A 72,089-nucleotide genomic window follows, 5' to 3' on the forward strand; every position below is an offset into this window, starting at 1 on the left:
TGACCATAGTGGCAACAGGTGTTCTGATGGGGGAGGTGCCAAGTGGAGTAGAAGGTTTCAACCATGTCTGCTCATTGCAATAATCCAGGGGCCTTTAGAACTCCTGATATTCATTCAGCACCACAAAACAATTATTGCTGGAGCTGGGGAAGTGAGGTCCTGGTGGCAGTAACTTTGGGAGCAATCCCAGGTGGGCCTCATGTGCAGACAGGATGACAACCATGTGGTTACAGCAGGATTCTAACCTTAAATTCCAGTACAGAGACCCGAGGAAGTGAGCTTCTCATCAGTACTGCCAGTCAGCATGGGAGGGACTTTTCTGTGGGGTCCCCACCCTGGAGCCTTGTGAGAATCTCTAGGGGTTGTGATTTCAGAGGCCCTGCTTGTTAGCAGAACACCCAGCACCTGTCCCTCCTGGCACATTAATGACCATGGGCAGTGTGTCAGACAGAGCCCCATGGAGCTTTCAGAAAGGAGGGTGGGGCTTCCCTGGTGGCGCAGTGGTTGAGAATCCGCCTGCCAATGCAGGGGACATGGGTTCGGGCCCTGGTCTGGGAAGATCCCACATGCCGCGGAGCGACTGGGCCCGTGAGCCACAATTACTGAGCCTGTGCGTCTGGAGCCCGTGCTCTGCAACAAGAGAGGCCGCGATAGTGAGAGGCCCGCGCACAGTGATGAAGAGCGGCCCCCGCTTGCCACAACTGGAGAAAGCCCTCGCACAGAAATGAAGACCCAACACAGCCATAAATAAATAAATAAATAAAATAAAATTTAAAAAAAAAAAAAAAGAAAGGAAGGTGGTGGGGGTCTATGGCTCCACTTCAGTGTGCAGACACTGTAGGTTCTCAGGGGTCCCTAGGGACACGAACACGCAGCGGTATCAGCTGTGTCTTGTGTGTGTATGTGTGTGTACCTCCAGAGACACATGGGCATGAATACATCGTGCTCTCTCCCTGTGTGCACAGAGGTGCAGAGCCCTGCCCACCCCAGACAGCAGGGCCAGGTCTCTCGGTTCAGAATATGGGGTCTTGGCCCTGAACGGAGGTGGGAGTTCTCCACTCTACTGGGTGTCACAGACCCACAGTAAAGAGAGACTTCCCTCTACACAGCAATACCCCCCAGGCACAGGGACCACTCTGGAGAGACTGCCGAGCAGATGGCCTTCAGACTTCACCTACATCATTGGTCCTCCTTGGTCTCCAGCCTGCCCAAGTTTGAACTGGAACTGACACAAAAGCTTTCCTGAGTCTGCCTGCTGGACTTCAGACTGGAAATACACCATCAACTCTTGGCCTTCAAACTGAACTGGAAGATTGGCTCTCCTGGTCTTAAGTCTGCTGGTCTAGACTGCAGATTTTGGACTCACCATCCTCCTAATCATGTGATCCAACTCCTTATAATAAATCTCTCTCTCTTGCTGACATATATATATATATATAGTATTCTGTTTCTCTGGTGAATCCTGATTAATATAACTCTCCAAATTGGTCTACAGGTTCAACACAATACCTATCAAAATTCCAGCTGGATTCTTCAGAGAAGTTGACAAGCTGATCCTAAAATTCATGTGAAAATTCAAGGGATTCAGAATAGCTAAACCAACCTTGGGAAAGAAAAAGGAAGTTGGAAGACTCATACTTCCTGCTTTCAAAACTTATTGTAAAGCTACAGTAATCAAAACAGTGTGGTACTAGCATTTAGACATACCTTTATATTTATGGTGAATTTGTTTTTGAGAAAGATGCCAAAACAATTCAATAAGGAACAGATAGTGTTACTGAGCCCAAACTTGTTCTGTTCACCACAGGACAGGCCAATAAATCAGGAGATGAGCTGTTGGAACAGGAATAATGCTTTTAATCAGGAAGCTTAGCAGACCAAGAAGATGGCCAACTAGCCTCTCAAAGAACCATCTTACCTCAGTCTGAATTTGAGCTCCTTTTATATACAAGAGGGGGAGGGGCCACTGTGGCACCGGCCAATGGCTGAGCAAGGCTGCTATAGCTCACGCCTGTCTCGCTGCTATTACACCCTGAGTAGAAAGGTGCGACACCAGAAAGCAGCCAGGTCTGAAGAAGTACCAGGCTGCCAGCAACATAGTCCTCCAGCTTGCAGTGGAGCAAGGCCTGCAAGGGGCGGAAACCCTGGTGGCCACATGGAGGCAGTTGATGTGTGCGTTACTGGCATCACCATCTGAGGCAGGGGCTCCCTGGGATCAGCCTGCCCCTGGCTTCACTGGTCAGTTCGTGACCCATGAGGTGGCCTGGGAGCTGGTGTCCCAGAGCAGAGCTTCAGTGAGTGGGCGGCAGGCGCCGGGCCAGTCTGGTGGGCTAGGTGCGGCCAAGCAGGGAGAGGAGAGGTGAGCGGCCCCTGCCTTTACCGTGCGTGGGCCGGCACCATGGAGGGAGAGAAGGGCCCATCATGCTTCAGGTTCAGGCTGCGGAGGCTGCTATTACAATAGTCTTTTCAACAAATGGTGCTGGGACCACTGGATAGCCACCAGCAAAATATAAATTTGTACCCCTATTTCATACCATATATAAGAATTAATTCAAAATGAATCAAAGACTTAACTATAAAACTTTTATAAGAAGAAATAGGAATAAAATTTTGTGACCTTGGATCAGGCTATGATTTCTTAGCTATGATGCTAAAAGCACAAGTGACTAAAGAAAAAAATAATGGACTTCATCAAAATTAAAAATTTTGTGCTTCAAAGGACACCACCAAGAAACTGAAAAGACAGCTCACAAAATAGGAGTAAATATTTGCAAATTATATATCTGATGAGAGAATTTATCGAGAATACATAAATGACTCTTACAACTCGACTTAAAAACCCCAAACCCCAACTAAAATATGAGTAAAAAATTTGGATAGACATTTCTCCAGTAGCCAATAAGCACATGAAAAGATGCTCAACACCATTAGTCACTAGGGAAATGCAAATTGAGAGCACAATAAGATTCCACTCCACTAAGATGAATGATATTGCTACAATAGGATGGCTGTAGCTAAAAAGACAGAAAGTGTCAGGATAGGGGGAAAAGGAATGCTTGTAGATTGCTGGTGATAATCTAAAATGGTGCAGGCACTTTATAGAACTGTTGAGTGTTTCCTCAAAATGTTGAACATAGAGTTACACTTTGACCGAGAAATTTCACTTCTAAGTGTATACTCAAATGAAAACCTACATCCAGGCATAAACTTTACCTGAATGCTCATAGCAGCTTTGTTCATAATAGACAAAGGGTGGAAACAGTCCAAATGCCCATCCATTTATTTATGGATAGATAAAATGTGGCTTATACATAAGATGGACTATTTTTCAGCAATAAAGGAATGAAGTTCTGATACATGATTCAGTAAGAACAAACTTTGAAAACATACTAAATGAAAGAAAATAATCTAGAAGAGAAGATAGTATAGAAGAGACCACATGTATGATTCCATTTATAAGAAATCTTCAAGTTGGCAAATCTATAGAGACAGTAGATTACCTAGACAGTAGTTGTTTAGGACTGGGGGCATCTTGGTGAATAGAAATGACTGCTAAGGGGTACAGTTTTTCTTTGGGGGTGGTAAAGAAGTTTGAAAATTAGATTGTGATGGATGCACAACTATGTGAATATACTAAAAATCAGTGTACATTTTAAATGGATGATTATATGGTATGTAAATTATATCTCAATAAATCTGTAAAAATACAAAAAAGAGAAGAAGAAAGAAAAGTGACCAAAGAAGCTATGGATGACCCCTAGGCATTCCCCATCCAGGCTCCCTCTCTTGCCTGATGTCCGTCTGTCTGTCAGCCCCTTCAGTATCCCAGGGTCCATCCATCTGACAGGCAGCTGGTAACACTGGCAGGCAGCAGTTGGCCATTCAGTTGGTCAGGTGGGCCGCACGGCTCAGCCAATCAGGATCATCCAATCCAGCATTTGGTTCCGTGGAGACAGAATCAGTTAAAGTGACAAAGTCTCCATCAGACTCCTCAGTGAGTCAGGACTATTTGTTGGTCTAGGCTCAGTCAGAAGTGTAGTTGAGGAATGTCTGTGGCCAGAGAGGCAGTGGAAGGTGAAGCAGTGCAGGGACAGAGTGAGAGCATGCCCTGGGCCCAGAGAAAGGCAGACACCCAGCTGCGTGTGGGCAGGCAGAGGAGCTTCCAGGAAGGAGAGTCCCCATCTGCCTGGTAAGAGGTGACAGCACACAGCAGGGATGGGGCAGGATGAGTGCCCCTCCCAGAGCAGGCTGTCTCCCAGGGCTGGACTCCCTCCTGTAACCTGAAGGAGGACAGGCCTCCTTTGGAGAAGGCTGGGGACAGGCTGGGACCTGGGAAGAAGTGGGAGGAGGAGTTCTGGGCATGGGGGTTAGGACAGGATCCTGGGATCTGAGCTGCTGGGGTCGAGAGGGGGCTGCCTGGTCCCTGGGGAATGAGAAGATCACCCACCGTGGTTGCTGTTGGGGATCATGGTCTGAACCTTGATTTTGGTTTTACCAGATTATTCCTGGTGGGCACAGGTAAAGTTGCCACAGAAACTGTGGCCTGAATGAGGCAGGACCCCTGGTGCTGAGTGCAAATTCAGCCTTAAGTGCTCATCCTGTTGTCCTCCTTGGAGAGTTGGCTGCAGGGACCTGAGTATACCTGGACTGCATCCGAGTTCTGTCATGACCACAAGGCCAACCTGTGCAAGTGATGTCACCTCTTTGTGCTTCTGTTTCCTCATATTTAAATGTCAAGAACAGCCCCTCCCTCAGGGGATCACATGCATTCAAGACAGTCCCGTTCTGAGCAGCCAAGCCTCATCCTCCTGTAGGGGCTACCCCAGGGCAGGGACACCCTCAGGGCCCCAGGGCTGGTGTGTGGTGCCCAGGAGGACACCGCTTTTTCCCTGAGAGCCCGAGACACCGCCTCACTGCAGCCCCCGGGAGTCTGGTAAGACGATGGGTGGACCCTCAGGCAGGTCAGCCAGGGCTGCTTCCTGCTCCTCTCCTGGCTGTCAGCCAGACACCGGGTTCCGGTTTGTTTTTGCCAGAGAAAGACACATAATATAGAAAACACTGTCACTTTGGTCGTTTCTTTCAACTGAAAGAAAAACAGACCCAGTTGGTTTTTCCAACTCCAGGAATTCCAGTGACCAGAGAGGCCAGGTTGCAGAATCTCTAGGTTAAGAATTAGGTCTGAAAATGTGGGAAGTAGATGAAGGTGACATTGGGGCCAAGATCTGCATCCTAGATGCCTTTGTCCCCTCATCCCAGCCACCCAACTGATCTGAGGTAAAGACGGCACAAATGAGCTGGCCTGGTTCTTGGAGTGGCTTCCATGGTCCACACAGAGGGAAAGGGAACCAGCTCTTGGTTAGACTACTGGTTTCCAACACCACCTCCCCCATTAGAGACCCCTGGGCCTGGGGCATTCATAACACTTCTCTGTGCTTCCATTTCCTCATCTTTAAAGTGGGAGTGATGACAGTGTTTCTGCATGGGAGTGAGTCGAGGATCTGGAGTTAGTCAATGGAATGGGCTTAGAGCACTACCGGGCCCTGGGAAGCACCCCACACATGTCAGCAGATGATGTAAAGGAAGGAAGCAGGCACAGAGCATCTTGTGAGCAGGGCAGGCGCATGTCGCTCAGCGGAGATGTGGTAGCCATCCCTGGACATGGAGCTACTGGCCTCTGGCCTCTGTGCGGAAAGATGCTGTGGGGAATGTATTAGGGCAGAGGGTGAGTGGAGAGAGCAGAGCCACAGGCAGGCCGGCGGCCCCCTTCAACAGTGGGCACGGTAGGCACAGTCCAGGGCCACAGAACTCAAAGGGCCCACAAGGATGGTTTCCTGAGCTGATGAGAAGAATCAGCTGGGCACTCAGCTAAGAGGTGGTTCGCTGAGCCTGTGCCCACAAACCACAGAAACGTGCACACGTGCACGCCGATAGCAGACACACAGAGACATGGCCACAATCAGGCACACCCCTGCTCTCCTCCCTGCAGCCCAAGAGCAGGAGGCCACTGGAGTGGCTGACGTGTTCCCCTGGGATGAGGACAGGGGACCAGTGCCCTCCCCCAGCACCTCTCAGATCTGCATAGACTGGGACAGAGGTGCAATTCCACATCTGCTGAAAGGCCACTCCTGCCATCTAGGGGCCAATTTTCCCACATGAAATACCTGATTTCTGCCATCCCAAGTGGCCATAGGATGCAAGCCTCCCCACCACCCACCTGGGTCTGGGCCCTGCAGCTTAGAAAACGGGAATATGGTCACTGCTTTCCTGACCCTTAGGGGACCAGAGTCATGGAAACAAAATGAAACTTTTATTCACTTGCTGGTTATGATATTATTTTTTAGAAGCCTCATGTCTGAAAAATCTAATGCTCAGAAAACAGGGAAGGGTTTGCAAATGTAACAGTCAGCAGGCAGGCCTCAGACTGACCTTGTTCTTGCTGATTCTGCTCCGGCGGGTGCTCGATGGTGTTGCATGCATCAAGTGGTCAGGCTCCAAGAGGGGCCGTCAGAGAGGGGTGTCCCAGTTGCTGGACCCAGGTGACTCCTGCCTGAGCAAGTGACTCTGGCCACTCTGCCTGGGAGAGGAGGGAACACAGGGCTGGTCCTGAGATCTGCTCTCTCCACTACCTGCCCTGTCCATCTTAGCCTCTCATTTTGACAGAAAATGAGGAAGGCAGGGAAAAACCCATGGATGGAACCAGCAGAGACTCAGTAGGGATCACAGAAGCCCTCAGGCTTTTCACACTCTCCTTCTGCCAATTCACAGGTGTTGAACCAGTTTGGATGCTGAGGCAGCTGAAGGTGGCTGCATGGCTGGCTCCCTCCTCCAAGAAGGGGGATCCATGCCCCTCCTGGGGCCTCAGGTTCAGGCTCCCATGCTGAGGGAGGCCGTGGTTCCCCAGACACTGCCTCCCACCTGGGTTTGGCTGATGCCGGGGAGATTCTGCACCTTCTGGCTTCCCCTGGAAACTTCTGCCCAGCAGGACTCCCCTTTGCTGCCACCCTGGCCTTAACCCTCATGTCCACCAGGAAAGGACTTGGACTCAGAGAGAAACCTGGATTTTGGATGCAGCCCCTGCTGGGCCTGCTGGGTCCATTTCTGAGCTCTCAGACCTCAGCCTTCTCCTCCTCCTCCTCCTCCTCCTTCTCTGAGCCGTGAGCCCAGGGACAGTCTGAGAGTCGGGTAGAGAGCTGGCAGGGCAAGGAGTCTGAAGAACCAGCATTTTCCAGACGCTGCTCATCAGATGCTGACTTCAAAGACTGGCTGGGCCACCCGCTGGCTGTGTGCCTTTGGACAAGTTTAACTAACCTCGTTGTGCCTTTATTCTGCTCCCCTGAAGGGTGATAATAAGAGAACTGACTCCACTGATGTGCTGGGGGTCTCTATTGATCTCCATGCAAAGACCCTGGGCAGCACTGGGGTCTCTGGGTGAGCTTTACTCCACATTGCACCTTGCTGCCAGGATGGACTTGGGGCAGGATGACTTATCAGAGCTTGGCCACAGTTGTACAGCTTGTGAGGTCAAACGAGGTAAAGGTCAAGTACCTTCAACAGCCACCTAACCAGGCAAGTGTCATTTCTCCAGACTCTCCAAGTCAGAGTAGTTTTGATGTAACCAGTGGGTCCATTTCCCAAGTGGGAATCACCAGGCGAGGTTATCGGTGTGCTTGTTCAGGTTCTTTTTCTTTTTTTTTTTAAACATCTTTATGGGGGTATAATTGCTTTACAATGGTGTGTTAGTTTCTGCTTTATAACAAAGTGGATCAGTTATACATATACACATGTTCCTATATCTCTCCCCTCTTGCGTCTTCCTCCCTTCCGCCCTCCCTATCCCACCCCTCTAGGTAGTCACAAAGCACCGAGCTGATCTCCCTGTGCTATGCGGCTGCTTCCCACTAGCTATCTATTCTACGTTTGGTAGTGTATACATGTCCATACCACTCTCTCACTTCGTCACAGCCTACCCTTCCCCCTCCCCACATCCTCAAGTCCATTCTCAGCGTCTCCATTCCCGTCTTACCTCTAGGTTCTTCATGACCTTTCTTTTTTTCGTAGATTCCATATATATGTGTTAGCATACGGTATTTGTTTTTCTCCTTCTGACTTACTTCACTCTGTATGACAGACTCCAGGTCCATCCACCTCATTATAAATAACTCAGTTTCGTTTCTTTTTATGGCTGAGTAATATTCCATTGTATATATGTGCCACATCTTCCTTATCCATTCATCTGTTGATGGACACTTAGGTTGCTTCCATGTCCTGGCTATCGTAAATAGAGCTGCAATAAACATTTTGGTACATGACTCTTTTTGAATTATGGTTTTCTCAGGGTATATGCCCAGTAGTGGGATTGCTGGGTCGTATGGTAGTTCTATTTGTAGTTTTTTAAGGAACCTCCATACTGTTCTCCATAGTGGCTGTATCAATTTATATTCCCACCAGCAGTGCAAGAGTGTTCCCTTTTCTCCACAGCCTCTCCAGCATTTATTGTTTCTAGAGTTTTTGATGATGGCCAATCTGACCGGTGTGAGATGATATCTCACTGTAGTTTTGATTTGCATTTCTCTAATGATTAATGATGTTGAGCATTCTTTCATGTGTTTGTTGGCAATCTGTATATCTTCTTTGGAGAAATGTCTATTTAGATCTTCTGCCCATTTTTGGATTGGGTTGTTTGTTTTTTTGATTGAGCTGCATGAACTACTTGCAGATTTTGGAGATTAATCCCTTGTCAGTTTCTTCATTTGCAAATATTTTCTCTAATTCTGAGGGTTGTCTTTTCATGTTGTTTATAGTTTCCTTTGCTGTGCAAAAGCTTTGAAGTTTCATTAGGTCCCATTTGTTTATTTTTGTTTTTATTTCCATTTCTCTAGGAGGTGGGTCAAAAACGATCTTGCTGTGATGTATGATGTACGTATGATAATACAGTGTTCTGGCTATGTTTTCCTCTAAGAGTTTGATAGTTTCTGGCCTTACATTTAGGTCTTTAACCATTTTGAGTTTATTTTTGTGTGTGGTGTTAAGGATTGTTCTAATTTCATACTTTTACATGTAGCTGTCCAGTTTTCCCAGCACCACTTATTGAAGAGGCTGTCTTTTCTCCACTGTGTATTCTTCCCTCCTTTATCAAAGATAAGGTGACCACATGTGTGTGGGTTTATCTCTGGGCTTTCTATCCTGTTCCATTGATCTATATGTCTGTTTTTGTGCCAGTACCATACTGTCTTGATTACTGTAGCCTTGTAGTAGAGTCTGAAGTCAGGGAGCCTGATTCCTCCAGCTCCATTTTTCGTTCTCAAGATTGCTTTGGCTATTCAGGGTCTTTTGTGTTTCCATACAAATTGTGAAATTTTTTGTTCTAGTTCTGTAAAAAATGCTAGTGGTAGTTTGATAGGGATGCATTGAATCTGTAGATTGCTTCGGGTAGTATAGTCATTTTCACAATATTTATTCTTCTAATCCAAGAACATGGTATATCTCTCCATCTGTTTGTATCATCTTTAATTTCTTTCATCAGTGTCTTACAGTTTTCTGCTTACAAGTCTTTTGTCTCCTTAGGTAGGTTTATTCCTAGATATTTTATTCTTTTTGTTGCAATGGTAAATGGGAGTGTTTTCTTAATTTCACTCTCAGATTTTTCATCATTAGTGTATAGGAATGCCAGAGATTACTGTGCATTAATTTTGTATCCTGCAACTTTACCAAATTCATTGATTAGCTCTAGTAGTTGTCTGGTAGCATCCTTAGGATTCTCTATGTATAGTACCATGTCATCTGCAAACAGTGACAGCTTTACTTCTTCTTTTCTGATTTGTATTCCTTTTATTTCTTTTTTTCTCTGATTGCTGTGGCTAGAACTTCCAAAACTATGTTGAATAAGAGTGGTGAGAGTGAGCAACCTTGTCTTGTTCCTGATCTTAGTGGAAATGGTTTCAGTTTTTTACCATTGAGAACGATGCTAGCTGTGGGTTTGCCATATATGGCCTTTATTATGTTAGGAAATTTCCCTCTATGCCTACTTTCTGCAGGGTTTTTATCATAAATCGGTGTTGAATTTTGTCAAAAGCTTTCTCTGCATCTATTGAGATGATCATATGGTTTTTCTCTTTGTTTGTTGATATGGTGTATCACGTTGATTGATTTGCATATATTGAAGAATCCTTGCATTCCTGGAATAAACCTCACTTGATCATGGTGTATGATCCGTTCAATGTGCTGTTGGATTCTGTTTGCTAGTATTTTTTTGAGGATTTTTGCATCTATGTTCATCAGTGATATTGGCCCTTAGTTTTCTTTCTTTGTGACATCTTTGTCTGGTTTTGGTATCAGGGTGATGGTAGCCTCGTAGTATGAGTTTGGGAGTGTTCCTCCTTCTGCTATATTTAGGAAGAGTTTGAGAAGGATAGGTGTTAGCTCTTCTCTAAATGTTTGATAGAATTCGGCTGTGAAGCCATCTGGTCCTGGGCTTTTGTTTGTTGGAAGATTTTTAATCACAGTTTCAATTTCAGTGCTTGTGATTGGTCTGTTCATATTTTCTATTTCTTCCTGGTTCAGTCTTGGCACGTTGTGCATTTCTAAGAATTTGTCCATTTCTTCCAGGTTTGCCATTTTATTGGCATAGAGTTGCTTGTAGTAATCTCTCATGATCTTTTGTATTTCTTCAGTGTCAGTTGTTACTTCTCCTTTTTCCCTTCCAATTCTACTGATTTGAGTCTTCTCCCTTTTTTTCTTGATGAGTCTGGCTAATGGCTTTTTAATTTTGTTTATCTTCTTAAAGAACCAGCTTTTAGTTTTATTGATCTTTGCTATAGTTTCCTTCATTTCTTTTTCATTTATTTCTGATCTGATCTTTATGATTTATTTCCTTCTGCTAACTTGGGGTTTTTTTGTTCTTCTTTCTCTAATTACTTTAGGTGCCAGGTTAAGTTGTTTATTTGAGATGTTTCCTGTTTCTTAAGGTAGGATTGTATTGCTATTAAATTCCCTCTTATAACAGCTTTTGCTGCATGCCATAGGTTTTGGGTCGTCATGTCTCCATTGTCATTTATTTCTAGGTATTTTTTTATTTCCTCTTTGATTTCTTCAGTGATCACTTCGTTATGAAGTAGTGTATTGTTTAGCATCCATGTGTTTGTAGTTTTTACAGATCTTTTCCTGTAATTGATATCTAGTCTCATAGCATTGTGGTCAGAAAAGATACTTGATACAATTTCAATTTTCTTACATTTACCAAGGCTTGATTTGTGATCCAAGTTATGTTCTATCCTGGAGAATGTTCCATGAGCACTTGAAAAAATTGTGTATTTTGTTGTTTTTGGATGGAATGTCCTATAAATATCAATTAAGTCCATTTTGTTTAAAGTATCATTTAAAGCTTGTGTTTCCTTATTTATTTTCATTTTGGATGATCTGTCCATTGGTGAAAGTGGTGTGTTAAAGTCCCCTACTATGAATGTGTTACTGTCGATTTCCCCTTTTATGACTGTTAATATTTGCCGTATGTATTGAGGTGCTCCTCTGTTGGGTGCATAAATATTTACAATTGTTATATCTTCTTCTCAGATTGACCCCTTGATCATTATGTGGTGTCCTTCTTTTTCTCTTGTAATAGTCATTGTTTTAAAGTCTACTTTGTCTGATATGAGAATTGCTAATCCAGCTTTCTTTTGATTTCCATTTGCATGGAATATCTTTTTCCATCCCCTCACTTTCAGTCTGTATGTGTCTCTAGGTCTGAAGTGGGTCTCTTGTAGACAGCATATATATGGGTCTTGTTTTTGTATCCATTCATTCAGTCAGTTTCTTTTGGTGGGGGCATTTAATCTATTTACATTTAAGGTAATTATTGATATGTATGTTCCTATTCGCATTTTCTTAATTGTTTTGAGTTTGTTATTTTAGGTCTTTTCCTTCCCTTGTGTTCCTTGCCTAGAGAAGTTCCTTTAGCATTTGTTGTAAAGCTGGTTTGGTGGTGCTGAACTCTCTCAGCTTTTGCTTGTCTGTTAAGGTTTTAATTTCTCCATGAAATCTGAACGAGATCCTTGCTGGGTAGAGTAATCTTGGTTGTAGGGTTTTCTCCTTCATCACTTTAAATATGTCCTGCCACTCCCTTCTGGGTTGCAGAGTTTCTGCTGAAAGATAAGCTATTAACCTTATGGGGATTCATTTGTGTGTTATTTGTTGTTTTTCCCTTGGTGCTTTTAATATGTTGTCTTTGTATTTAATTTTTTTTAAATTTATTTATTTTTTTATTTTGCAGTATGTGGGCCTCTCACTGTTGTGGCCTCTCCCTGACGTGCAGGCTCAGCGGCCATGGCTCATGGGTCCAGCCGCTCCGTGGCATGTGGGATTCTCCTGGACTGGGGCACGAATCTGTGTCCCCTGCATTGGCAGGCAGACTCTCAACCACTGTGCCACCAGGGAAGCCCTGTATTTAATTTTTGACAGTTTGATTAATATGTGTCTTGGCATATTTCTCCTTGGATTTATCCTGTATGAGACTCTCTGTGCTTCCTGGACTGGATTAACTATTTCCTTTCCCATATTAGGGAAGTTTTCAGCTATAATCTCTTCAAATATTTTCTCAGTCCCTTTCTTTTTCTCTTCTTCTTCTGGGACCCTTATATTTCGAATGTTGGTGAGTTTAATGTTGTCCCAGAGGTCTCTGAGACTGTCCTCAGTTCTCTTCATTCTTTTTTCTTTATTCTGCTCTACAGTAGTTATTTCCACTATTTTATCTTCCAGGTCACTTATCTGTTCTTCTGCCTCAGTTATTCTGCTATTGATCCCTCCTAGAGAATTTTAAATTTCATTTATTGTGTTGTTCATCGTTTCTTGCTTCCTCTTTAGTTCTTCTAGGTCCTTGTTAAATGTTTCTTGCATTTTGTCTATTCTATTTCCAAGATTTTGGATCACCTTTACTATCATTATTCTGAATTCTTTTTCAGGTATACTTCCTATTTCCTCTTCATTTGTTTGGTCAGGTGGGTTTTTATCTTGTTCCTTCATCTGCTGTGGGTTTTTCTGTCTTCTCACTTTGCTTATCTTACTGTGTTTGTGGTCTCCGTTTTGCAGGCTGCAGGTTCGTAGTTCCCGTTGTTTTTGGTGTCTGTCCCCAGTGGCTAAAGTTGGTTCAGTGGGTTGTGTAGGCTTTCTGGTGGAGGGGACTAGTGTCTCTGTTCTGGTGGATGAGGCTGGATCTTGTCTTTCTGGTGGGCAGGTCCACGTCTTGTAGTGTATTTTGGGGTGTCTGTTGCCTTATTATGATTTTAGGCAGCCTCTCTGCTAATGGGTGGGGTTGTGTTCCTGTCTTGCTAGTTGTTTGGCATATGGTGTCCAGCACTGTAGCTTGCTGGTCCTTGAGTGAAGCTGGGTGTTGGTGTTGAGATGGAGATCTCTGGGAGACTATCGCCATTTGATATTACTTGGAGCTGGGATGTCTCTTGTGGACCAGTGTCCTGAAGTTGGCTCTCCCACCTCAGAGGCAGAGCACTGTCTCCTGGCTCCAGCACCAAGAGCCTTTCATCCACACAGCTCAGAATAAAAGGGAGAAAAAGTAGAAATAAAGAAAGAGGATAAAATAAAATAAAATAAAATAAGATAAACTAAAGTTATTAAAATAAAAAATAATTATTAAAAAAAGAAAATTTTTAAGTAAAAAAAAAACCAGACAGACAGAACCCTAGGACAAATGGTGAAAGCAAAGCTATACAGACGAAATCTCACACAGAAGTATACACATACACACTCACAAAAAGAGGAAAAGGGGAAAAAATTATATATCTTGCTCTCAAAGTCCACCTCCTTTATTTGGGATGATTCGTTGTCTGTTCAGGTTTTCCACCAATGCAGGGTACATCAGGTTGATTGTGGAGATTTAATCTACTGCTCCTGAGGCTGCTAGGAGTTTCCCTTTCTCTTCTTTGTTCGCAGAGCTTCCGGGGTTCAGCTTTGGATTTGGCCCTACTTCTGTGTATAGGTCGCCGGAGGGCGTCTGTTCTTCTCTCAGACAGGACGGGGTTAAAGGAGCAGCTGATTCGGTGGCTCTGGCTCACTCAGGCCGGGGGGAGGGAGGGGTACGGATACGGGGGCAAGCCTGCGGCGGCAGAGGTCGGCATGACGTTGCACCAGCCTGAGGCACACCGTGCGATCTCCCGGGGAAGTTGTCCGTGGATCACGGGACCCTGACAGTGGCGGGCTGCACAGTCTCCCTGGAGGGGAGGTGTGGAGAGTGACCTGTGCTCACCACACACAGGCTTCTTGGTGGCGGCAGCAGCGGCCTTAGCGTCCCATGCCCATCTCTGGAGTCTGTGCTGATAGCTGCGGCTCCTGCCCATCTCTGGAGCTCCTTTAAGCAGTGCTCTTAATCCCCTCTCCTCGCGCACCAGGAAACAGAGGGAAGAAAAGGTCTCTTGCCTCTTCAGCAGCTCCAGATTTTTCCCGGACTCCCTCCCGGCTAGCTGTGGTGCACTAACCCCTTCAGGCTGTGTTCACACAGCCAACCCCAGTCCTCTCCCTGTGATCCGACCGAAGCCCGAGCCTCAGATCTCAGCCCCCGCCGTACCCAGGGCTGAGCAGACAAGCCTCTCGGGCTGGTGAGTGCCGGTCGGCACCAATCCTCCGTGCGGGAATCTCTCCGCTTTGCCCTCCGCATCCCTGTTGCTGCGCTCTCCTCCATGGCTCTGAAGCTTCCCCCTCTGCCACCTGCAGTCTCCACCCGTGAAGGGGCCTCTAGTGTGTGGGAGTCTTTCCTCCTTCACGGCTCCCTCCCACTGGTGCAGGTCCCGTCCCTATTCTTTTGTCTCTGTTTATTCTTTTTTCTTTTGCCCTACCCAGGTACCTGGACAGTTTCTTGCCTTTGTGGAGGTCTGAGGTCTTCTGCCAGCGTTCAGTGGGTGTTCTATAGGAGCAGTTCCACGTGTAGATATATTTCTGATGTATCTGTGAGGAGAAAGGTGATCTCCGCGTCTTACTCTTCCACCATCTTCCCAGCTCTCTATCTTGTGGATTTCTTGAACCGGCCCGCGGTTCCCAGGACTTTAGTGGCTTTGGCCCCTGGGACCCCTCCAGAGCCGGCAGCCTCAGTGAGGCCGCCCTCTCCTCGGCTCTGGGGTAGTTCCGTGACGACAGAGGGAAGAGACCCCAAGCTGGGAGTTCCAGCTCTATGGACCAGGTTTGTTTTAATTACATGAAACAAAACATGTGAATGTATTTCATGTATGCTTAAGTTGTAATCGAGTTATAATCACTTGGACATGAAGTGACGCCCACCTTCAAACCCAAGGTATATTCTAAGCCCATCTCTCTCATTAAAAGGGGAGAAGGTCATTGCAGGTGGCACAGGATGGGGCGGGGGACCTTGCCAGTGTCTGTCTTTGGCCCAAATGGTGAGTTTGGGTTTGAGGACCTCTCTGGAAGGGTTTCATGACCAGATCGTCCTGGAGATGTTATCACAGGTTTTGGTCTTTGAAATATTTCTCTTGTTGGACCATGACTTTCATTCCCATTGTCTTTGGGACTCATTTGCAGGTTGTTCACAGGGTCTTACAGAGTAATTATTTTCCAGTGGCTCACCTCCCTAGAGAGCTTATGCTCACCTCCTACCATTCTTTTCTGGAATCTGCTTTTTTGCATGAGCAATAGTGATATTTTCAAAAGGTTCCTTATTGGTTTGTATTTTTTTCATAATGTGATAAGATTTTAATCCCTTTTTGTATTTTTGTGGTGACGTTTTTGAGCTTCTACTAAATCCATTGTTGATCCCCTGCTATTATTGTCCATTTATGGAATTTGCCAAAAAAAAAAAAGGTCATTGTAGGCTCTCCTGAGACTTCAAACAAAGTTGGCTCAGGTCTGTGAGCCAACAGACACCGAATCTTATCCTATCCATCTGCAGCTTTCCAATGAGAGGTCTTCCAGGTTTAAGGTGAAGCTTTGTTGTTTTTGGCTCTAATGTGATCAAATATGTCTGAGCTCTAGGCACTTCCCCCTGAAGACTCATTTTCTCGTGTCCTCTCATATTTGTCCATGAGTGAGAGACCTCATTTAGTTCACTTACTGATGTTTCCATCCTTTCTTCTCCACATCTTTTTGATTAGGGAGTGTCACTAAGTAGTTGTCATCCAAGGTCCAAGGTGTGGCCAGGGGAACAAGGCACACTGAAGAGGGCATGGACCTGCTGTGTTGAGCTTCACATTGAGGCGCCGCCTGCTGCCCTACTTGTCCCCATGGCTTCTCATCTTCTTGAAGCAGCCGTTCTCACCCTGGCTACCCAGGCCTCCCGGCACCCTGGTCACCCCAGGTGGACTCAACAGCAGATTCACATTTGTAGGGTGTTGGGAAGAAATATGTCAGAAGAAGTGTAAAGGCTAGAGACAGTCTCTGTGCCCAGACTTCTCTCTGCCTTGTTCCTGGGTCTGGCATGAGCCTTTTATCTCCTCTTAATGACTGCCTGGCCACAGCCAGCTCCTGCTCTGATTGGGTGTCACTGAGACCTTTGCACCCATTCCTCCCTCTGTGACTCATCCACAGACATCTCCCTGGATCTGCTTGCTCTCTAAGTCCGTGCCGCCGAGTGAAACATCCAGACAATGTTCCTTGTTTCTTCCACCTGGGCCTGTCTCTCACTCCATCCCACCTGCCCACTGTTTCCTATAGAGTCAGGAAATGTCCCATGCTTTAGAAGTAAAAAAAAAATTGGGCTCAGAGAGGATGGCCTTCTCAAGATCACTTGGAGTTAGTGCGGTAAGCCCTTGAAACCAGGGCTTAATAACACAGGGGGCTTTCTCCCAGGGATTCCTAATGTCCAAGAGTACTCCCAGTGAGCTGGGATGAGCAGGGGGCTTGAGGGGGGCTGTCTAACCCTGCTGCCTCTTCCATTACTGCCATGTCCCCTCTCATCCTGGTCCATGCTGAATGTCCAGATATGAGCAACAGAATCAAGGGAGAATGGAGACTTGAGGTTACAGGGAAGACCCGGGGTGGTGGCACTGGAGTCAGAACAGGGGCTGCGGGCTCTGAGTTCTGGGGCTTCAAACCTTGGGAACAGAGCAGCAGTGCCCAGGAGAACCAAGTTTATACCGGGAAAGAAGAATATAGGCATGGTTTGGAGAATCCCGATGTTCTTGTGGCCTGGGCATGCAGAGCTAGGACTGGCTGAAGGAAAGACAGGGAGCTAGAAGGTTGTCTGAGAGCAAGGCAGACACCTGGATCAGTGTGGGGTCTCCCAGGCATGATGGCCCAAACACTGCTGCAGGGATAATGCCAAGGGGACTCACACATGGGGTGGGGGTAGGAAAGGTGCATTTTATCATTTTCCAAAACCCAGTGACAAATTCCCATGCTTTTAAGATGCAAATAGCTCTACATGGCACACAAAGAACTTCCTCTTTTCCCCCAACTGTCTGCTCTTAGACTAAAGTATTGTTAGTAATTTGATCTTTTCCTATTTTTAAAAAATCTCCTTCGGCTCTCTTTTCATCTCATCCTTTACTCCTAATATTTCTTCCCTAGTCTCAAGTATCTCTACATTTGCATCTTTTAGTATTAATTGCTTTATAAACTCTGTAATTTGAAAGTAGTTGGTTATGTTTTCTTGCCTTGTGGCAACATTTTTTTAAAAAATGATTTTCCTGTCCTTCTTTTTCAGGTCTCATTAAATTTTGTGCTCAACCTTTCGTGATAACTTGTATTTGAATGAGTTGAGTTTACCTGTACTAAATTTTTTAAAAATTTAATGTGGGCTGTGTCTCAGTTTCTAATATACTTCATTGTAATTCAAGGTTTTGTGTGTGGTTTCCATGTGAAGGAAAATGAAATATATAGTATATATAAGAGGTCTTATAATATATATAGTAAGCTACAGTGACTAATAAGTCAAACTGTGTGCCCACCTCTCAGATTAAGAAAGAAACCACCATTATCCTTGAGATCCTCTGTGCCCGCACACATCATAACTCCCTCCCATGTAGGGTAACCACTATCTAGAATTTTATGTTTATTAATTATTTGCTTTGCTTTGTAGCTTTGCTATTTTGGTATATATATATATTTTTGGTATATTCACAGAATTCATTAACTTTGTTTGCATGTCCTAGAACATTACATATCAATGATTTTAGTCTATATGTCTGTCTTAGGTAGTTATTGTTCAATAATGCTGCATAACAAATCATCCCAAGTCCCAGTGGGATGCCACAATGAACAAAGTAAATTTATTTCATGGCTGTGTAACTGAGAGGTCAGGGGTCTCAGCTGGGCTGGGGTTCAGGATCCAGGCTGTGTCCAAAGCTGGTCCACATGTCTCTGATCTATTTGAATCTATGGCTCCTCAAGGCAAGCTCTTTGGGTGACACAATAGAACAAGACCAAACATGCAAGGTCATTTTAACTTGTGTATGTGTCCTGTCCACTAATCACATTGACCAAAGCAAGACATATTGCATAATAAAAAGTCAAATAATGTCAAAATTACATTGAGGAATTATGCCATATTAGAATATGTAGATGTATTTGTTCCTTTTCATTAATGTATTGCTGTCTTAACATTTCAGTAGTTTCTAGATTTTGCTAATGAAGATAATGCTGTTTTGAACAATCTTGCAAATGTATCCAAATGTGTCCGAATAAGACAGGTGTGCATGAATTGCTATGGATTATGTGACTTTTTAGCAAAACTATCTAAAAATTTGAAGTAAAATAAGAAGATGATTGTGTGACATTTAATTAAGCCTCTTCATAGGTCATCTGACTCTCATGGAATGAAACTTTGTTGACTTACTTTTGCAGTTGATTAGGGCTCTAATGTTAAAGGTGAACTTTGTAGAAAATTGGTTAGGAGTATTGATTTTTAAAATATTTAATAAAGGAGATAATAACACAAAGCATTAAAATATTATTGCCTTGTAGGCCAGTAATCAATTTGGTATAGAAGTTAGCAATTTTATTTCAGCAGTTCTTTTCCAATAGATTATATAAATAATAGTTCTCTTGTCCTTGTTGAATTAATTTTGCATTACGCTGCTTCCTTCATTAATGGGTTAAATAACATTATGACATATACTTTCCATTTTTTTTATATGAGAATTGTTTTTAGCAATTTGAGAATGACGCTTTATATATCTAGGAACAGAATTGCTGGTTCACAAGAAAGATCCACATTTAACTTTACACCCCCAACCCCAGAGTAACAGACCTTGCTAATAGTGACAGACAGCTGTAGGCCTGTTCACAAGAATAAGCTGACTCCCTTTTCTCCATCAAACAAACTACTTCCCACAAATATCACTTGTCTCTGGAGCCACATGGGGCTCTCTCTCCTCTGCTGCTGGGTGTCAAGTAGAGGGAAGTACCTACAGGACCTGTGTACCCCATGCCCCATCTTACAAGGAAGCGGTTTGGTTTAACAGCATGGGATGCCTCCCTTGTCTTGGAGGGATACACCTTGCAAGCTCCTGCATCCTTGAGCATCTTCAGTGCTCAGTTCTACAGTTTTGGCTCCTCTTCCACTTATTCTGTGGTTCAGAATTTCCGTTTGAAAATGGACAAGTAGGTGGATCAGAGCCCTTGGCTGGTATCTTCAGTGACAAGGCACAGAGTCACACCTGTGGGCTGGCTGTTTTTTGGGGTGGGGTGGGGCGAATGGAAGAGGTTTCTGATTCACTTGTGTGCTTTCTAACATTCCCCAGACCATTTGCTATAGGCTGCTGCATTCCTCTCCACTCCCGTGCCCGAAGACCTGCCCTGTGTTCTTCCTTAGATTTTTAGTTCACTTCTATTCCATCTTGTCTTATCCTGTTCTTTTCCCATTCTCTTCTATCCAAGACACATCAGCAAATATTTAGAGGCCATTATCCAAACTCCAGATGTGAGTGAGCTCTGAGTCCTGCCCTCAGCAACCTCCCACTCCCTGGAGGTGATGTGGCCTTCCCTTCCTACTCCATGCCTCCAACCCAACCCATATCCAGCCTTCCCGCAGTCTCAGCTCCACTGGGCCCTCACCAGCTCAAACACCATCCATGGCTTCCTTGCCTTTAGTCAGAGTATAAGCCAGCTCTAAACTTCTTGCTGCTGGCAAAGGACGCTTGAAGCCAGAAGTTTGATCAATAAGATCATGATTCCTAATCTCCATCTGGTCACTAATCCTTCTGCCCTTAGTCCCCTCCCACCTACATGGCCGTACTGACTCTCTAAGCACTGAATATTATGCCAACTTGTATCCAAGGATCTGTGCAGAAAATGGAACTAGAGATGTGATAGTAGGAAAGAGGATTCTTTAGTAGTTCTCATTCTTTTCTTGGTTGAAAATGTAGGACATTCCAGCTTGGATTTTGATCACTTAGCAAACATCCAGGTACCATTCCTCTTATAGCTGGTATGGTGTTCAAGTTGGCATAATAATATCAAGTTCACTAAAATATTAAGAAGATATATATTTTTAAAAACATTAAAAATATAAAGTGGAGTCTTCCTCTATCTTGGCTGCTCAATGGTGGCATAAAAGAGACTTTGGATTAATGTATAGATTTAGAATCGTAGACTAGGATCCTTACCTACACACTAATGGCTCCCAGATTTCTAGTTCCACCCCTGACTACTCTCCTGATCCTACTTGAGCCAACTGCCTACTTGAGGTCTCCACTTGGTTGTCAAATATGCATCTCACATTTTTCAGTCTATCCTTCATCAAGTTACTAGATGTCAATGGACATCAGTTTTCTCATTCAAAAATGAGACCCACAGAACCACCTACATCATAGGGTTACAGGGACAAATAAGGAAATGCCTGTAACATACTTACAAAGGGGCTAAGCACATAATAAATGTTTATGACAGTCTGGGTCCAATCAGACAGAAACCACAGAGTGATTTAAATAAGGGAAGTTTAATATAGGAACTTCCTTTATTTAATAAGGGAAGAGAGAATAATTAAGCTATGATAAACGATAAGATGAAAGAAAACTCTATAGGGTAGAGTTGAGGGACTGTACCCAAGGAAGGACACACCCACACCAGTGACCAGTTACTGTCAGAACCAGCATGAGAAGTCCCTTCCTCCTGTAATGCTCATCCAGCACCCTCTATTAATACACCTAACATTGTGCTTCCTGTATGATAATTGCTTAAAGGAATCCCAACCACTATCACACAGCAGGTATGGAAGTGTGAATTAGGAACTGAGAGGCAATATATTGAAAACTGGCCAAAGGCTCAATAAATATTCACTTTCTGATGTGGGATTTTAATTTTAAGGGGAAGGACAATATCTTATTCTCTATCTCTGCCAATGAATTATAGCTGCCTTCATATTGCCACTCCTGGCCCACAACTGAGTACTGGCTCAAAGCTTCCAGGTACTTAGGAGTCTGCCAGTTGAGCATCAACAAGGATAGAGCTCAAATCCATCACAGCTGATGGCAACAATGCAAAGTGAGAGTCAGAAGCCCCCTCAGACACAACTGAGTAGAAAAAGACATGGAACTTTAAGGTCACAAGGCAAGAAGAGGTCCACAACACCAGAGCTTCCAGAATGTTCTAGTTGTGGTCAACAAGCCACCTCCTACTTCTACTCCTATGTGGCCTTAGGTGGATGGACAGGCCTTTGACCTGGCCCAGAGCAACCTCATTATTTTGTAGAGCAAATGACATTCAAAATATTTTATTAACTCTGATGACAGTCCATTTAGGACTTATTTATGCAATTATCAATTTTATTTACTGGGGTTTATTTGAAATATCAACTTTTATTCATTTATGATTTATTTAGAAAATATTTTATTACCTCCCACCCTTAAGATACCATCTCTGGAGTTATGGGTATAACAATAAAAATAGACAACAGACTTGCCCAGTAAGCAACAGAGATTTTCCCTTCTTAAAAAGAATTGGCTGGGCTTCCCTGGTGGCGCAGTGGTTGAGAGTCCGCCTGCTGATGCAGGAGACACGGGTTCGTGCCCCGGTCCGGGAGGATCCCACATGCCGTGGAGCGGCTGGGCCCGTGAGCCATGGCCACTGGGCCTGCGCGTCCGGAGCCTGTGCTCTGCAACGGGAGAGGCCACGACAGTGAGAGGCCCATGTACCACAAAAATTAAAAAAAAAAAAAAAGAATTGGCTATTTTCACCTTAATACATGCACAATATAAAGAATAAATCATCATTGACCCATCAGCAAATACTCAGGGTGTAACACTCCATGCTGCTGGAAGTGACATAGAGATAATGTTTTGTTCTTGTCCTTAAGGATTCACAACCATCCTGAGAAGGTAAGAAGAGAGACATAATGCATGGGCAGAAAAAACGATATGTTCTCAGTAGTGACATAATATTTTTAATCTGAGACTAGAAAAGATGAGGTCACAAAAGAATGAAATGTAAGTTTTTCCAAAACATAACTACAACCCTAATTTACATCTGAAATAATTCCACAATTTTATGCTGGGTGTCTGGGTTGTGCTCTACACCATACTGAGAAGCTGATCTGAGCCAGGCCCTGTAGAGAGGGAAACCAGAGAGAAAGACTCTCACCATGCCTTTTAGCACTTCTTTACCTCTTGTCCTTAAAATTAAAGTTCCCGAATTACTCACAAGTGAGAGGACCTTATAACAAGCTTCTTTCATGTCTTCAGCTGAAATATAGTGGCTTCAGTATAAAACCATCACTTCTATTAAATTTCATAGTGTTGAAAAGTATAGTTAGAGCAAACCCCACTTATGTGTGCTTCTACTAAATTGGATTTTTTGGGTATCAGAAGTCTATTTTCTCAATTTGAAACAAATGAGGTACCATGAAATAAAACTTATTGAGAAATAATATGGGTCTTTCCCATACTGGAGAGTGAGAAAAACTGTTCCAAGTCTTCTAGTATGAGCCTAAACAGACAGCGGCTTAGAATAGTGATGTGGCTACAGGGCAAAACTCAAAGAGAGTGAAAGAATGTAAATTACAGTCAGACAGTGCAGAGAGTGGAAAAATGAGAGCCACAATCTGATCCCCCTCCTTTTTTTCTCCTTATTCTAAAGGAAGAAGAATTTCATACTTTTCAAGAAAATAAAGCAAGTCAACAATTCCAACTTTCCAAGATTGAGATGTATCTTATCAGTGTTTTACCATAAGGAATGTCAGTTCTTAAGAAAATCAGCAGGACTTTCTGGTGACTCAGTGGTTAAGAATCTGCCTGCCAATGCAGGGGACATGGGTTTGAGCCCTGGTCCAGGAAGATCCCACATGCCACGAGCAACTAAGCCCACAACTCAGTAGCTGTGCGCCACAAGTGCTGAGCCTGTGCTCTAGAGCCTGCAAGTCACAAACCCATGCCTAGAGCCTGTGCTACGCAACAAGAGAAGCCACAGCAATGAGAAGCCTGTGCACCACAATGAAGAGTAGACCCCGTTCACTGCAACTAGAGAAAGCCCACTCGCAGCAATGAAGATCCAACGCAGCCATAAATTAATTAATTAATTAAAAAAAAGAAAATCAGCAATATAAGTGAAAATTAGTCTCACTTAATCCTCTATGAAAAGGTATACACACAGAAAACTGGGTTAAGTGTCAAGACTGTGGTCAATAAATTGTTGCAACAAATGACCAATGCAGCAATCATTCATGGGCCTAAGGGTTCACAGAATAAGGGGTAGCCAGCGCTTTCCCCCCACCCTCCAGATAGACAGTGTAGGAGAAGACTTCTGTAGAAGTCTTCTGTGGAAAGCTCACAGTGGAGAAAATGCCTTCTGAGCGGGCTGGAAAAGAGGAAAGAGGTACAGAGTTGCTATTTTCTGAAACAAAGCCCCTTAGATATTTGACACACCATTCGTTGGTTCCAAGTGAATGTAAAACTGATTTTTAAAAAATTAAATATAAAAGAACCTCTTTCTTGACTATCACTCAGCTCAGGCCCCACCTTCCTGCTCCCTTTTAAGACTATCCCACCAGCAAGGACTTCTAGTTCTTCCTAGAACTGGAGCTTCCCAGAACTGCAGTGGGTGTTCTCTTGGCTTGTCTTAGCTTTGGACTCTGGACGCCTAGGAACCTCTGGGCTCTCTCAACCTCACTTTCTTCTGCAGTTTCCAGTTTCCATACCTGAGACCCTGTGGCGCACCTCCCACTGCTGGAATAAAATTGACTGCGCTCTGAATCCACCCGGGGATTTGCACCAAGCCACGGCACCAGGCCAGCTCTCTTCCAGAGTGTGGGAGGATCCCAAACCCAACTCCCCGCCAGGAGAATTCTTTGTTGACTGGCTTTGTTTTGAAGACTCCCAAAAGCTCTGCCGAGCTTTCCTTTGACTGACCTGGGGACTGGGGCACTCCCGCTGTCTTCCCTTCTGTGCCTGTTGGGGATGGGACTCTCATCGTGCTTTGACAGCTCTCCTAGCCTTTTGCAGCTCCCATATCATTTTCTTTTCATACAGTTGTGTCCTCTAATCAAAATCCTTGCAAGTTTAGTCTGTTCTTGGCATCTGCTTCTCACAGGAGCTGGAGAACAGAGACCCCCCCAACCCCCCAACCCCTTGTTCTCTCACCAGTGCTGCCCAGTGTCTTGGTTGAGAGTCACCAACCACAGAGCCACATCTCTCCCCTTTCCAAGACCAGGCCCCCACATTAGGGCTGTACTTCTCCACCTTCCTGCACATAACAGCTACATGTCTGGACTATCACTCTTGAGGACAAAATAAGATTTGGGGTGACCAGCGTCTTGGCAGTGGTGGACCAGGCAATGGAGGCTTGTTTTCCATCACTATGGAAACCACAGGCATTCAGCTTTTGGAAGGCGTTTTAAAATGGCAGGAAAATACCACCAAAAGCAATCTACAGATTCAATGAAATTTCCTATCAAAATACTGATAGCATTTTTCACAGAACTAGAACAAATAATTTTAAAATTTGTATGGAAACACAAAAGACCTTGAATTGCCAAAACAATCTTAAGAAGAACAGAGCTGGAGGTATCACACTCCCTGACTTCAGACTCTACTACAAAGCTACAGTAATCAAAATAGTAAAATATGGGCACAAAAACAGACACATAGATCAATGGAACAGAATAGAGAGCTCTGATAAGCCCAATTTATTGTCAATTAATCTATGACAAAGGAGGCAAGAATATATAATGGAGAAAAGATAGTTTCTTCAAGTGGCACTGGAAAAACTGGACAGTTAAATGTAAAAGAATGAAATTAGAACATTCTCTAACACCATATACAAATATAAACTCAAAATGGATTAAAGATCTAACTGTAAGATGGGACAATAAAACCCCTAGAGGAAAACATAGGCAGAACACTGTTTGCAATAAATCGTAGCAATATTTTTTTGGATCTGCCTCCTAAGGCAAGGGAAACAAAAGCAAAAATAAACAAATGGGACATAATTAAACAAAATATTTTACACAGCAAAGGAAACCATCAACAAAACAAAAAGACAACCTACTGAATGGGAAAAAATATTTGAAAATGATATGACTGTTAAGGGGTTAATATCCAAAATATATAAACAGTTCATACAACTCAACATCAAAAAAGCAAACACCCAATTAAAAATGGTCAGAAGACGTGAATAGACATTTTTCCAAAGAAGACATACATATGGCCAACAGTCACATGAAAAGATGTTCAACATTACTAATCATCAGAGAAATGCAAATTAAAACCACAGTGAGATATCACCTCACACATGTCAGAAGGGCTATGATCAAAAAGAACACAAATAACAAAAGTTGGGAAGGATGTGGAGAAAAAGGAACCCTTGTACACTTTTGGTGGGAATGTAAATTGGTGCAGCCACTATGGAAAACAGTATGGAGGTTTCTCAAAAAACTAAAAGAAGAACTACCACAGATCTGGCAATTGCACTCCTGGGTATATATATCCTTAAAAAACTGAAAACACTAATTTGAAAAGATACATGCACCCCAATGTTCATAACAGCAGTATTTACAATTGCCAAGATATAAAAGCAACCTAAGTACCATCAACAGATGAATGGATAAAGAAGATGGGAGATATATATATATATCAAAGTCAGACAGAGAAAGACAAATATTGTATGATATCATTTATATGTGGAATCTAAAAAATAAAACAAACTAGTGAATATAACAAAAAAGAAACAGACTCAGAGATACAGAGAACAAACTAGTGGTTACCAGTGGGGAGAAGAAAGGGAGGAGGGGCAACATAGGAGTAGAGGATTAAGAGTTATAAACTATTATGTATAAAATAAGCTACAAGGATATATTGTACAACACAGGGAATATAACCAATATTTTACAATAACTATAAATGGAGTATAATCTTTAAAAATTGTAAGTCACTACATTGTACACCTGAGACTTCTATAACATTGTGAAATAAATATACTTCAACAAATAAGAAAGAGAGGAGGAGAGAAGAGAAGGAGAGAAAGAGAAAGAAAGAAAGAAAAAGAAAGAAAAAGAAAGAAAGAAAGAAAGAAAGAAAGAAAGAAAGAAAGAAAGAAAGAAAGAAAGAAAGAAAGAAAGAAAGAAAGAAAGAAAGAAAGAAAGAAAGAAAAAGAAAAGAAAGGAAAACTGCCAGCCAGACACTCAAGGGGTAGAATCAGAAGAGAGGGGGCAGGGTAAATTTTCCACCCCACCCCCAGTGTTGCTGGGCAGCCCTAGTGCTGGGTTCTTCAGCTGTCCATCATCCTGGAGGCAGCTGGTCCAAGTGGTGTCCTGACTCTCTGAGAGCTCTGGGTTCAAGGGCTTGTGGGCTTCAACATGATGGTGTGAAGTGAGAATGTCATGATTTTTGAGCCCCAATCATTTTTCTTCGGCTCACTTGACATATCCAGACACTGGACAGATGGAGGTGGGATGGGGTGAGAGCAAGGCAAGAGCTAGAAGAAAGGATTGTGACTGGTTGGGTCCCTCTGGGGCAGTGACTAGAAGCATTTCACAGTTAGGAATGGGGGGCTGGGCTGTAGGGATGTCATGAGGGTCCCATTGTGACACACTCCTTGCCCAGTGGAGTGGGGATTGGCTAAGAAAATGGAGGGGAGGAGGATAAATCAGAGGTTGGTTGCTAGGACCTGAGCCCAACAGGGAGACGGGCTCAGAGAGATGGAGCTTCTGACCTCTTTGACCCCTTCACACCTCCTCTAACGAGAGCTCAGACTTCCTCCACTCTCTCTCTCCTCAGTAGGGCTCAGGACAGGAGCCTGCTGACACTTCTGAGCCCAGCAGAAGCAGATCACTGTCTTCTCTCACTGCAGGTTGGTGGCAGGGTGGGGCTGGCTGTACCATGTTAATGAGACCTGCCGAGAGGAGCCCAATGCAGGAGCTGCATTGAGGATGCCCCAGCCATCTCACGTCCTCTCCCTGTTTCCACTTGTAGCCCACCCACCTCCAGCTTCTCTCCTTGTTTAGGTCCTGCTCTTAGATTTCCTTAAAACACCCCCTGCCTCCAGGCTCCCCTTTGACTTTCCTGGTGATCTGTCCCTGCATGTCCGTGCCTGCCTGGGGTCATCAGGCCTGCTTCAAAATGAGAGAAACCTGGTGGAGATGGTTCCTTGAATGTCCTGGACCACAGTGCCGGTGAGAAATGCACCCTATCAGAGCAAAAATGAATAGTCTTATAATAGAGTCATTTTGAAGATGGGGCTCAGAGTACACATGTTCCTTAAATTCAGTCTATGAGAACCCCACAAAAATCATACTCTTTGCAAATTCTAGCAGACAGTTTGCTGCAGTTTGAGAGAGAGGCCTCAAAATCATGACCACATCTCCTGGCCCCCAAAACAGCTTCCAAGATTGCACCACAGCTCTTCAGTTGGCAGGATGGCAGGTTTATGGGCTTCTTCTACCTGGAGAGCTTCACTTTCATCACTGGGGCCCACCTGGGGAATCCCCAAGAACTGCTGTGCAAAGGTACAGTCAAATGCCCACTCTGCACCTCTGAAATCATTCATGAACAAAACATGTATAAATTGACCTGTCTTCTGTGTGTGGCTTCTTATGTGGCAGATATTGAAGATAAAAGGCAAAAGTAACACTCTGTTCCTTTCCTTTAGGAGCTCGCTGTTCATTGGATGAGCCAGAGAAGGAAACAATAATTGACTCTAATCAGAGACAGAGTGTGGCCACAGTGGGGGAGAGGAGTGAGCACACAGGTAGTGAGTCCAGAGAAGAGGGCTGGCACAGACCACTGAAATCAGTGCAGTCTTCCTGGGAGAGAAGTGAGCTTTGGAGGAAGAATGAGATTTTTAAGGGGGGGGTGGGAAGAAGAGCGTTCCAGGGAGAGGTATTGTGTGGCCAATGCCCTTCTTTCTTGGTCCCCTTCATCTCTGCAGCCATTCCCTTCTCAACTCTCTCCTTGCTCAGCACAGCCACAGTGACTCTTCCAATCACAATGCTCAAAACTCCCACTTCTACAAAGAACATCATGGTTGGTGACTCTGCTTCTTCTGACTCAACCTCCCTTCTCTGCTCTTTCCTGTCTCTTGTGTTCTTCCCACCTACCCAACCTCCACACTCCCAAGAGAGCAGATAGAAAATTACACTCTTGAATCCCACCTTTGCTTGTGTATGACTTGAATATTTTCTGAGTCAACATGGTGAACATATTTCTCAAAATTTGCTAGGAGAGATTAAGTCTAAAGCAGACTCTGCCCCTTAGAATGTAAATTCACCTACAAGGAGAAAGGAAAGGGACAACTGCCCAAGCTTTTGGCTGCTGAGTGTCCTTATTCACCCTTCAACACATGTTAGAACTTACATAAAACAATGTAACTGTGTATTTCCACCAAACAAAATACAGCTTTCTTCTGTATATCTGAAGACATTTTCACCCTCTCTCCAAAATAAGGAAATGCACAGTTCCAACAGTCATTATATACATTGCTGACTATATTAATTATTCTTCAGAATTCATCATGGTTCCACTGAATATTCTGTTACCTGAAAACAAAATTATAAAATTAAATTCCAAGCGAGAGCAATTTTGAGAAAGAAAAAACAGAGCTGGAGGAGTCAGACTCCCTGACTTCAGACTATACTACAAAGGTACAGTCAACAAAACAGTATGGTACCGGCACAAAAACAGAAATATAGATTAATGGAACAGGATAGAAAGCCCAGAAATAAACCCATGCACCTATGGTCAATGAATCTACTACAAAGGAGGCAAGACTATACAATGGAGAAAAGACAGTCTTTTCAATAAATGGTGCTGGGAAAACTGGACAGCTACATGTAAAAAAATTAAATTAGAACATTCTTTAACACCATGCACAAAAATAAACTCAAAATCAATTAAAGACGTAAATGTAAGACTGGATACTATAAAACTCTTAGAGAAAAGTATAGGCAGAACTCTCTCTAACATAAATTGCAGCAATATCTTTTTTGATCCATCTTCTAGCATAATGGAAATAAAAACAAATGGGACCTAATTAAACTCAAAAGCTTTTTCACAGCAAAGGAAACCATAAACAAATCTAAAAGACAACCCAAAGAATGGGAGAAAATATTTGCAAACCATGCGACTGACAAGGGATTAATCTTCAATATTTACAAACAGCTCATGTGGCTCAATATCAAAAAAACCAAACAACCCGACCAAAAAATGGGCAGAAGACTGAAACAGACATTTGTCCAAAGAAGACATACTGATGGCCAACAGGCACATGAAAAGATGCTCAACATCACTAATTATTAGAGAAAGGAAAATCAAAATTACAATGAGATATCACCTCACACCAATCAGAAAGGCCATCATCAGAAAGTCTACAAACAATAAATGCTGGAAAGGATGTGGAGAAAAGGGAACCTCCTACACTTCTGGTGGAAATGTGCATTGGTTCAGCCACTATGGAGAACAGTATTGAGGTTCCTTAAGAAACTAAAAATAGAGCTACTGTATGATCCAGTAATCCCACTCCTGAGCATAAATCTGGAGAAAAACACAGTTCGAAAAGACATGCATCCCAATGTTCATTACAGTACTGTTTACAATATCCAAGACATAGAAGCAACCTAAATGTCTGTCGATAGATCAATGGATAAAGAAGATGTGGTACATATATACAATGGAATATTACTCACCCATAAAAAAGAATGAAATAATGCCATTTGCAGCAACATGGATGGACCTGGAGATTATCATACTAAGTAAGTCAGAGAAATACAAATATATGATATTGCTTATATGTGGAATCTTAAAAACAATGATACAAATGAACTTATTTATAAAACAGAAACAGACTCACAGACTTAGAGAACGAATTTATGGTTACCATGGGGGGAAAGGTTGGGGGGGAGGGATAGATTGGGAGTTTGGGATTGACATGTACACGCTGCTATATTTAAAATAGATAACCAACAAGGGCCTACTGTATAGCACAGGGAACTCTGCTCAATTCTCTGTAATAACCTAAATGAGAAAGGAATTTGAAAAAGAATCGATACATGTATATGTATAACTGAATCACTCTGCTGTACACCTAAATCTAACACAAAGTTGTTAATCAGCTATACACCAATATAAAATTTAAAAAAAAATTTTAATTAAAAATTAAAAAAAGAAAAAAATTAAATCTAATAATTTGTATATATGTAAGACAGTGGTAGGAGAGAAAAGATCAAAATGGTGAATATGCACTAATAACACATACATATTACAAGCAAAGAAAAAAATATGCAAAGCTACTGTCATACTTGTTCCTGTAATTTGTCAGGGAGCCCTGATTAAAATCTGTAGCTTCTTTCTTTCACTGCTTATTCTGTATTTCCCCTGCCCTCACTCCAAACCTCAATTAGTCTCAGTTCTGTATCAAGTGGAGTGATCCAAAACTATATTTCCAAAGGGTCTGGGTCCTCAATCCTGCCACCTTTTAGTTGTAGTAGTTTTCCATTAATCTTTATAGTTGAGCATGGAAGCACAAAGAGGCACTCCAAGAATCCCCTGGGTTCCTAACATAGCCCTCATTGTCCCCACTGGGTAGCAGCAACCTCCCTTACCCCTTGGAAATCAGGATCAATCACACTGGACAGTACTCTCTTTTTGTTGGTTCAATGGAATAAAGAGTGTAAAATATTCAGATAGAAGTCTTATAATTGCTATGTCCTCTGATATGAATTCCTTGAGGACTAACCCTCTAAACTATCATAACTCTAATTTGCTGGGACAAAACGCAAAAATTCTGCAAATGGGTTACTAGATGTAATTGTCACAGGAGCCACACCCAATTCTATTCCTCACTCACAGAGCAATGTATTCCGACCATGGGGGAGACAACACCATATGATTGTCTCTGACACAAAGTATATACTGTTTAAACTGTTAAACACAGCCGAACCTCTCCCAACAGATGCCACACTGAATCTAAGCACTTCCGCCTTTCAATTAGGTGAGCCACTTCCAGGTGATGTGGTGCGTGGTAAGAATAGTTAATGTCATGGGCATGAGTCTATTGCTGAACAATCTTTGCTGTGAAATGAGCTCCTTGATTCAATACAACAATGGGTGAATTACCATGAAAGTGCATAAGGCATCCTGTGAGTCCACAGATGCTGCTGCTGGCGGAAGCATTACAGGCAAGGAAGGAAAATCCTTTGTACTTCAGGGTCATCCCTGCAGTGATAATAGCTGGCCACTTTTCTGTATTACCAGCTAATTGTGAAGACCCAGATGTAAACCAGTTTCAAGTGTTTTCCTCAGTCAGTTGGTCATCAGGAACATTTCATGAGGCCATAGGCATGGATTGAAATAGAGCAGACAATGCAACAGGAATTCATGTCAAAGGAGTCTGAGTCCCCTGCTCATGCAACCTACTCAGTTTTTCCCAACTTACTCAAATCAAATCTGATGTCTTATATACCATTTACATTTGATGATAAATTGCTTCTGCACATGCTCAAACTTATGGCCAGGTGTGTTCATGATGGGAAGCTCAAGCCACAGGACTACCCCATGTTCTGGTGTTAGGAGTTCAGTATCTACCAAGGCCCAGTAACAAACCAGAAGCTACTCTCAAAAAGAGAATAGTTATATCCAGAAGTGGATATTTTCTAAAAAACCCCAGAAATCAAGCTGTCATTCTCCTGTTCATGTTTGTGAGAAGCTCCATACATCAACTGTATTTGCCACACTTTGAGTATCGTTGGACCTGCTGGAGCATAAGCACCAGGTTGTAGAGCAGCTTGTACTACAGCCTGGACTTATCACAGAGCCTAATCTTTCTCTGGTTTAACTTGAAACTGGCCTTCTCATGAGCAATTCTGTAGATGAGTCAAGACAGTATACTCACCTGTGATATATGTTGCCTCTCAATTCCAAAAAGGTCTACCAAGAGTTATGTACCTTTGTTCATGGTACGTGGTACAAGGTGTGGAACCTGGTCTTTTGCCACAGACTACTGAAACCATGGAAACTACACTCAGGTGACAGCTCCCTGGATTTTCATTAGCTGTATCTCCCATAATGTGGTTCACATATGTCTTAATAAAGGCATCTAAAGTTCTTCTTCCTGCTCATCAAATCCAATCAGCATAATTTTAATATAGTGAACCAGTGTTATGTTTTGTGGAATGTCATGTCAGTATCTCTATAGACTATATTATGGCAGAGAAAAGAATAGACCTGACCCCATGGTGCTATGAAGGTATGCGGTGACTACTGATAGGTAAAAGCAACTTTCTGGTGGTCCTTGCAAGTTGATATGAAGAAAAAGGCATTAGCTGGGTCATCAACTATGTACAAAGTTCCAGGGGCCATGTTGATTTGCTCCAGGAACATTTTTATTTTTTATTATTTTTAAAAATATTTACTTATTTATTTGGCTGTGCTTGGTCTTAGTTGCAGCATGCAGGATCTTCCTTGTGGCATGTGGGATCTTTAGTTGTAGCATGTGGTTCTTTTTAGTTGTGGCATGTGAACTCTTAGTTGTGGCATGCATGCAGGATCTAGTTCCCCAACCAGGGATTGAACCCGGGCCCCCTGCATTGGGAGCATGGAGTCTTAACCACTGGACCACCAGGGAAGTTCCTCCAGTAAAATTTTTAAATCTGAGCTTGCAATCAAAATTAGAGTTCCTGCCTCAGTTAATAATAACACACAGTCAATCTCCAAAACTCATTTGAGTTGTTCACAGGCCAAACTGTTGAGTTTAAATATGATAGATATCACCATCCCTGCTTCTTTCAAGTCTTGGACTGTGACATTAATCCATGGAGTTCCCTGAGTGATGCTGTTTTTCTTCTGGTTTTCTGTTTTACTTCTTAGTAGGGAGGGGAAGTTGCAGGGTCTTTCATTTGTCAAGCTTACACACCAAAAATGGCAAGGCACAGGCTGGGGTATACCCACTGCTGAGGAGCCAATTCTAGACTGCAGCTAAGCAGTTTTATATTCTGCAACTCTATTCTGAGGGGTGGTGGTGGATGGGACAGTAAGCCTCATACCTCCTCAGAGCCCAAGAGGCAGTGGCAGCCTTCAGGGAACATAGGGAAGTGAGTAGGAAATGGCCCAGAGCAGCTCTCACAGACCTTCCATCATCTTGTGTTCCGGGGGGATCACAAGGTGTTCTGCCAAAAGTCAAATTACCTGTGATTCAAACCTTTTCCTGTGAGGCTTATGTTGTTATATGCAAGGTTGCCAGGGTGCCCAGGTGGAGCCATTCCCTTACATGTCCACACCCTTTGGCCTTTTACATATTCAACCAAGAATTCTTGGTAGCAAAGGCCATCCCAACACAAGCTCTAAGTAACTGATAATGGACAACCACATTGTCCTGGACTTTCTGCTGTCCAGTTACTGTGGTGTGTGTGTGGCTGCCACCACCTCATGCTGCACCTGGGTTTATGACATAGTTAACTGACTTGGCCCAGATGGAGAGTCATACTAGAATTAGACCCTCCTGTCCAGTGTTGCCCAAGACATGAAACAGATTTGGTCTAAGCCTCTATCAGTGCACTTATGCTATAGAATTTAAAAGAATCAGTAGTCAATGAGAAATGTACAAAAACATCAACAATAATATCAGTGTCCACAAAGTCAATTTTGTTCTGTTGTTTCAAGTGGAGGCTATTCCTTTCTGGTATCAGCGGTTATTGGGAGGTTTCTGATGAAGATTCAATGCTGGCCAGCATATTGGAGGGTGGCGGTGGCAGTCTGGGTTAAATTGGCCAAGTTCCCTGTAGACAAATAGCTCAGAGTGAGATTAGGTACCTCCCTTTACCCCTGACATCCCAGGCTCTAAAGTGTTTTCTTCGCATCAACCAGGGTTCTTCCACAGCCAGATAATCAGAATGACCAGTTCCTGCAGCTGTCACTCCATCATGTTTGAAGAATCCTTCCTGTGTCTTACTCACACCATAAACTCAGACTCATCCCGATGTGGCTCAGCAGTATATATACTTTGTATTACTCTTGAAAATTTCTCTCACCCCCTGATGTGTGGTCACAACAGGACCACCTTAGGAGTTGTAGTGGAATATGACAACCTCATATTCCTGGTCATTATTGTAGGCATAATTGCCTCAATTCAACAGATATAGCCAGATGGCAAAAGAAACACCAGATGAGAGTCACCCACCCACCCCCCAGTTCTTTTTTGCTACTCTGAAACTCCAGTAGCCCAGTTTCCCAAGAGGTAAGCATGGGAAGTACAGCAAGAAGGGGTAATTATGCAGTATGGGAAACTAACATGCAGTCTAGGTCTCCTCCATCCCCCAGCATGACCAACATTCTATTTAAATAGGCAGTACTATTTCTAGGAATTGCTACATTTAGACTCCAAAGTGTCTTTATGAAGAGTATGCTCCACTGGGAGCTGAGACTACTTTGTCAGTTATCTTAGTCAGTTTTTCCTTTCAGAGGGGCCCATTCTATCCTTTAAGGGCACCTGCTACCTGGCAGTACAGGTTTGACAAGCATGTGTGTTCCAATGATGTTTATCATCGAAGGATCCTTTCTCTCTGGCATCCACATGGGTCACAAACAGGGGGTTTGGGTCTTGTGCAATGTGCTGCCATAAGGTTTGTCCCCATAGAAAAAGAAACTTTTTCATCCAGTTGTCCAACCACGGTGATTGCCTCAGTTGCCTCAGAGTCAGTGAAAATATAATAAGGTGCACTTGGATGGGTGGGTGGGTGTTTCCAGGCAAGAATCACAGTCTGCAGCTCCCTCCACTGAGCAGAGTTCCCTTTACCATGCAAAGTTTTAAGCATTTTTATTTGGGTATACCCCATCACCCTTTAATTAGCCAGTCTGTCTGTGAACCAGACCCATGTAGCCTCAGGAAACTGGGTGTAACAAAGCCTGGAGGAAGCCGGAGTGACTGGCACAGACCCTGCATCTGAGATAGCCATGTTTGGTCAATGAGTGGGCATTTTTTCATGTACCTGTAAGATGTCATTAATGCCTGGTTTAATTTCCTGGATATACCGTTTTCATTAATAATGGAGGCTTATTTGGCAATACCCACTCTGTTGGTGTTCTTATTTCTGACACATCTCAGGATAAGGATGTCAGGGTGTAGTACCACCTGCTGTTACTTTTTTAGCTTTTCAGTGTCCACTAGACCCCAATAACAAGAACTGACAGTCTCTGAAATGGAGTATACCAGGTGGCAGTGTCAGGCACAGGTACCGCAAAGTGACATTAAAAACATCATTCTCAGGAATTCCCTTGTGATCCGGTGGTTTGGACTCTGCGCTTTCACAGCTGGGGCCTGGGTTCGATCCCCATTTGGGAAACTAAGATCCCACGAGCCAGGCAGCGCGGCCAAAAAAACGAAACAAACAACAAAAGCCATAATTCTCTGTGCCAGCGCTGGGCTGAGGGCCCCTGGGTTCCCCCACTTGTGAGTGGGCAGCCATCAGGTGTGGAGTCCGGCGCCTGTGGTAATGGGTTAAAAAAAAATCCATCTTGAAGAAGAAAGATCTTAAGCAATATAAATTCAGAAGCTTATGAAAAGAGGCCTCCAATCCTAATGTCTTCCAAACGAGATATATCACCTCATATTGCAAATGTTGGCGAAATGAAGCATTACTTGTGTGGCTGCTGTGAGCTTTCAACAACGTAGCAGCCACATTTCCCATTCGGAAAGTCCTCTTTCCAGAGACAGCTGTATGGAATCAAAACCTGGGATGCAGTATTTCATTTGAGGAGGGATGGATTTCGAAACTTTTATCCCAGAATCCTGCCGGAAGCCGTCCAGCATTGCCAACTGTTGCCTGAGCAAAGCTCGGCGAGAAGTTATGGCATAAGGAAGCAAAGCTCCTCTCCTGGTGGGCGGCGGAAAGCATCTCTTCTGATTCTAGGAAAATTCTTGCTAAAAATTGAGGGGGATTTTGGAGGGTTTGGGCCAAGAAGATGGAAGTATTACAAACCAAATCCCCCTCGGTATGAGACCACAACAACCCCTGTAACCACAACAGTAGCTATACCCACTGTAAATAATTTGCTTTGGAAAAAAGTCCCTTGGTCAGGCAACAAAGGAATGTTTCCATTAAAGAGTAGAAGTTTAAAGGAAGAATTAGATGAGCTATGGCCCAAAGAAGGAATAAGGGATATAGAAGGGAAGCAAATAGTGGGGTATTATGTACAGGATGCCCCCAAATGGTGGATTATGTGGTATGCCCCCTCTCCGGTATATTGGAGGAAAAAGAGAGAAGCGGAAGGAACTTACTGTTAATATTTTACGAATGAATTATATGTAACTATGAAAGTTAAAATTGATTGCCTTACGTAGAAAATAGAATTGTATTTGCACAATGTGTTTTGAACAAGGTACTAAGAATACTGGGACACAGGCCAATATATGTTGCTAGCTGAAGTAGAAAAGAATAATTAGCTTTCTAGACCTAAACATCCTGTTTGCGCGAAAAAATCTTAAGACGGAACAACGCTCGCTAATGTTTCTGTGTATAGACGTAGAAATGAGATTATGAGCCCAAATCCTATATAAGAAATAATATGTCAAAAATAAAGCTGTCAGAAGCTTAACAGAAGCTCCTGCACCTACCCCCTTGCCCCGTCTATTTATTTTTCTCGCCGACGCCGTTGCCTCCATCTCAGGGACCCCTGGTTCTGCCGGGGCTGGACCTGGGTAGAATCCTTCTCCCATTAATGCAGAAGACAGCTACGCTGGCACTTACGTTTTGCCTCTATGAGGATTTATCTTCCTTCCCTGTAAGCCTATCAGTTCCCCGGAGTTTGCAACCTTGAGCTCAGCAGCAGTACTTGCGGGGTCAACAGAAGAAATTTCACTCCATTGGAAAGAGTTCAAACATTGCTTCAAGACCACAAGCATGACGACTAATTGACAAACACTTACCAGGCTTTCAAGCACTGAAATGCCATGGAATTAGTATTTATCGAGGTTTGGTGCCCATTCTTTTCTGTAACAGATTCAGCAATGTCTTTTCTTTCTTTTTCTTGGCCTTCGAGGTCCCATTAAGGAGCATCTGTCTCCAATGTAGGTATCATGGAGGTGGGTGGTATGTCCTTCTAGGCCTCTTGGCCGGTGATGAGAGGGAACCAGACAGATCCTTTCTAATATCTGAACAATGTTCTCGGGAAGTGAAACTGGGGTGGGGGGCAGGGTGGGAGGCCGACGGCTGCGTCCACACAGGCCTCCAGGCAGGCGTCGTGGCCCGGTGTCCAAGTCTTGGGGCCGCGTGGGTGAGGTTGAAGGACCGCGTGTGTCTGTGCAGTAGGACTGCCACCCTCTCGGGAGCCTGAGGGCCTTGAAGGCCGGGACCCCTTTCCCCACCCAGGCTCACCGCTGGGAGTGAGCAACTCAGAGAACTGGATGGCAGACCCACTGCAAGGTACTGGAGGCAGGAGCAGCATCCCCCCAACTCCCCCCACCTGTGCTGCAGACTAGTGAAGGGTTGCCAGTGTGTGATCACCAACAGCTGAGTATGGGACAGGCACATTGGCCTGCTAGGAGGTTTTTTTTTTGGGGGGGGGGCGGATTGGGGAGTTTTTTTGTTTGTTTTTGAAGTCTATTAATTTATTGAGTAAAAATGAAATCATTGTCAGACATTAAATTCAGTTTGGTTCAAATTTGGCTGATGTTCATTTGCAGCAGAGATGAATGGAGGTGAAGAGAAGACACAGTGACGCTGGCAAGGGGACACCAAACCAAACCATTCTCTGCTGATTATAAAAGCGAGCATCATGCAGCCAGCATGAGTCAGCTAGAAAAGGAGGACGTGACATTTAATAAGCAAGGATAAAAACCAAAGTAATTGACAACTTTCAAGAAAAGAGAGGCCAGAGGTTTTAGAGGACAAGATGCAGAAGGGGCTCATTGGAGAACAGTGTTGGGTGCAGAGCTGCCAGCTCACTTGGGGAACACAGTGATCATGTCATCGGAACCCTCGGGTGGAGTGACCCACTCCTGGGTATGCTTTTCACAGTAGATCTGATCCTCTACAAAGAAATGGCTTTTCTGTTTCAGGCTGGTGCCACAGTCGCTGCACACATAATACTCAGGGTGGTGGGGATGGTCCCACAGCTTCACAAAACATGCCAGCAATGTCAATGTCACATTTATCACACATGAGCAACTTCTGGGCATTTCCAATCCATGCAGCCACTTTGGTGACTGGAGCCTTAACACTTCTGAATCCTGGAGGCTTGTTGGGATCCCCTTTCTCCTCAGACTCCAGGATTTCCTGCAAAACCAGGAATGAAGAGGACTGTTTCAGAGCCTCATTTAACTCCTGTTTCTCTGAAGAAGACTTCAGAATCTTTGTCAATGATGAGTCCACTTGGAAGCTGAGAATGTTCTAAGGCTCTGCCATTTGTCTCCTGCCCTCTGGCTGCCTTCTTTGACTCCAAGGCATTGTTGAAGTTGGAGATGTTTTCAGAGGAGTAGAGGTCAGCTGGGTTGTTATACTGGTTTGTGATGACCCTCGGGGCAGAGCTGGAGGCAGGTGAGAGGGTAAAGGGCATGGCACTTTTGTTGTGGGTGCTTCCTAAGTGTAAGACCTCTTGGGGTTCAGAGACTAAATTCATCTTGTATGGGTGATGTTTCCCTTCCTCTGTCACCAGAGGGACCAGATTTTCTTTCAGATCTGGCTACTATGAGAGTCATGTTGTCTGTGCGGCCCTTGATTTTGTTCTGAGCTTCCAAGTGCATCATGTTGCTGGTATTTTCCCCATCAATGGCTGTGATTACACACAGAATTAGCTATAGCAGCCTTGCTTCTGGGAGTGACCCAGGGACTAGCGAGAGGCTGCTTGAAACCCTTGCCCCCCACAAGGCGGAAGCTCCAGGGTCCCTGGCCCTGGAGGACTATTTGCAAGGTGGTCATGGCGCAGCAACGGTGGGCGGCAACCCGAGGGGACAGATGGGGCAGGACACAGAGTGATGCACTGTGCTCCCCGGCGACTGTCCTGCTAGGAGGTTTTGAATGCTGAAGAATGGCGATCAGCAGTACAGAGTTTTAAAGCTAGCAGCAGCAGCAGTAACCCAGCCAGCCCAAGAAGAGGTTATGCTGCAGCAGGAGCAGAATTTGAAGCCCTGAGGACCAGTGGTTGCCATCAGCTTGGACTCTGAATCTAGGCTTCAATATCTGGTGTAGAAACACTCTCATCTTGTGCTGAGTATCAGAGGGTACTTTCTTACCAATGAGAGAGTGAAGAAATGGATTTGGCAAACTTCTTCTGAGACAGGCACTTTTGGTGTCATTAATGAGTTTCCTAGTATTGTCTCTTAACCAAAAGGAGCTTTTGTACACTAAATATTGTATGAATTTGTTATATTGGGTGAGGGTCTGAGTTCTTTGAACTGGAAACTTCTTGAAATTAATATCTCCATGCAATTACCATAAACATACCGTAATAAATGGTCTTTGTTATTGGTTCTTAAAAAAAAAAGGAAAAGGAATATCTGCTTACTACTATGAATCACAGGGCTCATTTGGTCATGACTTTGTCTCTGGAGGTCTATTGGGTACCATGTTGGGAATCTTGTTAATGTTGTGAAAACCCCCATGTAGTCTCAGATTGGTGGGAAACTTCAATCTTTCCCCAACGTTTTCCAAAATGTCTGGCTAGAACAGGACAGAAAACTGACAAGTCTTTTCAGAAGTGCCCACCTGAATTACCACTGGTCCCTCATCTCTTGGGGTATAATTAATGTGACTTACGAGTTCTTGTTAAAGATTATATCAAAGAAATCAGTTAAATGACATTTATCAACTGAATAGACCTAAGAAGAATGCAGTTTTGCTTCGTTACTAATTAGCCAAATACAAGTTGGTGTCATAAGAATGGGGTACACGAATTATGGGCATAGCTGCTTTCCTTAAGCACAAACAAATTCAGAATAAAAGACTTCAGTAGGGGAAAAAAACCTATTCTCATACAAATAGATGATGAGCATATGTCAAAGTTTTGTTTAACTGCTTAATTAAGAAAGCAGAAGAGTGACAAAACTAATTTCATGAGGATATGAGAAACTGGGATTTATATAGAGGAAAAATTGCTGAATAGAATACAAAATGTTATTGTGCCAAAGGACAATAAATCTGCAACCTTCAGGGTTATCATCTTTACCAAATACAAAAATCATCACAACTTATCATTTTCCTACAAGTTCACCTCTACCTGTACTAAATTATAGAACTTCATTATAAAATTAATTATTAATAAGTCAACAAAGTTACATCCCTGAGAGAGTTAGATGATCTCCAGGATGCTTAATAAAAACGCTCTTAGAATGTTATTTAAAGCTCATAAAATAATTTTTTTGCTTTATTTCAAAGTTTGGAGTAATTTTGTTATATAGTAGTTTAATATTGAGCAATTCTCACACACCTACCACAGGAGACATGTACAAGCATTCAAAGCAGCATTGTTTGTATTAACAAAACTCAAATATCCATAAAGAGCATCATGGAAACATCATTACAATCATTACAATGAGTACTACCTCAGTTAAGATGAAAAAGTAGTTATTAGTAATGATGAGGATGGACTTACAGTATGTCATACAGAGTGAAGTAAGTCAGAAAGAGAAAAACAAATACCATATGCTAACACATATATATGGAGTCTAAAAAAAAAAAAGAAAGTTCATGAAGAACCTAGGGGCAAGATGGGAATAAAGATGCAGACCTACTAGAGAATGGACTTGAGGATACAGGGAGGGGGAAGGGTAAGCTGGGACAAAGTGAGAGAGTGGCATGGACATATATACACTACCAAATGTAAAATAGATAGCTAGTGGGAAGCAGCTGCATAGCACAGGGAGATCAGCTTGGTGCTTTATGACCACTTAGAGGGGTGGTATATGGAGGATGGGAGGGAGGGAGACACAAGAGGGAAGAGATATAGGGACATATGTATATGTAAAACTGATTCACTTTTTTATAAAGCAGAAACTAACACACCATTGTAAAGTAATTATACTCCAATAAAAATGTTAAAAAACAAATAATAAATAAAAACAAAAAAGATGAAAAAGTACACCTACATGTTCCTAGATGGAATTATATAACAAACAAAATGGTATCAGTGTGGTAGATTGAGTTACAGCCTCCATTTATGACTTCCTTCTGTTGTGTTACAGACCCACATCTTTCCCAATGCCTCAGAGTAGGCAGACAGGAATTCCTCACTTCTGAATTTTAAACTAGTCATATGATTGCTTTGGTCACTGAGATGTTGGTGGATGAGACACAAGCTAATGTTAAAAGTGTTTGCATGGATGGGAAATTGGTTCAAGATGGTGGAATAGAAGGACGTGTGCTCACTCCCTCTTGCAAGAGCACTAGAATCACAACTAACTGCTGAACAGTCATAGACAGGAAGACACTGGAACTCACCAAAAAAGATACCCCACATCCAAATACAAAGAAGAAGTCACAATGAGATGGGAGGAGGGATGCAATCACAATAAAATCAAATCCCATAACCACTGGGTAGGTCACTCACAAACTAGAGAACTATTATACCACAGAAGTCCACTGACTGGAGTGAAGTTTCTGAGCCCCACGTGAGGCTTTCCAACCTGGGGGTCCAGAAATGGGAGGAGAATCCACAGAGAATCATTCTTTGAAGGCTAGCGGGATTTGATTGAAGGACTTTGACAAGACTGGGGTAAACAGAGACTCCACTTTTGGAGGGGACACACAAAGTAGTGTGCACATCAGGAAGCAGAGGGAAGGAGCAGTGACCCAGTAGGATGCTGAACCAGACCTACCAGTTAGTATTGGAGGGACTCCTGCAGAGATGAGGGTGGCTGTGGTTCACTGTGGGGACAAGGACACTGGTAGCAGAAGCTCTGGGAAGTATCCTTGGAATGAGCCCTTCCAGGGTCCACCATTAGCCCCACAAAAGAGCCTGTAGCCTCCAGTGCTGAGTCGCCTCAGGCAAAAAACAAACAGGGAGGGAACTCAGCCCCACCCATTAGCAGAAAGCAGATTAAAGTTTTACTGAGCTCTGCCCACCAAAGCAACACCCAGCTCTACCCACCACAGTCCCTCCCATTAGGAAACTTGCACAAACCTCTTAGAAAGCTTCATCCACGAGAGAGCAGACAGCAGAAGCAAGAAGAACTACAATCCTGCAACCCGTGGAACAAAAACCTCATTCACAGAAAGACAGACAAAATGAAAAGGCAGAGAGCTATGTACCAGATGAATGAACTAGATAAAACCCCAGAAAAACAACTAAATGAAGTGGAGATCGGCAACCTGCCAGGAAAAGAATTCAGATTAATGATAGTGAAGATAATCCAGGATTTTGGAAAAAGAATGGAGGCAGAGATTGAGAAGATGCAAGAAATGTTTAACAAAGACCCAGAAGAATCAAAGAACAAACAAAAAGAGATGAACAATACAATAACTGAAATGAAAAATACACTAGAAGGAATCAATAGCAGAATAACTGAGGCAGAAGAATGGATAAGTGACCTGGAAGACAGAATGGGGGAATTCACTGTCATGGAACAGAATAAAGAACAAAGAATGAAAAGAAATGAAGACAGCCTAAGAGACCTCTGGGACAACATTAAATGCACCAGCATTCACATTATAGGGGTCCCAGAAGGAGAAGAGAGAGAGAAAGGACCCAAGAAAATATTTGAAGAGATTATAGTTGAAAACTTCCCTAACATGGGAAAGGAAATAGACACCCAAGTCCAGGAAGGGCAGAGAGTTCCAAGCAGGATAAACCCAAAGAGAAACATGACAAGACACATAGTAATCAAACTGGCAAAAATTAAAGACAAAGAAAAATTACTGAAAGCAACAAGGGAAAAATGACAAATGACATACAAGGGAACTCCCATAAGGTTAACAGCTGATTTCTCAGCAGAAACTATACAACACAGAAGGGAGTGGCACAATATATTTAAATATATGAACGGGAAAAACCTACAACCAAAATTACTGTACCCAGCAAGGATCTCATTCAGATTCAATGGAGAATCAAAAGCTTTACAGATAACCAAAAGCTAAGAGAATTCAGCATCACCAAACCAGCTCTACAACAAATGCTAAAGGAACTTCTCTAAGTGGGAAAAACAAAAAAAGAAAAGGACCTAAATAAACAAGCCCCAAACAATTAAGAAAACGTTAATAGGAATATACATATTGATAATTACCTAAACGTGAATGGATTAAATGCTCCAACCAAAAGACACAGGCTCGCTGAATAGATTAAAAAAACAAGACCCATATTGATGCTGTCTACAAGAAACCCACTTCAGACCTAGGGACACATACAGACTGAAAGTGACAGGATGGAAAAAGATATTCCATGCAAATGGAAATCAGAAGAAAGCTGGTGGAGCAACACTCATATCAGATAAAATAGACTTTAAAATAAAGAATGTTACAAGAGACAAGGAAGGACACTACATAATGATCAAGGGATTAATCCAAGAAGAAGATATAACAATTAAAAATATATACACACCCAACATAAGAGTACCTCAATATATGACAAATGCTAACAGCTCTAAAAGAGGAAATCAACAGTAACACAGTAATAGTGACAGACTTTAAAACCTCACTTAAACCAATGGACAGATCATCCAGAGAAGAAATTAATAAGGAAACACAAGCTTTAAATGACACAATAGACCAGATAGATTTAATGGGCATTTATAGGACATTCCATCTGAAAATAGCAGATTACACTTTCTTCTCAAGTGCACATGGAACATTCTCCAGGATAGATCTCATCTTGGGTTACAAATCAAGCCTTGGTAAATTTAAGAAAATTGAAATCATACCAGGCATCTTTTCTGACCACAACACTATGAGATTAGAAAAGAATTACAGGGGAAAAAACGTAAAAAACATAAACACATGGAGGCTAAACAATACGTTACTAAAAAACCAAGAGATCACTGAAGAAATCAAAGAGGAAATCAAAAAATACCTAGAGACAAATGACAAAGAAAACACGATGATATAAAACCTATGGGATGCAGCAAAAGCAGTTCTAAGAGGGAGGTTTACAGCAATAAAATCCTACCTCAAGAAACAAGAAAATTCTCAAATAAACAATCTAACCTTACACCTAAAGGAACTAGAGAAAGAGGGACAACAACAACAACAAAACCCAGTTAGTAGAAGGAAAGAAATCATAAACATCAGAGCAGAAATAAATGAAATAGAAACAAAGAAAACAATAGCAAAGATCTATAAAACTAAAAGCTGGTTCTTTGAGAAGACAACCAAAACTGATAAACCTTTAGCCAGATGCATCAAGTAAAAGAAGGAGAGGACTCAAATCAATAAAATTAGAAATGAAAAAAGAGAGGTTATAACAGACACCACAGAAACACAAAGCATCATAAGATGACTACAAGCAACTCTATGCCAATAAAATGGACTACTTAGAAGAAATGGACAAATTCTGAGAAAGGTATAACCTTCCAAGACTGAATCAGGAAGAAATAGAAAATATGAACAGACCTATAACAAGTAATGAAATTGAAACTGTGATTAAAAATCTTCCAACAGGGGCTTCCCTGGTGGCGCAGTGGTTGAGAGTCCGCCTGCCGATGCAGGGGGCACGGGTTCGTGCCCTGGTCCGCGAGGATCCCACATGCTGTGGAGCGGCTGGGGCCGTGAGCCATGGCCGCTGGGCCTGCACGTCCGGAGCATGTGCTCCATGGCGGGAGAGGCCACAGCTGTAAAGGGCCCGCGTACTGCAAAAAAAAAAAAAAAAAAAAAATCTTCCAACAAACAATAGTTCAAGACGAGATGGCTTCACATATGAATTCTATCAAACATTTAGAGACAAGCTAACACCCATCCTTCTCAAACTCTTACAAAAAATTACAGAGGGAAGAACACTCCCAAACTCATTCTACGAGGCCACCATCACCCTGATACCAAAACCAGATAAATACACTACAAAATAAGAAAATTACAGACCAGTATCACTGATATAGATGCAAAAATCCTCAACAAGACACTAGCAAACAGAATCCAACAACACATTAAACGGATCATACACCATGATCAATTGAGATTTATCCCAGAGATGCAAGGATTCTTCAATATATGCAAATTGATCAATGTGATACACCATATTAACAAATTGAAGAATAAAATCCATATGATCATCTCAATAGATGCAGAAAAAGCTTTTGACAAAATTCAACACCGATTTATGATAAAATCTCTCCAGAAAGTGGGCATAGAGGGAACCTAACTCAGCATAATAAAGGCCATATATGACAAATCCACAGCGAACATCATTCTCAATGGTGAAAAACTGAAAGCATTTCCTCTAAGATCAGGAACAGGACAAGGATATCCACTTCTTGCCACTATTATTCAACAGAGTTCTAGAAGTCCTAGCCACAGCAATCAGAGATGAAAAAGAAATAAAAGGAATACAAATTGGAAAAGAAGAAGTAAAACTGTCACTGTTTGCAGATGACATGATACTATACATAGAGAATCCTAAAGATGCCACCAGAAAACTACTAGAGCTAATCAATGAATTTGGTAAGGTTGCAGGATACAAAATTAATGCACAGAAACCTCTCGCATTCCTATACACTAAAAATGAAAATCAGAAAGAGAAATTAAGGGAACAATCCCATTCACCATTGCAACAAAAAGTATACAATACCTAGGAATAAAACTACCTAAGGAGGTAAAAGACCTGTACTCAGAAAACCCGAAGACTGATGAAAGAAATCAAAGATGACACAAACAAATGGAGAGATACATCATGTTCTTGGACTCGAAGAAGCAATATTGTCAAAATAACTATATTATCCAAAGCAATCTACAGATTCAATGCAATCCCTATCAAACCACCAATGGCATTTTTTACAGAACTATAACAAAAAATCTTAAAATCTGTATGGAGACACAAAAGACCCCGAATAGCCAAAGCAATCTTCAGGGAAAAAAATGGAGCTGGAGGAATCAGACTCCCTGACTTCAGACTATACTACAAAGTTACAGTAATCAAGACAATATGGTACTGGCACAAAAACAGAAATACAGATCAATGTAACAGGATAGAAAGCCCAGAGATAAACCCACACACCTATGGCCAACTAATCTATGCCAAAGAAGGCAAGGATATACAATGGAGAAAAGACAGTCTCTTCAATAAGTGCTGCTGGGAAAACTGGACAGCTACATGTAAAAGAATGAATTTAGAGCACTCCCTAGCATGATACACAAAAATAAACTCAAAATGGTTTAAAGACCTAAATGTAAGACTGGACACTATAAAACTCTTAGAGGAAGATATAGGAAGAACACTCTTTGACATAAATCACAGCAAGATCTGTTTTGACCCAGCTCCTAGAGTAATGGAAATAAAAATAAAGAAATGGAACCTAATGAAGCTTAAATCTTTTGCACAGCAAAGGAAACTATAAGCAAGATGAAAAGGCAACCCTCAGAATGGGAGAAAATATTTGCAAATGAATCAACGGATAAAGGATTAATCTCCAAAATATATAAACAGCTCATGCAGCTCAATATTAAGAAAACAAACAATCCAATCAAAAAAATGGGCAGAAGACCTAAATAGACATTTCTCCAAAAAAGACATACAGATGGCTAAAAGCACATGAAAAGCTACTCAACATCACTAATCATTAGAGAAATGCAAATCAAAAGAGTTATCACCTAACACCAGTTAAAATGGGCATCATTAGAAAATCTACAAACAACAAATGCTGGAGAGGGTGTGGAGAAAATGGAACCCTCCTGCACTGTTGGTGGGAATGTAAATTGATGCAGTCACTCTGGAGAACAGTATGGACGTTCCTTAAAAAGCTAAAAATAGAATTACCATATGACCCAGCAATCCCATTACTGGGCATATACCCAGAGAAAACCATAATTCAAAATGACACTTGCACCCCAATATTCATTGCAGCACTATTTATAATAGCCAGGACATGGATGCAGCCTAAATACCCATCAACAGATGAATGGATAAAGAAGATGTGATACATATATACAATGGAATGTTACTCAGCCATAAAAAGGAACAATATTTGGTCATTTGTAGAGACGTGGGTGGACCTAGACACTGTCATACAGAGTGAAGTAAGTGAGAAAGAGAAAAACAAATATCGTATATTAACACATATATGTGGAATCTAGAAAAATGGTACAGATGAACCAGTTTGCAAGGCAGAGACACAGATGTAGAGAAAAAACATATGGACCCCAAGAGGGGAAAGCGGGGTGGGGTGGTGGCGGTGGCAATGGGATGAATTGGGAGATTGGGATTGACATGTATACACTAATATGTATAAAATAGATTAATACGAACCTGCTGTATTAAAAAAATAATAAAATAAAATTAAAAATAAATAAAAGTGTTTGCATGGTTGGGCTTGCTCTTGTGCTCCTGCCTTTTGCTTGTGAAGAGGATGCTTCAGAAAGACACTGATCCTAGGATAATGGGAGACACATGAAGCAGGCCTGGACTGAAACTACAAACCAGCTGACCTGGCTCAAAACCCAACCAACCCCTAGAGGTATGGTGAGAAATAACTACTGATAGTTGTATACTACTGAATTTTGGGATTGTTAGTTATACAATACAACTGGGCAATAGTTAAGTAGAACAGACACATGGTGTAAAAATACAAATATTTTCAAGAACATGTAAAACTACTTAATAAATTTTTGAGCATACAAAAAATTGTTTAAAAAATCTATAAAGAAAAGCAAATGATCACTAAACAAAATTCAAGATAGTGATTACCTGTAGGGTGAAGGAGATATGATTGTTGGTGACACTCAGAAGACCTCAAAAATAATGCCTGGGTGCTCATCAGCAGCCTCAGCCACACTCTGGACTTAAGGCCCTGTCTGGCACAATTCTGCATGGCCCTGCAGTGCTCAGAATCAAATCTGCCTCTGCAAGCCTTCTTAATATGTGGTCCAATGATCCCCAAAAGTCCCTGGAAATACACGCACCCTTGTGTGAGGAGAGGATGCATTGTAATTATCTACCTTTCAAAGATGACCATCTTAGACCTTAAAGAAGTCAATAGCCACCTCTCCAAGGCAACCTATCAAGAAGGTCAGGAAGATGTCAGAATAAAATCTCACCAAATTCCATTTTGTTCTCAGAAGCCCAAGGTGGCATGGAGGTACCTTAGGGGGATGCTGCCTTTGGGAATGACAAGGGCTAAGATGACTTGTGCCCCCACCACCATTCACATGTGGAAGCTCTGACCCTCACAGTTATGGTATTTGGAGAGCCTTTGGGAGGGGATTAGGTTTAGATGAAGTCATGATGGTGGAGCCCTCATGATGGAATTAGTGCCTTTATAAGAAAAGACAGCTTCCTCTCTCTCTCTGTCTCCATCATGAGTATACAATGAGAAGGAGGTGGCCATCTTCAAGTCAGGAAGAAATTCCTCACCAGAAACTGAACCCTACTGAGCCTTGATCTTAGACTTTCCAGTCTCTAGAACTGTGAGAAATAAATTTATACTGTTTAAAGCATGCAGCCTATGGTATTTTGTTATAGCAGCGTGAGCAGACTAAAACACCTTTTTCCCTATGTGTGCTGAGAGTTAGGGAACTGCATTTCTTTCCCCCAATGTCCTATAATTGTTATGTTGAGCAACCAATTAGTTTTGATTAGGCATTGTGGATTTCAGTAATTAATCCAAATAGATTTAAGATGTTTCAAATAATTTGGGAGCATCTATTTTATTAATAATAGCTCACGTTTGCTGAGGCTCTGTTAAGGATTTAGTAGGGCTTATCTTGCTCAGTCTTTACAATCACCCTATGAAGTGGTATACCCATTTAACAGAGGAGGAAACTGAGTTTCAGAGAGGTGAAGTGATTTTTCCCAAGTTGACCCAGTTAGGGAGAACTAGAACCAAGATAAGATTCAAGACTGTTGGCTTCAAAGACTCTGCTATACTCCACCTCTCTTTTTGCATAGAAACTAGATGTCAATTGCAAATGACTGTGACTTGCTCCCTGAGCAAATGAATCCCTCTAAGGAGAGAGACTGGTATTCCTTACCAAACACATTCTGTTTCAGCTTTCTCCCAGCTCCCCACCCCCACCTGAAAAACTTGAGATAAAGTGCTTGAACTCCATCTTGAGTTCAACCCAGAGTTGAACTTGGCCCTTAGTTCTTTTTGTTTTTATAAATTTTATTTATTTATATTTATTTTTGGCTGCGTTGGGTCTTCATTGTTGTGTGTGGGCTACCTCTAGTTGCAGCGAGCAGGGGCTACTCTTTGTTGTACTGCGTGGGCTTCTCATTGCGGTGGCTTCCCTTGCTGCAGAGCACGGGCTCTAAGCACGTGGGCTTCCGTAGCTGTGGCACACGGGCTTAGTTGATCCGCGGCATGTGGGATCTTCCCGGACCAGGGCTTCAATCCGTGTCCCCTGCATTGGCAGGTGGATCCTTAGTCACTGCACCACCAGGGAAGTCCGTGGCCCTTAGTTCTTTTTCTGATCTTGCTACAGCTGTGGCATTGTTTATCCAAGAAGGTATGAACACAGGCTGCAGCAGGAGGAGAGTCAGTGGATCTTTGTACATAGCCTGACAGGCTCTATATGTGGACACATGTACAGCTCAGCCTGGGAGAAGGGTGGAGGGTTGCAGGGTATTCCCCAAGGGCCCTGCAAGCCTTGGGGAATTGTAGAACCCAGCACAGTGCTCTCAAACATGGGTGCCTTATTAACTATTGTTTGCTTTGTAACAAATTATCTCAAACTTTGTGGTTTAAAACAACTACCATGTGTTATCTCTCACAGTTTCTTGGGTCAGAAGCCAAACCTGTGGATCAGGGCACAATGAGGACAGTTTGCCTCTGTTCCACAATGTCTGAGGCCTCAACCAGAAGGGTTGAAGGCTGGGCTCTGGGATCAGCTGAAGGCTCAGTCACTCATATGCCTGGCGGTTGATTCTGGCTGACACCTTAGCTGTGTCTCTTAGCTGGAACACTCACACGGGGCCTCTCTGGGCTCCATCACAACATGGTGGCTGGGTTTCAAAGGTGAGCACAGAGAGAGGGAGAGCACAAGGGCATCAGAACACACCAGGCAGAAGCTGTATCCTCTTGATGAGCTAAAGTTGGAAGTCACATAGGATCACTTCCACTGCACTTCACAGATTGGAGAAACCATAGACCTCATCCAGATTCAAGGGGAGGGGATCTAGAACCCCATCTCATGAGGGAAGAGTGTCAGTCACATCACAAGAAAAGCAGGTGGCCGGGAATGAAAGTATAGATGTGGCCATCTTTGGAAAATACTATCTGCCCCAGTTGTGTAGTGAATCCCCATGCCAGAGGGTAGGAGTGCAGGTCTCAGGCCAACGACTTGACAGCCTGATTCAGTCAACGAGTTGGGGGCTGGGAACGTGTACTTTTACAATAGGTCCTAATGTGGATGAACCTTAAGAATCACTGCCATAGGGGTTGAGGACTTGGGCTCTGGAGTCAAATCCAACTTTGGGGACTTTCCTAGACAAGTCACTTCACCTTCTTTAGCCTCCTTATCTGCAAAGTAGGCATCCTAATACCTACATTGTAGGTTTAGTTTAATGATTAAAATAGCTTGTGTATTTAAAGGGCTTATTGGAGTGCCCTGTATGTAGTAAGACCTCAATAGATGGTATTACTGTTATCATTGTTTTTATTTTTTTTACATTTTTATTGGAGTATAATTGTTTTACAATGGTGTGTTATTTTCTGCTGTATAACAAAGTGAATCAGTTATACATATACATATATTCCCATATCTCTTCCCTCTTGCATCTCACTCCAAGCCTCCTTATCCCACCTTTCTACTTGGTCACCACTGAGCTCATCTCCCTGTTCTATGCGACTGCATCCCACTAGCTATCTATTTTACATTTGGTAATGTATATATGTCCATATATGCACTACCACTCTCTCATGTCCTAGCTTACCTGTCCCCCCCCACGTGTCTTCAAGTCCGTTCTCAAGTAGGTCTGTGTCTTTATTTCCACCTTGCTCCAGGTTCTTCATGACCATTTTTTTCTTTTTTAGATTCCATGTATATGTGTTCGCATATGGTATTTGTTTTTCTCTGTCTGACTTAATTAACTCTGTATGACAGACTCTAGGTCCATCCACCTCACTACAAATAACTCAATTTTGTTTCATTTTATGGCTGAGTAATATTCCACTGTATATATGTGCCAGATGTTCTTTAATCATTCATCTGTTGATGGACACTCAGGTTACTTCCATGTCTTGGCTATTGTAAATAGAGCTGCAACGAACATTGTAGCACATGGCTCTTCTTGAATTATGGTTTTCTCAGGGTATACGACCAGTAGTGGGATTGCTGGGTCATATAGTAGTTCGATTTTTAGTTTTTTAAGGAACCTCTATACTGTTCTCCAGAGTTGCTCTATCAATTTACATTCCCACCAACAGTGCCAGAGGGTTTCCTTTTCTCCACAACCGCTCCAGCATTTATTGTTTGTAGAGGTTTTTTTTTAACATCTTTATTGGAGTATAACTGTTTTACAATAGTGTGTTATTTTCTCCTTTACAACAAAGTGAATCAGTTATCCATATACATATGTTCCCATATCTCTTCCCTCTTGCATCACCACCCCTCCCACCCTCCTTATCCCACCCCTCTAGGTGGTCACAAAGCACAGAGGTGATCTCCCTATGCTATGCGGCAGCTTCCCACTAGTTATCTAATTTACATTTGGTAGTGTATATATGTCCCTGCCACTCACTTCGTCACATCTTACCCTTCCCCCTCCCCATATCCTCAACTCCATGCTCTAGTAGGTCTGTGTTTTATTCCCATCCTATCACTAATCTCTTCATGACATTTTTTTTCCTTAGATTCCATATATATGTGTTAACATACGGTATTTGTTTTCCTCCTTCTGACTTACTTCACTCTGTATGACAGACTCCAGGTCTATCCACCTCATTATAAACAACTCAGTTTCATTTCTTTTTATGGCTGAGTAATATTCCATTGTATATATGTGCCACATCTTCTTTATCCATTCATCTGTTGATGGACACTTAGATTGCTTCCATGTCCTGGCTATTGCAAATAGAGCTGCAATGAACATTTTGGTACATGACTTTTTTTGAATTATGGTTTTCTCAGAGTATATGCCCAGTAGTGGGATTGCAGGGTCGTATGGTAGTTCTATTTGCAGTTTTTTAAGGAACCTCCATACTATTCTCCATAGTGGCTGTATCAATTTACATTCCCACCAGCAGTGCAAGAGGGTTCCCTTTTCTCCACACCCTCTCCAGCATTTATTGTTTCTAGAGTTTTTCATGATGGTCAATCTGACCGGTGTGAGATGATATCTCATTGTAGTTTTGATTTGCATTTCTCTAATGATTAATGATGTTGAGCATTCTTTCATGTGTTTGTTGACAGTCTGTATATCTTCTTTGGAGAAATGTCTATTTAGTTCTTCTGCCCATTTTTGTATTGGGTTGTTTGTTTTTTTTTTTGATATTGAGCTGTATGAGCTGCTTGTAAATTTTGGAGATTAATCCTTTGCCAGTTGCTTCATTTGCAAATATTTTTTCCCATTCTGAGGGTTGTCTCTTGATCTTGTTTATGGTAACCTTTGCTGTGCAAAAGCTTTTAAGTTTCATTAGATCCCATTTGTTTATTTTTGTTTTTATTTCCATTTCTCTAGGAGATGGGTCAAAAAGGATCTTACTGTGATTTATATCATAGAGTGTTCTGCCTATGTTTTCCTCTAAGAGTTTGATAGTGTCTGGCCTTACATTTAGGTCTTTAATCCATTTTGAGTTTATTTTTGTGTGTGGTGTTAGGGAGTGTTCTAATTTCATACTTTTACATGTAGCTGTCCAGTTTTCCCAGCACCACTTATTGAAGAGGTTGTCTTTTTTCCACTGTATATCCTTCCCTCCTTTATCAAAGATAAGGTGACAATATGTGTGTGGGTTTATCTCTGGGCTTTCTACCCTGTTCCATTGATCTATATGTCTGTTTTTGTGCCAGTACCATACTGTCTTGATTACTGTAGCCTTGTAATATAGTCTGAAGTCAGGGAGCCTGATTCCTCCAGCTCCATTTTTCGTTCTCAAGATTGCTTTGGCTATTCGGGGTCTTTTGTATTTCCATACAAATTGTGAATTTTTTTGATCTAGTTCTGTAAAAAATGCCAGTAGTAATTTGATAAGGATTGCATTGAATCTGTAGATTGCTTTGGGTAGTAGAGTCATTTTCACAATGTTGATTCTTCCAATCCAAGAACATGGTATATTTCTCCACCTATTTCTAACATCTTTAATTTCTTTCATCAGTGTCTTATAGTTTTCTGCATACAAGTCTTTTGTCTCCTTATGTAGGTTTATCCCTAGATATTTTATTCTTTTTGTTGCAATGGTAAATGGGAGTGTTTTCTTAATTTCACTCTCAGATTTTTCATCATTAGTGTATAAGAATGCCAGAGATTACTGTGCATTAATTTTGTATCCTGCTACTTTACCAAATTCATTGATTAGTTCTAGTAGTTTTCTGGTAGCATCCTTAGGATTCTCTATGTATAGTATGTCATCTGCAAACAGTGACAGCTTTAATTCTTCATTTCCTATTTGGATTCCTTTTATATCTTTTTTTTTTTCTCTGATTGCTGTGCCTAGAACTTCCAAAACTATGTTGAATAAGAGTGGTGAGAGTGAGCAACCTTGTCTTTTTCCTGATCTTAGTGGAAATGGTTTCAGTTTTTCACCATTGAGAATGATGCTGGCTGTGGGTTTGTCATATATGGCCTTTATTATGTTGAGGAAAGTTCCCTCTATGCCTACTTTCTGCAGGGTTTTTATCATAAATCAGTGTTGAATTTTGTCAAAAGCTTTCTCTGCATCTATTGAGATGATCATATGGTTTTTCTCCTTCAGTTTGTTGATATGGTGTATCACGTTGATTGATTTGCGTATATTGAAGAATCCTTGTATTCCTGGAATAAACCCCACTTGATCATGGTGTATGATCCTTTTAATGTGCTGTTGGATTCTGTTTGCTAGTATTTTGTTGAGGATTTTTGCATCTACGTTCATCAGTGATATTGGCCTGTAGTTTTCTTCCTTTGTGACGTCTTTGTCTGCTTTTGGTATCAGGGTGATGGTGGCCTCATAGAATGAGATTGGGAGTGTTCCTCCCTCTGCTATCTTTTGGAAGAGTTTGAGAAGGATAGGTGTTAACTCTTCTCTAAATATTTGATAGAATTCGCCTGTGAAGCCATCTGGTCCTGGGCTTTTGTTCGTTGGAAGATTTTTAATCACAGTTTCAATTTCAGTGCTTGTGAATGGTGTGTTCATATTTTCTATTTCTTCCTGGTTCAGTCTCGGCAGCTTGTGCATTTCTAAGAATTTGTCCATTTCTTCCAGGTTGTCCATTTTATTGGTATACAGCTGCTTGTAGTAATCTCTAATAATCTTTTGTATTTCTGTGGTCTCAGTTGTTACATCTCCTTTTTCATTTCTAATTCTATTGATTTGAGTCTTCTCCCTTTTTTTTTCTTGATGAGTCTGGCTAATGGCTTTTTAATTTTGTTTATCTTCTTAAAGAACCAGCTTTTAGTTTTATTGATCTTTGCTATAGTTTCCTTCATTTCTTTTTCATTTATTTCTGATCTGATCTTTATGATTTCTTTCCTTCTGCTAACTTGGGGTTTTTTTGTTCTTCTTTCTCTAATTACTTTAGGTGCCAGGTTAGGTTGTTTATTTGAGATGTTTCCTGTTTCTTAAGGTAGGATTGTATTGCTATTAAATTCCCTCTTATAACAGCTTTTGCTGCATGCCATAGGTTTTGGGTCGTCATGTCTCCATTGTCATTTATTTCTAGGTATTTTTTTATTTCCTCTTTGATTTCTTCAGTGATCACTTCGTTATTAAGTAGTGTATTGTTTAGCATCCATGTGTTTGTAGTTTTTACAGATCTTTTCCTGTAATTGATATCTAGTCTCATAGCATTGTGGTCAGAAAAGATACTTGATACAATTTCAATTTTCTTAAATTTACCAAGGCTACATTTGTGATCCAAGTTATGATCTATCCTGGAGAATGTTCCATGAACACTTGAGAAAAAATGTGTATTCTGTTGTTTTTGGATGGAATGTCCTATAAATATCAGTTAAGTCCATCTTGTTTAAAGTATCATTTAAAGCTTGTGTTTCCTTATTTATTTTCATTTTGGATGATCTGTCCATTGGTGACAGTGGTGTGTTAAATTCCCCTACTATGATTGTGTTACTGTCGATTTCCCCTTTTATGATTGTTAGTATTTGCCTTATGTATTGAGGTGCTCCTTTGTTGGGTGCATAAATATTTACAATTGTTATATCTTCTTTATGGATCAATCCCTTGATCATTATGTAGTGTCCTTCTTTGTCTCTTGCAATGGTTTTTATTTTAAAGTCTATTTTGTCTGATATGAGAATTGTTACTCCAGCTTTCTTCTGATTTCCATTTGCATGGAATATCTTTTTCCATCCCCTCACTTTCAGTCTGTATGTGTCCCTAGGTCTGAAGTGGGTCTCTTGTAGACGGCATATATATGGGTCTTGTTTTTGTATCCATTCATTCAGTCTGTGTCTTTTGGTGGAAGCTTTTAATCCATTTACATTTAAGGTAATTATCGATATGTATGTTCCTATTACCATTTACTTAATTGTTTCGGGTTGTTCTTGTTGGTCTTTTCCTTCTTTTGTGTTTCTTGCCTAGAGAAGTTCCTTTAGCATTTGTTGTAAAGCTGGTTTGGTGGTGCTGAACTCTCTCAGCTTTTGCTTGTCTGTAAAGGTTTTAATTTCTCCATGAAATCTGAAGGAGATCCTTGCTGGGTACAGTAATCTTGGTTGTAGGTTTTTTTTTTTTTTTTTTTTTTTGTGGTACGCGGGCCTCTCACTGTTGTGGCCTCTCCCGTTGTGGAGCGCAGGCTCCGAACGCGCAGGCTCAGCGGCCATGGCTCACGGGCCCAGCCGCTCCGCGGCATGTGGGATCTTCCCGGACCGGGGCACGAACCCGTATCCCCTGCATCGGCAGGCGGATTCTCAACCACTGCGCCACCAGGGAAGCCCGGTTGTAGGTTTTTTTCCTTCCTCACTTTAAATATGTCCTGCCACTTCCTTCTGGCTTGTAGGGTTTCTGCTGAAAGATCAGATGTTTACCTTATGGGGATTCCCTTGTGTGTTTTTTGTTGTTTTTCCCTTGCTGCTTTTAATATGTTTTCTTTGTATTTAATTTTTGACAGTTTGATTATTATGGGTCTTGGCATGTTTCTCCTTGGATTTATCCTGTATGGGACTTTCTGTGCTTCCTGGACTTGATTGACTATTTCCTTTAATATATTAGGGAAGTTTTCAACTATAATCTCTTCAAATATTTTCTCAGTCCCTTTCTTTTTCACTTCTTCTTCTGGGACCCCTATAATTCGAATGTTGGTGCATTTAATGTTGTCCCAGAGGTCTCTGAGACTGTCCTCAGTTCTCTTCATTCTTTTGTCTTTATTCTGCTCTGCAGTAGTTATTTCCACTATTTTATCTTCCAGGTCACTTATCCGTCCTTCTGCTTCAGTTATTCTGCTATTGATCCCATGTAGAGTATTTTTAATTTCATTTATTGTGTTGCTCATTGTTGCTTTCTTCCTCTTTATTTCTTCTAGGTCCTTGTTAACTGTTTCTTGCAATTTGTCTATTCTATTTCCAAGATTTTGAATCATCTTTACTATCATTGTTCTGAATTCTTTTTCAGGTAGACTGCCTATTTCCTCTTCATTTGTTAGGTCTGGTGTGTTTTTATCTTGCTCCTTCAGCTGCTGTGTGGTTTTCTGTCTTCTCATTTTGCTTATCTTACTGTGTTTGGGGTCTCCTTTTTGTAGGCTGCAGGTTCGTAGTTCCCATTGTTTTTGATGGCTGTCTCCAGTGGCTAAGGTTGGTTCAGTGGGTTGAGTAGGTTTCCTGGTTGGGGGGACTAGTGCCTCTGTTCTGATGGATGAGGCTGGATCTTGTCTTTCTGGTGAGCAGGTCCACGTCTGCTGGTGTGTTTGGGGATGTTGGTAGCCTTATTATGATTTTAGGCAGCCTCTCTGCTAATGGATGGGGCTGTAGACCTGTCTTGCTCTTTGTTGGGCATAGGGTGTCCAGCACTGTTCATTGCTGGTCCTTGAGTGAAGCTGGGTCTCGGTGTTTAGATGGAGATCTCTGGGAGATTTTCTCCATTTGATATAGCGTGGACATCGGAGGTCTCTTGTGGACCAGTGTCCTGAGGTTGGTTCTCCCACCTCAGAGACACATCCCTGACTACTGGCTGGAGAGCCAAGAGCCTTTAATCCACATGGCTCAAAATAAAAGGGAGAAAAAATAGAAAGGAAAGAAAGGAAGGAAGGAAGCAAGAAAGGAAGGGAGGAAGGAAGAAATGAAGGAAGGAAGAAAGCAAGAAAGGAAAGAAGGAAGGAAGGAAGGAGGAGAGGAAGAAAGGAGGAAGGAAGGGAAGAAGGCAGGGAGGAAGAAAGGAAGGTAGGAAGGGAGGACGGAAGGGAGGATGGAAGGAAGGAAGAAAGGAAGGAAGGAGGGAGGAAAGAAAGAAAGAAAGGAAGAAAGAAAGGGAGAAGACAAAATAAAGTAGGATAAAATATAGTTATTAAAATAAAAAATAATTATTAATAAGAAAAATTTCTATTAAAAAAAACAAAAAACAAAACAAAACAAAAAACGGGTCAGTCTAACCCTAGGATAAATGGTGCAAGCAACAGTGCAAGAGGGTTCCCTTTTCTCCACACCCTCTTCAGCATTTATTGTTTGTAGAGTTTTTGATGATGGCCAATCTGACCGTTGTGAGATTATATCTCATTGTAGTTTTGATTTGCATTTCTTTAATGATTAATGTTGTTGAGCATTCTTTCATGTGTTTGTTGGCAATCTGTATATCTTCTTTGGAGAAATGTCTATTTAGGTCTTCTGCCCATTTTTGGATTGTGTTGTTTGTTTTTTTGGTATTGAGCTGCATGAGCTGCTTGTAAATTTTGGAGATTAATCCTTTGTTAGTTGCTTCATTTTGAAATATTTTCTCCCATTCTGAGGGTTGTCTTTTGTCTTGTATATGGTTTCCTTTGCTGTGCGAAAGCTTTTAAGTTTCATTAGGTCCCATTTGTTTATTTTTGTTTTTATTTCCATTTCTCTAGGACATGGGTCTAAAAGGATCTTGCTGTGATTTATGTCATAGAGTGTTCTGCCTATGTTTTCCTCTAAGAGTTTGATAGTGTCTGGCCTTACATTTAGGTCTTTAATCCATTTTGAGTTTATTTTTGTGTATGGTGTTAGGAAGTGTTTTAATTTCATTCTTTTATGTGTAGCTGTCCAGTTTTCTCAGCACCACTTATTGAAGAGGTTGTCTTTTCTCCACTGTATATTCTTGCCCCCTTTATCAAAGATAATGTGAACATATGTGTGTGGGTTTATCTCTGAGCTTTCTATCCTGTTCCATTGATCTATATTTCTGTTTTTGTGCCAGTACCATACTCTCTTGATGACTGTAGCTTTGTAGTATAGTCTGAAGTCCAGGAACCTGATTCCTCCAACTCTGTATTTCTTTCTCAAGATTGCTTTGGCTATTTGGGGTCTCTTGTGTTTCCATACAAATTGTGAAATTTTTTGTTCTAGTTCTGTGAAAAATGCCAGTGGTAGTTTGATAGGGATTGCTTTGAGTTTGTAGATTGCTTTGGGTAGTAGAGTCATTTTCACAATGTTGATACTTCCAATCCAAGAACATGGTATATCTCTCCATCTATTTGTATCACCTTTAATTTCTTTCATCAGTGTCTTATAATTTCTGCCTACAGTTCTTTTGTCTCCTTAGGTAATTTTATTCCTACCTAAGGAATAATGGTAGGAATGGTAAATGGGAGTGTTTTTGTTGTGCTGGTAAATGGGAGTGTTTCCTTAATTTCACTTTCACATATTTCATCATTAGTGTATAGGAATATAAGGGATTTCTGTGCATTAATTTTGTATCCTGCTACTTTACCAAATTCACTGATTAGCAGTAGTAGTTTTCCAGTAGCATCTTTAGGATTCTCTATGTCTAGTATCATGTCATCTGCAAACAGTGACAGCTTACTTCTTCCTTTCTGATTTGGATCCTTTTATTTCTTTTTCTTCTGTGATTTCTGTGGCTAAAACTACCAAAACTATGTTGAATAATAGGGGTGAGAGTGGACAACCTTGTCTTTTTCCTGATCTTAGTGGAAATGTTTTCAGTTTTTTATCACTGAGGACGATGTTGGCTGTGGGTGTGTCACATATGTCCTTTATTATGTTGAAGTAAGTTCCCTCTATGCCTATTTTCTGGAGGGTTTTTATCATAAATGCGTGTTGAAGTTTTTCAAAAGCTTTCTGTGCATCTATTGAGATGATCCATATGGTTTTTCTCCTCCAATTAGTAAATATGGCGTATCACATTGTTTGATTTGTGCATATTGAAGAATTCTTGCATTCCTGGAATAAACCCCACTTGATCATGGTGTATGATCCTTTTAATGTGCTGTTGGATTCTGTTTGCTAGTATTTTTTTGAGGATTTTTGCATCTATGTTCATCAGTGATATTGGTCTGTAGTTTTTTTGTGACGTCTTTGTCTGGTTTTGGTATCAGGGTGATGGTGGCTTCGTAGAATGAGTTTGGGAGTGTTCTTCCCTCTGCTATATTTAGGAAGAGTTTGAGAAGGATAGGTGTTAGCTCTTCTAAAATGTTTGATAGAACTTGCCTGTGAAACCATCTGGCCCTGAGCTTTTGTTTGTTGGAAGATTTTTAATCCCAGTTTCAATTTCAGTGCTTGTGATTGGTCTGTTCATATTTTCTATTTCTTCCTGGTTCAGTCTCAGAAAGCTGTGTATTTCTAAGAATTTGCCCATTTCTTTCTGGTTGTCCAATTTATTGGCATAGTGTTGCTTGTAGTAATCTCTCATGATCCTTTGTATTTCTGCAGTGTCAGTTGTTACTTCTTCTTCATTTCTAATTCTATTGATCTGAGTCTTCTCCCTTTTTTTCCTGATGAGTCTGACTAATGGTTTGTCAATTTGTTTATCTTCTCAAAGAACCAGTTTTCAGTTTTATTGATCTTTGCTATCATTTCCTTCATTTCTTTTTCATTTATTTTTGATCTGATCTTTATGATTCCTTTCCCTCTGTTAACTTTGGGAGTTTTTTGTTCTTCTTTCTCTAATTGCTTTAGGTGTAAGGTTAGCTTGTTTATTTGAAATGTTTCTTATCTGTTAAGGTAGGATTGTATTGTTATAAACTACCCTTTTAGAACTGCTTTGGGTGCATGCCATAGGTTTTGGGTCGTTGTGTTTTCATTGTCATTTGTTTTTAGGTATTTTTTGATTTCCTCTTTGATTTCTTCAGTGATCTCTGGGCTATTAAGTAGTGTACTGTTTAGCCTCCACGTGTTTGTATTTTTTACAGATTTTTTCCTGTAATTGATATCTATTCTCATAACGTTGTGGTCAGAAAAGATACTTGACACGATTTCAATTTTCATAAATTTACAAGGCCTGATTTGTGACCCAAGATATGTTCTATCCTGGAGAATTTTTCATGAGCATTTGAAAAGAAGGTGTATTCTGTTGTTTTTGGATGGAATATCCGATAAATACCAATTAAGTCCATCATGTTTAATGTATCATTTAAAGCTTGTGTTTCCTTTTTTATTTTCATTTTTTGATGATCTGTCCCTTGGTGAAAGTGGGGTGTTAACATTCCCTATTATGGTTGTGTTACTGCCTATTTCCCCTTTTATGGCTGTTAGTATTTGCCTTATGTATTGAGGTGCTCCTATGTTGATTGCATAAATATTTACAATTGTTGTATCTTCTTCTTGGGTTGATCCCTTGATCATTAGGCAGTGTCCTTCTTTTTCTCTTGTAATAGTCCTTATTTTAAAGTCTATTTTGTCTGATATGAGAATTGCTACTCCAGCTTTCTTTTGATTTCCATATGTATGGAATATCTTTTTCCATCCCCTCACTTTCAGTCTGCAGGTGTCCCTAGGTCTGAAGTGTGTCTCTTTTCAACAGCATATGTACAGGTCTTGTTTTTGTATCCATTCAGCCAGTCTATGTCTTTTGGTTGGAGCATTTAATCCATTTACTTTTAAGGTAATTATCGATATGTATGTTCCTATTACCATTTTCTTAATTGTTTTGGGTTTGCTACTGTAGGTCTTTTCCTGCTCTTGTGTTTCCTGCCTAGAGAAGTTCCTTCAGTATTTGTTGTAAAACTGGTTTGGTGGTGCTGAATTCTCTTAGCTTCTGCTTGTCTGTAAAGGTTTTAATTCCTCTGTCAAATCTGAATAAGATCCTTGCTGGGTAGAGTAATCTTGCTTGTAAGTTTTTCTCCTTCATCACTTTAAATATGTACTGCCACTCCCTTCTGGCTTGCAGAGTTTCTGCTGGAAGATCAGATGTTAACCTTACAGGGATTCCCTTGTGTGTTTTTTGTTGTTTTTCCCTTGCTGCTTTTAATATGTTTTCTTTGTATTTAATTTTTGACAGTTTGATTATTATGGGTCTTGGCATGTTTCTCCTTGGATTTATCTTGTATGGGACTCTCTCCGCTTCCTGGACTTGATTAAGTCTTTCCTTTCCCATATTAGGGAAGTTTTCATCTATAATCTCTTTAAATATTTTCTCAGTCTCTTTCTTTTTCTCTTCTTCTTCTGGGACCCCTATTATTTGAATGTTGGTGTGTTTCATGTTTTCCCAGAGGTTTCTGAGACTGTCCTCAATTCTTTTCATTCCTTTTTCATTATTCTGCTCTGCAGTAGTTATTTCCCATATTTTATCTTCCAGGTCACTTATCTGTTCTTCTGCCTCCGTTATTCTGCTATTGATCCCTTCTAGAGAATTTTTAATTTCATTTATTGTGTTGTTCATCACTGTTTGTTTGCTCTTTAGTTCTTCTAGGTCCTTGTTAAATGTTTCTTGTATTTTCTCCATTCTATTTCCATGATTTTGGATCATCTTTACTATCATTATTCTGAATTTTTTTTCAGGTAGACTGCCTATTTCCTCCTCATTTGTTAGGTCTGGTGGGCTTTTGTCTTGCTCCTTCATCTGCTATGTGTTTCTCTGTCTTCTCATTTTGCTTAACTTGCTGTGTTTGGGGTCTCCTTTTCACAGGCTGCAGGTTCATAGTTCCTGTTGGTTTTGGTGTCTGTCCCCATTGGCAAATGTTTGTTCAGTAGGTTGAGTAGGTTTCCTGGTTGGGGGGACTAATGCCTGTGTTCTGGTGGATGAGGCTGGATCTCGTCTTTTTGGTGGGCAGGTCCATATCTGGTGATGTGTTTTGGGGTGTCTGTAGCCTTATTATGATTTTAGGCAACCTCTTTGCTAATGGATGCATTTGTGTTCCTGTCTTGCTAGCTGTTTAGCATAGGGTGTCCAGCACTGTAGCTAGGTGGTCATTGAGTGGAGTTCGGTCTTGGCGTTGAGATGGAGATCTCTTGGAGATTTTTGCCTTTTGATATTACATGGAGCTGGGAGTCTCTTGTGGACCAGTGCCCTGAACTTGGCCCTACCACCTCAGAGGCACAGGCTTGATGCCTTGGTGGAGCACCAAGAGCCTGCTATCTGCACGGCTCAGAATAAAAGGGAGAAAGAAAGAAAGAAGAATATAAAATAAAATAAAATAAAGTAAAATAAAACAAAATAAAGTTATTAAAATAAAAAATAATTATTAACCAAAAAAACAGTTTTTGGTAGAAAAAATGTATTAAAGTAAAAAAAAAAAAAAAAAAAAAAAAAGAATAAAGGACAGAGGGAACCCTAGTATAAATGGTAAAAGCAAAGCTATACAGACAAAATCACACACTCACAAAAATAGAAAAAGGGAAAAATATATATATATCATTGCTCCCAAAGTCTACCTCCTCAATATGGGATGATTCGTTGTTTATTAAGGTATTCCACAGATGCAGGGTATATCAAGTTGATAGTGCAAATTTAATTCACTGCTCCTGAGGCTGCTGGGAGAAATTTCTCTTTCTCTTCTTTGTTCTCACAGCTCCTGGGGTTCAGCTTTGGATTTGGCCCCGCCTTTGCATGTAGGTCACCTGAGGGTATCTGTTCTTTACTCAGACAGGATGCGGTTAAAGCAGCAGCTGATTCGGGGGCTCTGGCTCACTCAGGCCAGGGGGAGGGAGGTGTACGGATGGAGGGGGATCCTGCAGCAGCAGAGGCCAGTGTGAAGTTGCACCAGCCTGAGGTGTGTCATGTGTTCTCCTGGAGAAGTTGTCCCTGGATCACGGGACACTAGCAGTGGTGAGCTGCACAGGCTCCCGGGAGGGGAGGTGTGGAGAATGACCTGTGCTTGCACACAGGCTTCTTGGTGGCAGCAGCAACGGCCTTAGCATCTCATGCCCATCTCTCAGGTCTGCGCTGATAGCCGCGGCTCTCACCCATCTCTGGAGCTCCTTTTAGCAGTGCTTTTAATCCCCTCTCCTAGCGCACCAGGAAACAAAGAGGCAAGAAAAAGTCTCTTGCCTCTTCGGCAGCTCCAGACTTTTTCCCGGAGTCCCTCCTGGCTAGCCATGGAGCACTAGCCCCTTTCAAGCTGTGTTCACGCAGCCAACCCCAGTCCTCTCCCTGGGATCTGACCTCTGAAACCAGAGCCTCAGCTCCCATCCCCCACCCATCCCGGTGGGTGAGTAGACAAGCCTCTCGGGCTGGTGAGTGCTGGTCGGCACCGATACTCTGTGTGGGAATTTCTCCGCTTTTCCCTCTGCAATCCTGTTGCTGCGCTCTCCTCCATGGCTCTGAAGCTTTCCCCCTCCGCCACCCACAGTCTCTGCCCACGAAGGGGCTTCCTAATTTGTGGAAATCTTTCCTCCTTCACAGCTCCCTCCCACTGGTGCAGGTCCCGTTCCTATTCTTTTGTCTCTGTTTATTCTTTTTTCTTTTGCCCTACCCAGGTACGTGGGGTGTTTCTTGCCTTTTGGGAGGTCTGAGATCTCTGCCAGCGTTCAGTAGGTGTTCTATAGGAGCAGTTCCACATGTAGATGTATTTCTGATGTATTTGTGGGGAGGAAGGTGATCTCCATGTCTTGCTCTTCAGCCATCTTGAAGCTCCTCTATCATTGTTTTTAAATTATGAAAAGAGGGCTTCCCTGGTGGCGCAGTGGTTGAGAGTCCGCCTGCCGATGCAGGGCACACGGGTTCATGCCCTGGTCCAGAAGGATCCCACATGCCATGGAGCGGCTAGGCCCGTGAGCCATGGCCGCTGAGCCTGCACTTCCGGAGCCTGTGCTCTGCAGCGGGAGAGGCCATGGCAGTGAGAGGCCCACGTACCAAAAAAATTTTTTTTAATTAAAAAATAAATAAATTATGAAAACAGACTGACCTGGAAATCAGAGCACTGATAGAAACACCTTAGAGTTCTCAGAGAATGCCAAGTCTCCATCAGATCTCCATTTACAGCTGGAAACCAACAGAAAGTTCAAGCTGCTTGGGTGACAAGGGAGATGGTTGCATGGCTGCCAGAGTATCCCTGAAACTGAGAGGACGCAGAGCTTGCTTATAGACCCTTCAGCTGGTAGGTGGCAGATTCAGGTAAAACCCTGGAAGCCTGGGATCCACATCTGTGTTCCATTGCTGGTCTCCTTCCCTCTAGAACCCAGCTGGCCTCAAGTTCATTCTCTCTGAGTGACACCCATGGCTGGCTTCCTCACTCACCTGGGGGACCAGAAAATCTGAAAACTGCAGGCAGACACTGAGGGCGTGAGGGGCAGCCCCTGTCTGTGGGAGGATGGGGGGTGGGGTGGTGCCCCCCAGGCAGGCACACGGGGCTCCTGAAGGAACCACAGTACCAGGAGAGCTGGTGTCTTATCACAGAAACCAGTGTGGAAAGGAAGTATTTGCTTTTATTGATCTTTGCTATTGTTTCCTTCATTTCTTTTTCATTAATTTCTGATCTGATCTTTATGATTTCTTTCCTTCTGCTAAATTTGGGGTTTTTTTGTTCTTCCTTCTCTAATTGCTTTAGGTGCAAAGTTAAGTTGTTTATTGGAGTTACTTCCTGTTTCTTAAGGTATGATTGTATTGCTATAAACTTCCCTCTTAGAACTGCTTTTGCTGTATCCCATCGGTTTGGGGTCGTCGTGTCTCCATTGTCATTTGTTTCTAAGTACTTTTTGATTTCCTCTTTGATTTCTTCAGTGATCACTTCGTTATTAAGTAGTGTATTGTTTAGCCTCCATGTGCTTGTATTTTTTACAGATCTTTTCCTGTAGTTGATATCTAGTCTCATAGCGTTGTGGTCAGAAAAGATACTTGATACGATTTCAATTTTCTTAAATTTGCCAAGGCTAGATTTGTGACCCAAGATATGATCTATCCTGGAGAATGTTCCATGGGCACTTGAGAAAAATGTGTATTCTGTTGTTTTTGGATGGAATGTCCTATAAATATCAAGTAAATCCATCTTGTATAATGTATCATTTAAAGCTTGTGTTTCTTTATTTATTTTAATTTTGGATGATCTGTCCATTGGTGAAAGTGGGGTGTTAAAGTCCCCTACTATGATTGTGTTACTGTCGATTTCCCCTTTTATGGCTGTTAGTATTTGCCTTATGTATTGAGGTGCGCCTATGTTGGGTGCATAAATATTTACAATTGTTATATCTTCTTCATGGATCGATCCCTTGATCATTATATAGTGTCCTTCTTTGTCTCTTGTAATAGTTTTTATTTTAAAGTCTATTTTGTCTGATATGAGAATTGCTACTCCAGCTTTCTTCTGATTTCCATTTGCAAGAAATATCTTTTTCCATCCCCTCACTTTCAGCCTGTAAGTGTCCCTAGGTCTGAAGTGGGTCTCTTGTAGACAGCATATATATGGGTCCTGTTTTTGTATCCATTCAGCCAGTCTGTGTCTTTTGGTGGGAGCATTTAATCCATTTACATTTAAGGTAATTATTGATATGTGCATTCCTATTACCATTTACTTAATTGTTTCAGGTTGTTCTTGTAGGTCTTTTCCTTCTCTTATGTTTCTTGCTTAGAGAAGTTCCTTTAGCATTTGTTGTAAAGCTGGTTTGGTGGTGCTGTACTCTCTCAGCTTTTGCTTGTCTGTAAAGGTTTTAATTTCTCCATCAAATCTGAATGAGATCCTTGCTGGGTAGAGTAGTCTTGGTTGTAGGTTTTTTTCCTTCATCACTTTAAATATGTCCTGCCACTCCCTTCTGGCTTGTAGAGTTTCTGCTGAAAGATCAGATGTTAGCCTTATGGGGATTCCCTTGTGTGTTATTTGTTGTTTTTCCCTTGCTGCTTTTAATATGTTTTCTTTGTATTTAATTTTTGACAGTTTGATTATTATGTGTCTCGGCGTGTTTATCCTTGGGTTTATCCTGTATGGGACTCTCTGTGCTTCCTGGACTTGGTTGACTATTTCCTTTCCTATATTAGGGAAGTTTTCAACTATAATCTCTTCAAATATTTTCTCAGTCCCTTTCTTTTTCTCTTCTTCTTCTGGGACCCCTATGATTCGAATGTTGGTGCGTTTGATGTTGTCCCAGAGATCTCTGAGACTGTCCTCAGTTCTTTTCATTCTTTTTTCTTTCTTCTGCTCTGCAGTAGTTATTTCCACTATTTTATCTTCCAGGTCACTTATCCGTCCTTCTGCCTCAGTTATTCTGCTACTGATCCCATCTAGAGTATTTTTCATTTCATTTATTGTGTTGCTCATCATTACTTGCTTCCTCTTTATTTCTTCTACGTCCTTGTTAACTGATTCTTGCAATTTGTCTATTCTATTTCCAAGATTTTGCATCATCTTCACCATCATTATTCTAAATTCTCTTTCAGGTAGATTGGCTATTACCTCTTCATCTGTTAGGTCTGGTGTGTTTTTATCTTGTTCCTTCATCTGCTGTGTGTTTTTCTGTCTTCTCATTTTGCTTATCTTACTGTGTTTGGGGTCTCCCTTTTGTAGGCTGCAGGTTCGAATTTCTATCTATTTTTGGTGGCTGTCCCCAGTGGCTGAGGTTGGTTCAGTGGGTTGAGCAGGTTTCCTGTTTGGGGGGACCAGTTCCCCTGTTCTGGTGGATGAGGCTGGATCCCGTCTCCCTGGTGGGTAGTTCCACGTCTGGGGGCATGTATGGGGATGTCGGTAGCCTTACTGTGATTCTAGGCCGCCTCTCTGCTAATGGATGGGGCTGTAGACCTGTCTCGCTCTTTGTTGGGGATAGGGTGTCCAGCACTGTTCGTTGCTGGTCCTTGAGTGAATCTGGGTCTTGGTGTTGAGATGGAGATCTCTGGGAGATTTTCGCCGTTTGATATTACGTGGAGCTGAGAGGTCTCTTGTGGACCAGTGTCCTGAGGTTAGTTCTCCCACCTCAGAGACACAGCCTTGACACCTGGCTGGAGTGCCAAGAGCCTTTAATCCACACGGCTCAAAACAAAAGGGAGAAAAAAATAGAAAGTCAAGAAAGGAAGGAAGAAAGGAGGAAGGGAGGGAAGGAAGGAAGAAAGGAAGGGAGGGAGGAAGAAAGGAAGGGAGGAAGGAAGGAGGGAATAAAGAAAGGAAGGGAGGGAGGAAGAAAGGAAGGGAGGAAGGAAGGAGGGAATAAAGAAAGGAAGGGAGGGAGGAAGAAAGGAAGAGAGGGAGGAAGAAAGGAAGGGAGGGAGGAAGAAAGGAAGAGAGGGAGGAAGAAAGGAAGGGAGGGAGGAAGAAAGGAAGGGAGGAAGGAAGGAGGGAATAAAGAAAGGAAGGGAGGGAGGAAGGAAGGAGGGAATAAAGGAAGGAAGGGAGGGAGGAAGAAAGGAAGGGAGGAAGGAAGGAGGCAATAAAGAAGGGAGGGAAGAAGGAAGGAGGGAATAAAGAAAGGAAGGGAGGGGGGAAGAAGGAAGGAGGGAATAAAGAAGGGAGGGAGGAATAAAGGAAGAGAGGGAGGAAGAAAGGAAGGGAGGGAGGAAGAAAGGAAGGGAGGAAGGAAGGAGGGAATAAAGGAAGGAAGGGAGGGAGGAAGAAAGGAAGGGAGGAAGGAAGGAGGGAATAAAGGAAGGAAGGGAGGGAGGAAGAAAGGAAGGGAGGAAGGAAGGAGGGAATAAAGAAAGGAAGGGAGGAAGGAAGGAGGGAATAAAGGAAGGAAGGGAGGAAGGAAGGAAGGGAGGAAGGAAGGAAGGAGGGAAATAGGAAAAGGAGGGAAGAAAGGAAGAAAGAAAGGGGAGAAGACAAAATAAAGTAGGGTAAAATACAGTTATTAAAATAACAAAATAATTATTAAGAAGAAAAATTTATATTAAAGAAAAAAAAGAAAAAAAAAAAAAGGTCGGTCTAACCCCAGGACAAATGGTGAAAACAAAGCTACACAGACAAAATCTCACACAGCAGCACCCACATACACACTCACAAAAAGAAAAAAGGGGAAAATAATAGTATATCTTGCTCCCAAAGTCCACTTCCTCAACCTGGGATATTTCGCTGTCTATTCAGGTTTTCCACAGATGCAGGGCACTTCAAGCTGACTGTGGAGCTTTAACCTGCTGTTTCTGAGGCTGCTGGGAGGGACCACCCCCTCTCTTTGTTCGCACAGCTCCTGGGGCTCAGCCCTGGACCTGGCCCCGCCTCTGTGCGCAGGTCGTCCGAGGGCGTCTGCCCTTCGCTCAGAGAGGGCGGGGTCAAAGGAGCAGCGTTAACGGAGCAGTTGATTCGGGGGCTCTGGCTCACTCAGGCGGTGGGTGGGGGGGCACGGATGTGGGGCGAGTCCGCGGCGGCAGAGGCCGGCGTGACGCTGCACCGGCCCGAGGCACGCCGCGCGTTTTCCCGGGGAAGCTGTCCCAGGATCCCGGGACCCCGGCGCTGGCGGGCTGCACAGGCTCCCGGGAGGGGCGGTGTGGAGAGTGACCTGCGCTCGCACACAGGCCTCTTGGTGGCGGCAGCAGCAACCGTAGCGCCCCACACCCGTCTCTGTTGTCCGCGCCGACAGCCGCAGCTCGCGCCCGTTTCTGGGGCTCCTTTATGTGGTGCCCTTAATTCCCTTTCCTCGCGCCCCAGGAAGCGAAGAGGCAAGAAAAAGTCTCTTGTCTCTTCGGCAGCTCCGCGCCCGTTTCTGGATTAAGCGGCGCGCTTAAACCCCTCTCCTCGCGCAGCAGGAGGTAAAGAGGGAAGAAAAGGTCTCTTGCCTCTTCGGCAGCTCCAGACTTCTCCCGAACTCCCTCCCGGCCAGCCGTGGTGCGCTAACCCCTTCAGGCTGTTTTCGCTCTGCCAACTCCAGACCTTTCCCTGGGATCCGCCCGAGGCTCAGTTCCCAGCCCCGCCCGCCGCGGCGGATGAGCAGACAAGCCTCTCGGGCTGGTGAGTGCTGATCGGCACCGATCCTCCGTGCGGGAATCTCTCCGCTTTGCCCTCCGCACCCTGTTGGCTGTGGTCTCCTCCGCGGCTCTGAAGTTTCCCACTCCGCCACCCGCAGTCTCCGCCCGCGAAGGGGCTTCTAGTGTGCGGGAACCTTTCCTCCCTCTCGGCTCCCTCCCACTGGTGCAGGTCCCGTCCCTATTCTTTTGTCTCTGTTTATTCTTTTTTCTTTTGCCCTAACAAGGTACGTGGGGGGGGTTTCTTGCCTGACGTCTGAGGTCTGAGGTCTTCTGCCAGCGTTCGGTGGGTGTTCTGTAGGAGAAGTTCCACGTGTAGATGTATTTCTGATGTATCTGTGAGGAGGAAGAGTGATCCCCGCGTCTTACTCTTCCGCCATCTTCTCGCTCCGAAAGGAAGTATTTGTTCATGGAATCTTTGCAAAGATACTTTTCATCATGCCACTCTCTGGCTCCCTAATCCTCAGTGGCTCCTCTGTGCCTTAAGAAAACCATCTTTAGGTCTCATAAAAGACACATATGCCTAAGCCCTCGAATCCAGGTAAAATAAAGCCAAGTGTCCTCCTTTGAACTTCCCCCAAGCACTCCAGTCTTTGCTCCCAGCTTCTCCCCACCATCCTTCTTGCCTAGATGCAAGAAGATTCTCCAAGAGTAACCCTGTCTATAGACCCGATTTGATCCACAGGAAAGGCCCTTTTTTGTCTCCCTTCTAGGACTTTTCTGTCAGGCTGCCTTAGATTTTTCTAATTTCCTTCAGCTCCTGTTCAAGAATTGTTTCCCCCTATTGGTCCACACAGTGCCCAATCTGTACACAGGCCAATGCAGGATTCAAGCATCCTGCTGTTCAACAGCTGAGTGGAGGACATGAGCAGCGGGCAGCAGGAATGAACCATAGGAGACATGGAGGGCAAGAGAGGAGAGGGCTGTTGGAAGAGGCCTAGGGACCAGCCCAAAGCTCTCCTGGAAAGTGGACATTTTGGGTAGTGGTGATTTGTAGACTTATTGGGTCTGGGTGAGTGAAGAGGGAGGGAAAGAGAGCAAGGCCCTAGGAGGGGAAACCAGGAGGGAGGAATTGGCCACGCCCTGTTCCCGCCCACCGCTTCCCCCACCCACCGCATCGGAAATCCAGTTTCTCCTTGAAAACTCGAAGCCCGGCTTCCCCAGAAAGACCTCTTGGATTTCTGTGGCTGACACTCGTTCCTCCTTGCTCTGCATCCCCAGCCCTTTGCCAGCTTCTGTGTGTCTTGGTCACTCTGGCTTCGGAATCTGATCAGCGTGCCCGTTTCTGAGCCGCAACAAAAATGCCTTCTTTCAGGTTCTCTTAGCTCTGGTCACACAAAAACAATATCGTCTGGGAGTCAATTAGTCCAGGGATGCAGGAAGAAGAAAATGTGTCTTGTACAGAGTAGGCAGCAGAGCGCATTAATGAGGGAGGAGCAAAGTCCCAAGAGGAGCAGCGAAAAACACTTTGGCTGCAAAGACTTTGTGTTCAGATGGCGAATGAAAATGGTTGCTATCTGGTCGGCCACCAGAGGGCGCGGCGGCAAGAAGATCTTGAAGCTACTCTCCTTTCACTTCCTCCAAACTCTGGAATCAAGGCTGTCCCCCATAGACAGGGACACCTAAGTCCCCGGGAAGCTTGCCAGGGTCTCAGGACATGGGTGTTTACAGTTTGCTGGCATTTCGTCCGGGGGATCAGAAGCAACAAAATCACCAAATTGATGACCTGTTGTTTGCTGGATAAAGAGTAAGACTGGAAAAAGGCAATTTGGTTAGGAATGTGGGCCTCTTACAACCCTCATAGGCATTTGGCCGTGCAAGTCCACATGGAAGCCGAGTACCCTGCTTTCTGCCTCTCTCAGGGAAGGACAGTCATGGATACAAGCACCTGCTGCATTTGGAATGGCTAATAATCTGGACAGTTTCCACGTGCTACCTGAGATGACCCATCACACCAGAGAAGTGAGAGATTCAGAAAAACAAAACAGCCGGGGCACTGTTCAGAAGAGAGCCTAAAATGGGTTTATGAAGTAAGAAACTGTTTAAATTCTTCCAGAATATAAAAACAATGGCATAGGATGTATGGTTCATTCTTGTGTATAATGGGAGGGCAAGATGCAATGGAAAGAGGCACAATTCAGGATGGGGGCAACCTTGGGAGAGACACAAGGAAGGACGAGGAGGGGGAGAATGAGCTGTTTCTGAATATTTTATTTCATAAGAAACATGCAGATGGATGGACTTCAAGCAGCTATAGCTCAACTCCAGTAAGTATGCTTGGTTCTT

The 72,089-nt window shown here is 42.6% G+C and overlaps 2 pseudogenes; one reads left to right on the plus strand and one right to left on the minus strand.

The window, feature by feature from the left end:
• Positions 1-19,374: 19,374 nt before the first annotated feature.
• Positions 19,375-40,158, plus strand: LOC131741571 (mitochondrial nicotinamide adenine dinucleotide transporter SLC25A51-like; annotated as a pseudogene).
• Positions 38,304-39,279, minus strand: LOC131741106 (PDZ and LIM domain protein 1 pseudogene; annotated as a pseudogene).
• Positions 40,159-72,089: the final 31,931 nt, after the last annotated feature.

Source organism: Kogia breviceps, chromosome 14 (assembly GCF_026419965.1).
Source record: "Kogia breviceps isolate mKogBre1 chromosome 14, mKogBre1 haplotype 1, whole genome shotgun sequence".
Taxonomy (NCBI): Eukaryota; Metazoa; Chordata; class Mammalia; order Artiodactyla; family Physeteridae; genus Kogia; species Kogia breviceps.